General features: G+C 38.8%; 1 protein-coding gene across 1 annotated transcript; it reads right to left on the bottom strand.

Moving 5' to 3' along the window:
* Positions 1–37,517: 37,517 nt before the first annotated feature.
* On the bottom strand, positions 37,518–63,265 carry CNN2 (calponin 2). Its single transcript, XM_053702814.1, has 7 exons — positions 63,065–63,265; positions 53,005–53,126; positions 52,767–52,833; positions 40,165–40,302; positions 39,870–39,986; positions 39,498–39,644; positions 37,518–39,110 (listed from the first exon to the last, which is right to left on the bottom strand). The coding sequence occupies exons 1-7, from the start codon at positions 63,122–63,124 to the stop codon at positions 38,853–38,855; spliced, it is 909 nt and encodes a 302-aa protein (XP_053558789.1). The 5' UTR covers positions 63,125–63,265; the 3' UTR covers positions 37,518–38,852.
* Positions 63,266–72,089: the final 8,824 nt, after the last annotated feature.

Here is a 72,089-nt window from a genome sequence, read left to right as displayed (position 1 = left end):
AAAACCCCAACTAAATTACAGAAAATAAAAAAAATTACAAGAAGTTTAAACTAATTACACCTAATCTAAGCCCCCTAATAAAATAAAAAAGCCCCCCAAAATAATAAAATTCCCTACCCTATACTAAATTACAAATAGCCCTTAAAAGTCTTCATCCGATCCGGGCAGAAGAGGACATCCAGACCGGCAGAAGTCTTCATCCAGGCGGCATCTTCTATCTTCTTCCATCCGGAGCGGGTCCATCTTGAAGACATCCGACGCGGAGCATCCTCTTCCATCCGATGGCGACTGAAGAATGAAGGTTCCTTTAAATGACGTCATCCAAGATGGCGTCCCTTCAATTCCGATTGGCTGATAGGATTCTATCAGTCAATCGGAATTAAGGTAGGAAAAATCCTATTAGCTGATGCAATCAGCCAATAGGATTGAGCTTGCATTCTATTGGCTGATTGGAACAGCCAATAGAATGTGAGGTCAATCCTATTGGCTGATTGGATCAGCCAATTGGATTGAACTTCAATCCTATTGGCTGATTGCATCAGCCAATAGGATTTTTCCTACCTTAATTCTGATTGGCTGATAGAATTCTATCAGCCAATCGGAATTGAAGGGACGCCATATTGGATGATGTCATTTAAACGAACCTTCATTCTTCAGTCGCCGTCGGATGGAAGAGGATGCTCCGCGTCGGATGTCTTCAAGATGGACCCACTCCGCTCCGGATGGAAGAAGATAGAAGATGCCGCCTGGATGAAGACTTCTGCCGGTCTGGATGTCCTCTTCTGCCCGGATTGGATGAAGACTTCTGCCCCTCTGGAGGTCCACTTGTGCCTGGCTGAGTGAAGACGGCTCAAGGTAGGGAGATCTTCAAGGGGGTAGTGTTAGGTTTTTTTAAAGGGGGATTGGGGGGGTTTTAGAGTAGGGTTGGGTATGTGGCTGGTGGGTTTTAAGGTTGGGGGGGTTGTATATCTTTTTTTACAGGTAAAAGAGCTGATTACTTTGGGGCAATGCCCTGCAAAAAGCCCTTTTAAGGGCTATTTGTTATTTAGTATAGGGTAGGGAATTTTATTATTTTGGGGGGCTTTTTTTATTTTATTAGGGGGCTTAGATTAGGTGTAATTAGTTTAAACTTCTTGTAATTTTTTTATTTTCTGTAATTGAGTGTTTTTTTTGGACTTTAGTTTATTTTATTTAATTGTATTTAATTTTAGGTAATTGTAGTTAATTAATTTCATTTATTTAATGATAGTGTAGTTTTAGGTGTAATTGTAACTTAGTTTAGGATTTATTTCACAGGTAAATTTGTCTTTATTTTAACTAGGTAGCTATTAAATATTTAATAACTATTGCACCTAGTTAAAATAAATACAAAGTTGCCTGTAAAATAAAAATAAATCCTAAAATAGCTATAATGTAATTATTAATTATATTGTAGCTATCTTAGGGTTTATTTTATAGGTAAGTATTTAGTTTTAAATATGAATAATTTAGTTAATAATAGTAAATTTATTTAGATATATTTAAATAATATTTAAGTTAGGGGGGTGTTAAGGTTAGGGTTAGACTTAGATTTAGGGGTTAATAACTTTATTATAGTGGCGGCAACGTTGGCGGCGGCAGATTAGGGGTTAATACATTTAATAGGCTATGTGGGCTATGGCAGTTTAGGGGTTAATACTTGAATAGGTTAATTGCGTTGTGGGCTATGGCGGTTTAGGGGTTAATAGACTTTATTAGTTATTGCGGTGGGGGATTGCGGTTGACAGGTAGATAGACATTGTGCATGCGTTAGGTCTTAGTTTATTTTTGCAGGCATTTTCGGGAGTTACGGTGCTCCCATACTCAGCGCAAGGCCTGATACCGCTGCCTTTTATGGCGAGGTAAAAATGGAGTAAGATTTCTCCATTTTCGCCACGTAAGGCCTTGCGCTGGATATTGGATACCGATTTACGAAGCGGTCCCATGTTAGCCTATGGGAGTAATAATTGCGAGCGACGGGTGAAATATATGTGCCGCATTTATATGCGGCGCTGTATATTGGATACCAAAATCGCGTAAAATCTGGCGTCGACGGCTTTTGCGGGCGATGCTGCATATGTAATTGAGGCCTAGTGCAGCTCTGCCTCTCTTGATCTCCCAGTGTTCCAGTGAGAGTTGAGAGAGGTAGAGCTGTTGCTACAGTGTTTGGATAAAGGTTTTTCTATCTCTCTCTCTCTCTCTCTCTCTCTCTCTCTCTCTCTCACTCACTCACTCACTCACACAAACACACACACACATGCAAAAAATAATTGACCTATTAATATCAGCCCTGCCACTCATTACAGTGATCTGTTGTGACCATGGCTGGTTTTTATTTTAATAGTTAATAATTTTAATAAATTAAATAATTAATCTTTATTTAGTGTAAGGGTAAGGCTTTGGGGTTTTAAGTTAACAATAACCCCTTGATTACAGACCCTTCACTGTGATTATTTCAGTCTGCATAGGGTGATCAGTGCTTAAAATAGATAAAAAAACACTTGAAATAATACCTTAAGGGCTAGATTACAAGTGCAGCACAATATATCGCTTTTGTGAAAGAGATATTTGCGCTCCACTAAGTAATACCAGTGCAGTTTCCATAGACTGCAAAGTAAAGGCACTTTTCAGTCCTGTATTTTTTCTAACACCCTCCAACCGCCAACTTTAGCCCCCAAGAACTACTAAGTGCAGTTACTTTATTAAAAAATAAAGATGCTACTTTCTTTATTTTTTTAATAAAGTATATAACACTTGATTTTTATGGACATTTATAAAATTAACAAGAGATCTGATACGTGGACAATTTTACAAGTGCAAATTGCTACCGCGTGCTCGGGGTAGCAATAACCAGCCACTTGTAATGCCGGGTTATTTATTGTGTGCCCGCAAATGGGAAAATTTGCCCATTTGTGGGTGTGCAATAAATTAGTGCTCTACTTGTAATCTAGCCCTAAATAGTTAATAATATTGTATTTAGTTTTAGGGTAAGGATTTGTGGTTTTAGGGTAACCTTAACCCCTTGATCACAGGCCCATCACTGTGATCATTTGTGATCAGGCCTGCCTTTTTAAAATTATTTTTTAATTTTATTTGGCCTTTTTTTAAAGTTAATAATTAATTGGGGGTAATATGAGGGTTTGGATAAACACTAAACCTGATTGCAGCCCGTCATAGCTCTAAGGTCTTTATAAATATAGTCAGAAATATTTTATTTGAGCAGAGGCCCCCAAACCCCCAGTGTTTTCAACACGAGAACATCATCAGACTTCCCACTGCAGGCAAATGAGCCCCCCAAAAGCGCTGCAGAGTCTGCAGCAACAAAAGTGTCTGAAAGACCTCAGTATATCACTGTCCTTCCTGTGCTTCCTTGTCTGGTCTATGTTTTAATAATTGTTTCAGAGACTATCACACCCTTATCAACTACAGTTTAAATACCCCAATATTAGACACAGAGCCATTCAATTACCATGGATCCATAAAAAATACTACCTATTAAAAATGTCTAAAAATTGCAGCACATGAAAGAAACAGATAAAGTAAACAAACTCCAGTTAACAGAATAAATATTTTTTGTGGGTGTATTTGGTCTTTCTGAGCTCCTATAAATTCTCTAAAAATCACAGAGATGCCCATAATCTTAATTTCAAGTTTCAAAATTAAAAAAGTCTGGTCCCTAATTTAACCCTGTAGCTTCACTAATATCTAAGAAACCTATACATGTGGGGTACCAGCAGACTCATGAGATTTAGATGAACGCATATTGAGGATTTTGTCTGCAGTGGCACACATCAGTATTTCCTTATTCACAATGAAAAAGCAAATTGTGTGAAAAACGCTGTTGGAGATGAGATAGTGGTTCATAGAAGCTCATTTCAGATTCCCTGGGTTGTCTACCATTGAACATAGTATGCATTATGGGGGTATCTTGAGCTGGTAGACTACTGCACCACTCTAATTGCAACATGGGCCTAATAAATGAATCTGTAAAAATTCCTGCTTTAAAACAGAAATAGTCAGGTTCCTAATTTGGCCCTATAACTTCACAAACAGTAGTTAAACCTATAAATGTGGGATACTGGCAAATTCAGAAGATGTAGCTGAACAAATATAGAGGAATTTGTCTGCAGTGGCACACATCAGGATTTCAATATTCACAATGAAAATGCAACTTGTGTGTGAAAAATGCAGATTTTTTTTTAACCGTAAATTTTGTAACAAATTGTTGATGAGATAGATGGTGGTTCATAAAAACTAAAAATGCTCTAACAATGAAAATAGTATGCATTGGGCCATATTACAAGGGGTACATTAACAGTTACACACGAGCAATAAAGAGTTTATCGTGGGTGTTTGCGTGTCGGGTTTCCGCTTGTATTACAAGTTGAAAGCAAACGCAATCGCTTAAGCGCAGTTCAAGTTAACACGTGTCGGGTTAGCACGATCTCAGAGCTCTGGTTAAATGTTTCATGAACCAAAAAAGTGTCACAAAACATCAAAAATTACATTACAAAGTACAGTTACGTCATAATAACACCATTTAATGAAAATTATTAAAAAAAACAATATTGCGCACAAAGCTCAAAGATATGAGGTCTCCGGTGTTAGAAAAAAAAAGGCAGGCAAAGGGCTTTAACAAAGAGATACATAAATGTGCTAAAGATGTGTGTGTATGTATATATATTTATATATATATATAATGTCTATATATGTGTTTATGTGATTATACCCTGAGAGGCAGTTAAGCCTATAATTTACTTGTATTTTTTAAATTTTAAGAAATCTGATCCTGCTTGTGTCAGTGGGTTTATCATAACCCTTAGTTATCTCAGAGCTGGACTATAGGTCTAAAGAATGTGAGTATTTCATTGCTTCCATTGGATGACAGTGTGGATAAACTGTATCGCACTATGAGAATTGTCTTCTTTTTTTTTTAGTTTCCAGGATATCTTGAGCTGGTTGGCTACTGCGCTGCAGTTTCTTTAAACATTGTGGCCCGTGTAGTTACAACAAAAAAGGCTAGATAACATTCCAGTTACTAATTAAACAACAAAATCTTCATAAAGGCTTTTCTTCTAGTTCTTACCTAAACAACAGAAAACTGATGTAGACTGAAACTGAGGACCTTTTAAGAAAATAAAAATACATTTTCGAACAGCGGTCTAATGAGCCTGTATTTAAAGGACCACTAAAGTCAAAATTAAAATTTTCTTCTTAAATGGGAAGAGTCCACAGCTGCATTCATTACTTTTGGTAATACAGAACCTGGCCACCAGGAGGAGGCAAAGACACCTCAGCCAAAGGCTTAAATACCTCCCCCACTCCCCTCATCCCCTAGTCATTCTTTACCTCTTGTCACAGGAGGTTGGCAGAGAAGTGTAAGAAGTTCTAGATAGTCTCTTATGGAGGATAGTACTCTTCACAATGGGACTAGAGTTTTCAGTAATCCTATCAGCCTCTCAGTGAGAGCATGGATGAAAGTTAGAGTCCGGAGATGCAGGGAGAGCCTTCCTGTGAACCCATCCCAACTTATAATAACAGCTTCTTGGTAATCAGCGTTCACGAGTTTCGCTACCTACCTTTATTCATTTAAGTCCATGTCAGAAGCGAGGCTACTATCTGTCACACTTGAAGGGCTGTGTTCCTGTTCCACGGCGTAGATTCTGGTAAGATCGTTTCATTTTATTTCAATATGTGAATGTAATGTTAACGAAAGAAGGTAGGGTCCCAGTGGGACTCCTTTTATCTTAATAAGGAATCATGGGTTAATTTCTCCTGAGGGGGGTTATTGAACAGGGGGGACTTTAATCATGTTTGTTATGTGGTTCTATCTGCTAATGTGTAGCAATACCTAGGCTCTCGGACTTTCGGAACATAACGGCCTTATCTCAGTGACGCGATCTCTCGAGATTGCGCGCCCTTTTGGGGACTGGCATGGTGCACCTTGTGACAGGTGCGGTTACATTGTTTCTCACTTCCGTATGCTTACTGTGTGCGACAGAGAGTTGTCTGGTTCACAGGAGGTGGTGAGTGCCCCAGCTATTGGGGGTGTAAAAAGGGTGCCAGTTCGTTTTTGTCATTTTTATAATCCTAAGATTATGGAGGATTCTGATATGTTAGACACGGATGTCTCCGAATCAGAGAATGCGTCCTATGATAAATATGGCCCGGGTAATCAATGCCCATCAGTTATATTCTGATTGCCGTTCTAGAGTACTCTCTTCTTCCGAAACAGGGGGCTTAGAGTGCATTGAGTCATCCGCCTCCAAGGTTTCCATGTCCCGTGAGGCGCGTGCCCCAGACCCTTTCTTGGCTACGCAAGCAGGTGTCCCTATGGCCTTTACGTCCTTCTCCGAAGGTTGGTTTGTTTCCTCCAGAGGTTACGGCACAGTTCCGCATGGCCATTTCTATGGTGTTGACTTATTTATATCTCTCAAGTGAAATATTTCTAAGATACTGTCCGTGTTCTGTTAACCAGGGCCCGTCGGGTACGTGATCGCCTGATTCAGTTCGGCCTTCTGGGGAAGTGCTGGCCTCTGAGGCTTCAGGGGCCCCAACCTCGGGGCTAGGGTCTTTTGTTGATCGGGCGAGGGATGATTTTGCCTTCCGTTATAGAGTGACACGTCTTTGTGTTCTTTTAAGACATGTTTTGGCAATGTTGGAGAATCCCAGTCCTAGTTGGCCGAGGGATAAGAGGCCTTAGATGCTGGATGGCAAATTGGATGACGCTTTGGAGGAAGCCAATCTCTTTAACGTCTCCGTTTTATTTTTTCTTTATGTTTCAGTTTCAGTTCTGAGCTTGGGTGAATGGGGCCTCTGATCGGCTGGTCCAGTTAGCGTTTTCATTTACCTTGGGCGTTCCCCTGATGGGTGCTGCCTTCATTTTATTTTCGATTTAATTTATTTTTTCTTAAGCTCCTGTCAGTTAGATTTTCGTTTTGAGAACGTTCTTCTCTGGAACCGACACTTGTGATTTTGTGGTCGCGTGGGCACTTCCTCGGAAGTTGCGCACTTTTTGAATAATATAATTATGTCTTCTAGTTCATTTATCAATCCTTCGGGTCGAATTTTCTTGGACCTGGGGAAGTTCTGGAGTGTCCTTATACCAGACAGGTACTGGTCGGATGCTTTTTGGCTGTTGCCTGGGTTCATGTCACCCTCGTGGTGCTGATGTATCCTGTCGTATTCTGAAAGTCACTTGGCCTATTTCTACGGACTCTGAGCTCGGATTCTATCAAAGTATGAGGCCTACTGTTTAAATACAACCCCTCTGACTGGAGGGTTGTAAGTACCGATCTAAGGTTGGCTGTTTCAGGCTACTTGCTTGGGATACGGATCTGTTTTTTGCAGACGTCATCATGATTCTTCAGGTCCCTGGGTACTCAGAACCGTAATTTCTATTCCTTTGGAGTTGGGAGATGTGAGTGACCTATGTGCTCTGGTGTTCCGAGTGGCAAACTATTTGCGGCTTCACTCAAAGTCTTTATGGATGCTGACTCACTAGATTATTAAACATTTTCTTATGGTTGCAGAGTCTCGTTCCTTCCCACTTTGGGTGGATCATGTAGTCTGGAAGTGCGGGCATGTCCTTCTTCCTCTGCTCAGAGTTGCGTTCCTCTAAGAGGTGGTGTGCAGGGGTTCCCTGCCTTCTATGTGGAGCTGCAAGGCTCCAGCTTTTAACCTGTTATAGGGGTTTCTTTTGAAAGATCGATCTTGCTAGGATCTCTAGCTGTTGTCTCTTATTATAGCCTTGGTCTGACCCTGGTATCAACGTTAGGGTGTTTCTGCGTCCTCGTTGCACTCTAGCCTTGGGGCTTAACAGTGAAGAGTCAAGGTTGGTTACAGACAGTCGCCCTTCTGTGGTCTGGTAGTTGACCATTTATCCTCCATGTTCCGTTAGGGCTTTGTGAAGGGAGCCTTACGTCTAACTCTTTGGGATGGCAAGCAAAGTCCAGGGTTCTCATTCACCTTTGGGCGTTGGTGATACCTTGCCAGTGTGTAACACGTGTTAAGGTTTGTCTTTGAGATTTCCTTGCGATCAAGTGCACTAAGTGCCAAATTCTTAAACTGTTCAGGAGCTCTTTCAGACTCTTGGGTTTGAGGCTGTTGCTAGATCACCAAGTGTGCTCCTAATCATAGGAGGCAGCTTAGGGTTCCTCTGGAAGTTAGATCTTTCGATCAATTCCATTTTTAGAGGACCCTGGCTTAGGCCCATGTCTCTCCCTAGATGGGTGTGGACGGTTCAGTCTCACATTTGGTGTTTGTGGTCCTGTGTGCCTCTCTCAGAGGAGGGCGGGGCTCTGCTTTTTGTGCGAGATGCCTATCTGCCTGTGGCATAGGGGTCTTGCCTCAATGGTAGGGTGGTTTTCCGTTGTTCCCCTTCTCTTCTAGAGAAGGGGGTTGGGTTCTCCTGTTTCAGAGTTACCTTAGTATCTGATTGTGTCCCACGATGGCTTAGTGGTAAACTATGTTTCCTGAAAGTTGTAGGTTAAGAGTTCAAATCCAGCTATGGCTATGTACTCTTCATAATGCAAGTCCTACAAATATCATTGCCTAAAGCAGCCTGATATGGCGACCTATAGGTCCTTGTTTTTCCTGTCTTGTAAGGGTTTTTCCCTTCTTGCGTTTTCAGAATCCTGGAAGGGGAGATGCGATGTAATGACTGGTTCCACCGTTCCTGCAGCGGGAGGCTGAGGGTTTGAACCCTGTTGGGGCTCCTGTTACATGATGGATTCTGATATATTGATGTTGGGGGTCTGAGGGCATTTTTCCCTTGGGAAGTGTTCCTTTTTAGGGGAAGACAGCAGTGTAGGGGGTCTTGTACCCGTGTACAATGCCTATCCTGAATCACGTAGCATGCCATTTATAGTAGCGGTCAGAGGTCTACCCAGGGGCTTTGTTCCTCACTGACCCTTCCTTTCTCTTCCAGAGGTCTGGGACTCTTGTTTTCGGTCTTGACTAGCCTTTGGAGGGAAGCTCAGGGATCTGTTATCTTTGAAGTGTTTACCCTTTTCTTCCAGAGTCGGTCCTCCCCTTTGGTGGGAGAAATTTTTATGTCCTCCTCTTTCTACTGGCATCTGGTACTGGGAGGGGATGCTCATGGAGCCCGGTATATGGAGGGCTGTGAACATTTGGAAGGTTAGCAATTTAAATCCAGCCACAGCTATTGCACTTTGAGTGGTTTTGGTTTCACGATGGTTGATGGTTGAGTCAGCTTTCCTACCTGGAAGCTGGTTATTGAGAGCTCCTGTTCAGACGGTTTGGGTTCTCTTGGAGAGCTTGTTCCTAACTGCTGGGATAGTTATCCTATTGCCGCTGTCTCTGTTGGTCTAGCCTGCAGGTTTCGATCTGATACAAGGCAACAGGGAACTCTTGTTTTTCTGGAGTACCTTAGGGTATGTGTCTGGATAAGGGATGTCCCTCAAGTCCTTTTTGGGATGTGTTTCCCTGTGTATAGATCTCTTTTTTTATTTGGTCCTTGTGTTTCTAGGGAGTTCGTCTCCCTGGGCGCAACTATCGTAAAACAACCTTGGGTTGTTCTTTGTTTGCTGAGCTGTGTGGAATGATCCTTTGGATTTTTCCAGGGAATGTGTTTTCCTTTTGGGGAAAGATAGCAGTCCTTGTCTTATGGTCGTGTTGTCTATGTTTTTAAAGGGTGCCGGGTAATTTCAGGCTGTGGTGCCTTTCGAAGGGGCCACATTTTTGTACCCACCCATTGTTTGCATTCAGTGTCCTCTAGCTTGGGTATTGTTTTCCCAAAAGTAATGAATGCAGCTGTGGTCTTTTCCAGTTTAAGAAGAAAAACATAAATTATGCTTACTTGATAATTTTCTTTTCTTCTGACGGGAAGAGTCCACAGCTCCCGCCTGTTTTTAACTATGAGGTGGCTGTAATTTTTTGTTCTTCTGGCACCTTTTTTCACCCTGATATTTCTCCTACTGTTCCTTGTTCCCTTGGCAGAATGACTGGGGGATGAGGGGAGTAGGGAGGTATTTAAGCCTTTGGCTGGGGTGTCTTTGCCTCCTCCTGGTGGTTAGGTTCTGTATTCCCAAAAGTAATGAATGCAGCTTTGGACTCTTCCCATCAGAATAAAAGAAAATTATCAGGTAAGCATAATTTATGTTTTTGTGATTCAGATAAAGTAGGCTCCAACTCCTAGGGAGCATGTGCAAAAGTGCACAGTCAATACATATGTATATTTTTGTGATTGGCTGATGGCTGTCACATGATACAGGGGTAGGGAAAATTGGATTAACTTTGAAATTTCCCATAAAATATTCTACTGCTCCTTTCAAATTCAAAATAACATAATTCATGTAAGAACTTACCTGATAAATTAATTTAATTAATGGTGGCGAGAGTCCACCAGCTAGTTACTGATGGGATATACATTCCTACCAGGAGGGGGCAAAGTTTCTCAAACCTCAAATGCCTATAAATACACCTCCCACCTCACTCATACCTCAGTTAACTTATAGCCAAGTTAGTGAGGTCTATAAGGAGTAAAAAGCATAAAAAGAGGAACAGGATAAATAATGTGCTTTATACCAAAAAATCATAACCCCCAAAAAATGGGTGGGTCTCATGGACTCTCGCCACCAATAAAGAAATTAATTTATCAAGTAAGTTCTTACATAAATTGTGTTTTCTTTCATATAGGTGGCGAGAGTTCACAAGCTAGTTACTGATGGGATTTAATACCCAAGATGTGGAAGTCCACGAGTAACTAAAGAGGGAGGGATAAAATAAAAACAGCTATTTCCGCTGAGAAATTAAATCCAAAAATTAATTTTCTTAAAAATTCAAAAAAAATTCAATCATAGGCACTAGAATAAAACTGAGACAGCTGCCTGAAGAACCTTTCTACCAAAAGCTACTTCCGAAGAAGCAAAAACATAAAAATTGTAAAATTTAGAAAATGTATGCAAAGAAGACCAAGTGGCTGCTTTGCAGATTTAATCCACTGAAGCTTTATTCTTGAAAACCCAAAGATGTGACAACTGATCTTGTAGAATGAGATGTCCAAATAAGCTTTGTGAATCAGAAGTTTCAACCAAGATGCCATAGAAATGGCAGAGGCTTTCTGACCTTTTCTGGAATCAGAAAAAATAACAGACTAGAAGTCTTTCTGAAATCTTTAGTAGCCTCAGCATAACATTTCAAAGCTCTTACCACATCCAAATAATGTAAAGACCTTTTCAAAAGTATTCTTAGGATTAGGACACAAGGAAGGAACAATAATTTCCCTATTAAAGTTAGAATTCACAACTTTAGGCAAAACTTTATATAAAGTCAACAAAACAGCTTTATCTTGATGGAAAATCAGATAAGGAGACTCACAAGAGAGAGCAAACAACTCAGAAGCTCTTCTAGCAGAAGAGATAGCCAAGAGAAATAATACTTTCCAAGAAAGTAGTTTAATGTCCAAAGAATGCATAGGCTCAAAAGGAGGAGCCTGCAAAGTCTTTAATACCAATTTTAGACTCCAAGGAGGAGAGATAGATTTAATAACATGTTTGATACGAGTCAAAGCCTGTACGAAACAGTGAATATCAAGAAGATTAGCAATTTTTCTGTGAAATAAAACAGAAAGAGCAGAGATTTGTCCTTTGAAAGATAAATCTTTATCCAAACCATCCTGAAGAAACTGTAGAATCTTAGGAATTCTAAAAGAATGCCAAGAATAATCATGAGTGGAACACCATGAAATATAGGTTTTCCAAACCTTGTGATATATATTTTCCTTGAAGCAGACTTACGAGACTGTATCATAGTGTTAATCACAGAGTCAGAGAAATCTCTATGACTAAGGACTAAGCGTTCAATTTCCATGCCTTCAAATTTAGAGATTTAAGATCTGGATGGAAAAACGGGCCTTGAGACAGAAGGCCTGGTCTTAGAGGAAGTGACCAAGGTTGATACATTCGGACAAGGTCCGCATACTAGAACCTGTGAGGCCATGCTGGTGCTATCAGAAACACATAAGATTGTGCCATTATGATCTTAAAGATCACTCTTGGAAGATGAACCAGAGGTGGAAAAATGTAAGCAAGTTGGTAAAACCATGGAACTGCTAGAGCATCCATCAATTCTGTCTGAGGATCCCTGGACCTGGAGAGTAGTAGTATTAAATACAGAATTTAGATAATTACTAGCTTTATCATCAGGAGGTTTAGACTCCTCAATACCCAAAGTAAACAAAACTTATTTTAAGAGAGAACGAATATATACTATAAAAAAGATGTGTCTATAGCTGTCTCTAAAGTGGCATCCTTTAAATCAGTAGAGGATACATCAGTATGCTGAAGGTCAGAACTTAATTCACTAGGTTTAGGAAAATGTTGCTAAACACTTTTACGGTTATTTAAAAGCGGAATAGCAGTCATTGCCTTCTCTATAGCTGCAGCAATAAAGGGCGAGATTACATATGCGGTGCAAGCTTCAGCGTCACTGCTGAAACCTGCGTCGTCCATAATTTCACCTTGCACATCGGGGAATCACATAAACCCCGCCGGCAGTTCATAAAGTGCTGTAAATCGGATAAACTAGCAATGTCCAGAAATGTGCGTTAATACACATTTCTGGAGTCGCCGGTGACTTACGGCAGTTTAGAAACAGCTGGCGCCTAAGAAAATAAAAAAAAAGTAAAATCTTGCGTAAAAGTCTAACACGCCTCCCAAAAATAAAGCCAACACATAAAACCCCTATACCCGCCATCACCCATGAATCCCTGTGCCCGATTTACAGAGAGCCTTATGAATAGATTTCCCATAGGTGAAAACATGGTATTATCAGACAATACTCCCTTCACATCTCTCAGAGAAACACTGCACTTAGAGAGGAACTAGGCTTCAATATGCTTAGAAGCCCCTTTCACTGAAGAAACCAAGCACATCATGCTTCACCACCTCCTAAGGGGGCAAAGTTTTTAAAACTAAGGTATGAGTGAGGTGGGAGGTGTATTTATAGGCATTTGAGGATTGGGAAACTTTCTCCCCTCCTGGTAGGAATGTATATCCCATCAGTAACTTGCCCGTAGACTCTCGCCACCTATAAGAAAGAAAAGTGCTATTGCATTGTCATTTTATTGTTTATTTGTTAGTTATTCAATTGTATTGTATTTAGTTGTTCTGTAATTGGCAGTAGAAAGCTCTACAAGTTGGTATCTGATAATTCAACTTGCTAGATAGTATATGTCCTATATATAATTTTACTTCAAGATGTACAGTATACGGTTTACAACAAATATGCTTGTTCTCGCAGGGAGCAAATTTTCTCGCAGAATAGGGGAGAACTGGGGGACTATTTGTCAGGAGAGATCCCGCCAAGCAAGAGAAGATACCCATGTAAGCAGGACAACATTAAACTCACCTGGGTCAAAAGAAGCTGAGCAACTTATCTATGCTGTGTGCTGAAGCTTCGTGCACATATGACCGACATAGAATACTCATAATTCGCTATTTAAGGGAAATTCCCTTTTTAGTTATTCAGCTGGTTTTAGCTTGAATGGGTTAAATGAGCTACTTTCCTCACAATAATATGAGCAGTAATAGTTATCATAAACTTTGTTTTTAATTAATTTAAGCTTTTCATATGTGGTGTCTGCTTGTCAAGACCCACAGTTAAAAAAGACAACCAATATTATGGATATGACGTTGAAATTTTTCAAGTTACGGAAGCAATTATCTTCAGCCATAAAAATGTCAAGAGTTCAATTAATTAAACCAGACATTACAAAAATGTTCCTGCTCAAGAATAGAAGTGACAAAATCACTGTATTCTAAATCTGGCACAATGCTGGAAGTTATAGAAATGCTGAGAATAATGCTGTATATATTCTGTGTTAAATGTTGGATTATTTTCTTCTTTCTCTTAGTCATTCTAGTATATAAAAGAACATTAAAAAAAATGCTTTAAAAATATATTTTCCAGACGTGCACATAATTATTTTTTTGGGATGAAATAATTGAAAAAAATGTTTCGGCCTTTACTCAACCATGTTTGGAATTAATTTTATTAAGGAAGGTCCATTTCTCAGCTATTCCCTATGGAGAAGGTCTGCATAGCAGTAGACAGCATCTTAAACGTAAAAAAAGTTAAAGTATTGGATAGTGGTATTGCTACAAGCCAGCAGCACCATAAAATAAGATTTTTTTAAAATGTATTTATTTATGTAACTGGGGTCAGGATTGTTAAGAACAAAGGTGAAGCTTATATACTTATTGGCTTACACAGGAATTGCTGTGTCGCTATTGAATAGAGTTATACTTTAGCCTTTCATCTGGTAAAATGCCTCTCCAGTGTTAGCCGCAAGAATAAATTAACTACATTTTTTTGCCACATGCATTCATTTGTTGGACTATTTGTTTATTGTTCTTTGATGAATGTAATGAATGTTGTGTTTTTAAGTTTGTAAATGTGATTTTACAAAATATGTGGCTATCTTTTTCCCCCCCAGAGATCAGATTTTCATATTACCCTTAGGGAGAAGAGTAGTTTACACATCAAAGAACAAAGTTTTTCTTTGGCCATTGGCTTTTTATGGTAAAGGGACAGGAAGCACCGAGATTGTAATATAAAATGTTTAATTCCACGCAGTAAAAAAGAAAAAACTTTGTCTTATACTTCCATTATTTATTATGTCTCTCTTTCCTGTAATTTAAAGGCAATATATCCCTTTTATCTCCTTAAGTATATGAAATGGTTTACAAACAGCTCCATTACCTTAATTTTGTCAATAGAAATTATTGTTTTTGCATATTGTATCTCCACTTATACTGACAATTTAAATACTGAAGTATAAGCTAGAGAAAAGCTTTGTAAACAATCTTCTGTGCGAATATTGTGTGACCAATTATGATAGACATGTCATATTTGGTATCAAAATAATCCTCATGACATCACAGGGGGATTGCCTATCTGTGTATATGGCCTAGATATACATAACAGGAGTTATAAGGTGTTCCATAATGTCAGCCAGGAATTAAGAGTTTTATGACAGGACGTAAGGTAGAGGGTTGGTTACTTTCTGGGCCCACTCTGGAATTAGAGTTGGTCCAGAAATCTGAGATCAGAGAAAATAGTATATAACTTTGATTTCAACAATATAACAATATAAGTTTGCCATTCTACATGGGAGCCTACATAACAACAGTGTGAGTGACCATCTTTTCTTGTCAACCTCCCTTGGCGCAGGTACCTAAACTAGTACAGTGTTAGGATATGTTTTTTTCTCCATTTTATTTTTAAAACTGTTTTGCCTTTTGTAATTTTATTTGTTAAAACACTTTTTTTTCTTATACAAATGCACTATGATTGTTTTTGCTCATAATAAATCTACCTGTATGAAGTTTTGCCTTTGTCTAATATTTAAACCGCATTAATGAAAGAGACTGGTAATATTAATACTGTGTTTTTTAGATAGATTTTTACCAAATTGGCCTTTTGGATTTTAATCTATGTAGTAGGGGACAAAGGACTCCTAATTTTAATTATCCTTTGTGGTGGCTGCATTTGGAGCAATTGATGCAGATAGGGAGTGGTAATACAAGGGATATTTGTACTTTTTGGAGCTAGAATAGTTTAGAAAGTGTTTTGTTAACCCTTTCATCCCTGCATCTCAGTCACAGCCTTGCCTGCACAGTCTGATCAGGAGAGTTGTACGTCACAATTGTTCTAAGTATAGGGCTTTGTGTATACAGGCACAGATAAGATAAGGATGTCTTCTGTATATAAAGAGAGAGGTAAGATAATGTCTGTACTCCTTGCTAGCTCAGCCCATTTGCATGGGCTTTGATTTTAATGATCAAAAACAGCAACTCAAAGGAGCAATTTCCCAAGTACTTTATGCTGTGCAGCTGGTATAACAAGTTATTGTAAACACTTCTAGAGAAGAAAAACAATTTTACAGTACACTGTCTCTTTCAGGAAGAAAACTATTTTTCCAGTTCCCACCAGAATTGGAAGTACATATTAACCCTTTAACACTGTAGACGTTCCATGCTATCCAACAGTACTGGGCTTTAATGCCGAAGGACAGTATGGAACATCCTACCTTATAAAGCGTTGTGCAGTGAGGCCCTTTTGACAAAATCAAGATTTGACTGGGGGGGGGGGGGCGTGCCTAGCAATGTAGGCAGTCCCCCATGATCCGATCCCGGCCTTGAAATCACATGATTGCTTTGAGGATTGTGTGATTTCATTTTTACATTGGAACAGTTCCGATGCTAACACTTTAGTGCCAGCTCAAAGGGGTTAATCATTGTAGCAGCAGCTCATTTATATCCATTTAGGCTCAGCAGAGTTTTTAAAAGGGTCCTGCAAACCAATACAAAATGACAGTTTAAATGCTTTTAAAATAAATATTTTGTATGCAGACATTTTGCAATGAGTGTAAATTGTTCATGTATACTTTGTAAACATTAAAAATATGTTTAATGTCCCTTTGGTTCAGAAGGCAGCAAACTGATTAGCTCCATATACTGTGACCCTGGCTCAGGACAGCAGTGATCTTTAGACATCTGAATATCTATATATGTCAATGCTGTACTTAAAGGGATATAAAACCCAAATGTTTTCTTTTGTAATTCAGACAGATCACACAATTTAAAAAAAAGTTTCCAATTTACTTTTTTTTTAATCAAATTTGCTTAATTTCCATGGTATTGTTTGTTTAGAAGATACCTAGGTCAATACAAATGGATAACATTCTTGCAACACCGCAGCCAGATAGTGTTCCAGACACATTATATTGATAATAGAAGTATGTTAGAAAGCTGCCTAAAATTGTATGCTCTATCTGAATCATGAAAGTAAATTATTGGATTTTATGTCCCTTTAAATGGACATGACCCCATGATTCGTCTACATCTTGTTCCCTTAACCCCTTAATGACCGAACCATTTTTCAATTTTCTTACCCTTAATGACAATGGCTATTTTTACATTTCTGCAGTGTTTGCGTTTAGCTGTAATTTTCCTCTTACTCGTTTACTGTACCCACACATATTATATACCGTTTTTCTCGTCATTAAATGGACTTTCTAAGGATACCATTATTTTCATCATTTCTTATAATTTACTAAAAAAAAAAAAAGATAAAATATGAGGAAAAAATGGAAAAAAACACACTTTTTCTAACTTTGACCCCCAAAATCTGTTACACATCTACAATCACCAAAAAACACCCATTCTAAATAGTTTCTAAATTTTGTCCTGAGTTTAGAAATACCCAATGTTTACATGTTCTTTGCTTTTTTTGCAATTTATGGGGCAATAAATACAAGTAGCACTTTGCTATTTCCAAACCACTTTTTTTCAAAATTAGCGCTAGTTACATTGGAACCCTGATATCTGTCAGGAATACCTGAATATCCCTTGACATGTATATATTTTGTTTTAGAAGACATCCCAAAGTATTGATCTAGGCCCATTTTGGTATATTTCATGCCACCATTTCACCGCCAAATGCGATAAAAAAAAAAAAGTTCACTTTTTCACAAATTTTATCACAAACTTTAGGTTTCCCACTGAAATTATTTACAAACAGCTTCTGCAATTATGGCACAAATGGTTGTAAATGCTTCTCTGGGATCCCCTTTTTCAGAAATAACAGACTTATATGGCTTTGTGGTTGCTTTTTGGTAATTAGAAGGCCGCTAAATGCCGCTGCGCACCACACGTGTTTTATGCCCAGGAGTGAAGGGGTTAATTAGGGAGCTTGTAGGGAGCTTGTAGGGTTAATTTTAGCTTTAGTGTAATGTAGTAGACAATCCCAAGTATTGATCTAGGCCCCTTTTGGTATATTTTATGCCACCATTTCACCGCCAAATGCGAGCAAATAAAAAAAAAAACTTTACATTTTTCACAATTTTAGGTTTCTCACTGAAATTATTTACAAACAGCTTGTGCTATTATGGCAGAAATTGTTGTAAAAGCTTCTCTGGGATCCCCTTTGTTCAGAAATAGCAGACTTATATGGCTTTGGCGTTGCTTTTTGGTAATTAGAAGGCCGCTAAATGCTGCTGCGCACCACACGTGAATTATGCCCAGCAGTGAAGGGGTTAAATTAGGTAGCTTGTAGGGAGCTTGCAGGGTTAATTTTAGAGATCAGCCTCCCTCCTGACACATCCCACCACCTGATCCCTCCCAAACAGCTCTCTTCCCTCCCCCACCCCACAATTGTTCCAGCCATCTTAAGTACTGGCAGAAAGTCTGCCAGTACTAAATAAAAGAGTTTTTTTTTTTTAAATAAAAATAATAAAATATTTTAGTTGTGATAGACCCCTGCCTTAGCACCAACCTCCCTGATCCCCCCCCTCCAGATCTCTAACCCTCTCCCCTACCTAATTACCGCCATCTTGTGTACTGGCAGCTGTCTGCCAGTACCCAGTTTGGCCCCACAAACCAAATTATTTTAATTTTATTTATAACTTTTTTTATTATTATTATTATTTCTGTAGTGTAGCAGCCCCCCCACAATACCCCCACCCCTCCCCCTCCCAGATCCTTTTATATGTAAAAAAAAAAAATTAACTTTTTTTTCCCCTTCCTGCCTTCATTGGTGTCAGTGTGGCTAATGCGCGCACGTACACGTGCTCTCTCTGCATCGGAGGCTTGTAAAGGGGTATTGCAGGATGCCTCCATATGGAGGCATCACTGCAATACCCTCAGAGCTGCTGGAAGCGATTGTGATCACTTCCAGCACTCTGTTAGACAACTGACGTACCAGGTACGTCTATTGTCCTTAACAGTTAGTTTTTGCATGACGTACCTGGTACGTCAGTTGTCATTAAGGGGTTAAAAACATTGATAACCTTAACATTCTAATTATAAATAAATACACTAAGACTTGTTCTTTGGTAAAATTCTGGCCACAGCCTGTTTATTAAATAACCATTTTAATAAACATAAATAAATAAATAACTCTTTATAACCATATACAAACTATATTAACTAGAACCAGCTAGAACACAAACCGGAAATGCTATCCCCATTCTTAATTCTTCATACTCCCTTTTCTTGTTGACCAGGCCGTACCTTTCTTTACCTGGAATTAAAATAAGTCCGTTATTTTTTCCCACAGCTCCAAGGAACCCTGTGTCCAAATAGCTACTTAACCTGCTCTCCAACCCCGTGGGGAGGTTAACCCATTCACTTATGGCCGTAGTCAACTTGCTTATGTGAGGGGACTAGCAACCGCCCCCGCTGTGACAATAACATAAAAACCCCTTCAAAGCATGGAAGTGAGGGCAACTTGCTGCTTCAAAATATTTTGGGGGTGCTAAAATGGCCGCCGGCCTCCTCCTTAAGTATGTGCCTCCTGGGATCCACCCCTTTTCAACACACGTGGGGCCTGTCTCCTCCCAGGGGTCAAAGGCTCCCTCCCCCTTTGCTGCACGGTGTCCTGGGGCTAACTGTAAACTCAAAGAGCGATTTTTACAAGTTGTGCGGTATAGCCGTAGCGTACACACCGTGCAAAATTGTTCTGTATCGCTATTTCTGTACTGCAGCCATTACAAGTTACAAAAAACTTTCTTTTGTCGGGCGGTATGGTGCGGTAAGCCCCATACCGCACCAAAACAAAAGTTTTGGCTTTGGATGCTCGTGCACGTTTTCCCCATAGAGATTAATGGAGAAAAAGTGGTCTATTGAGAAAAGAAAGTTTTCTAAAAACCTTACACCCTAACTTAAACCCCTAGTCTAATAACCCCCTAAACCGCTGTCCCCCCACATCGCCAACACTAAATAAAGTTATTAACCCCTACACTGCCGCCCCCAACATTGCCAACACTAAATAAAGCTATTAACCTCTAAACCGCCGACCCCCCACATTGCTACTACTAAAATAAAGCTATTAACCTCTAAACCGCCATCCCCCCACATCACTATTACTAAAATAAACGTATTAACCCCTAAACCGCCGACCCGCTAACTTATAATTAAAGTTACAATATAACTACCTTAAAATAAATAACTTACCTGTGAAATAAAAACTAAGTTTAAACTATAAATAAACCTAACATTACTATTTAAAAAAAAATAAGATACCCAAACTAAAAAAACTAAATTACAAAATTAAAAAATCCTAACACTACGAAAAAAAAAAACTAACATTACAAAAAATAACAAAACCTAAAATTAAACAAAATAACAAAACCTAACATTACACAAAAAAACAAACTCTACAATTAAGAAAAATAACAAAATCTAAGTTTACAGAAAATAATAAATAAAAGTATCCAAAAGAAGAAAATTAAACCTAATCTAATATCCCTATAAAAACAAAAAAGCCACCACAAAATAAAAACAACCCCTAATCTAACACTGCACACTGAAGATTGAATGCAAGGTACCGGTTTTATATTGGTGTACCTTGCATTCCTATTGGCTGAAAATTTCAAATCACTCAATAGGATGAGTTACTTAAATCCTATTGGCAGATTTGAACAGCCAATAGGATTTAAATAGCCCTCATCCTATTGGCTGATTTTAAATTTTTGCCGATCCTGGTAGAAGACCTTCACCGCCAGACTTCAGGAATGGTGAGTACCGATTTTGGGGTTAATGTTAGTTTTTTTTGTGTGTTTTTTTTTTTAGATTAGGGATTTTTTTTTTTTTTTAATGGGCAGTAAAAGAGCTGATTGCCCATACAAATGCCCCTTTAGGGGCAATGGGTAAATTAGATTATTTTAGAGTTAGGTATTTTTTATTTTGGGGGGTTGGGTGGATGGGGGGTTGTACTGTTAGGGGGTAATTCGTATTTTTTAAAGTAAAAGAGCTGCTAAACTTAGGGCAATGCCCTACAAAAGGCCCTTTTAAGGGCTATTTGTAGTTTAGTGTTATGTTAGGGGGTGTTTTTATTTTGGGTGGCTTTTTTGTTTTTAAAGGGGTATTAGATTAGGTTTATTTATTTTTATTTTGGATAATTTTGTTTATTATTTTCTGTTATCTTAGATTTTGTTATTTTTCATAATTGTAGAGTTTGTAATTTTGTGTAATGTAAACTTTTGTTAATTTCTTTAATTTTGGATTTTGTTATTTTTTTGTAATGTTAGTTTTTTTTCGAAGTGTTTGAATTTTTAAATTTTGTAATTTAGTTTTTTTATTCTTGGTATCTTAAATTGTTAGGTTTATTTATAGTTTAAGCTAAGGTTTTTTTTATTTCACAGGTAAGTTTTAATTTATTTAAGGTAGTTATATTGTAACTTTAATCTAAATTAGCAGGTGTTAGGATTAGGGGTTAATACTTTAATTTAGTTAGTCGCGATGTGGGGGGCCAGCGATTTAGGAGTTAATAGGTTTATTTAGGGAGTCGCAGTGTGGGGGTCAGTGGTTTACGGTTTAATAGCTTTATTTAGCGTTGGTGATGTGGGGGGGCAGCGGATTAGGGGTTAATACTTTAATTTATGTAGTCACGATGTGGGTAGGTAGCGTATTAGGCGTTTATAGGTTTATTTTAGTATTTGTGATGCGGGGGGTTAATAGGTAGTTTATGGGTGTTAGTGTACTTAGGGCTAGATTTATCAAGCCCCTGCGGCAGCAAGTTCTCACAAGAACTTGCTCGCCGCGATTTATCAAGCAGCGGTCACCAGACCGCTGCTTCCCTAACATCTTTGCCGTATCTATTCTGGCGAAATTCAATCTCCTCGGTCGAGTCCGACCGAGGAGATTGACAGCTCATGCCCGCGCATGATTGGCTGTGCGCGGGCAGGGGGCAGGATTGCACGCGAGTGCAAAATTGCGCTCGTGTGCAATGTTAATTACCTGCGGGTAATTGCGCCCCGCCACAGGCGAGCTGAGACGTACAGGGGCGCGTATATGCGCCCCTGTACGCCTCAGGGTTGATAAATCTAGCCCTTAGTAACATATTTTTTATGAGTTTTGTGAAACATTTTTGTTTTACAAAATCCATAACTACTGGTCTTTGATTACAGTATGGATCGTTGCGGTATAAGCCATAACGATCACGTTAAAGCTGTAATGCACAACTTGTAATACAGGTGCGCTGACCATTCCACAATCAAAGGCCATTTTTTTAACGGGAAAAGCCATATTGCAAAACTTGTAATCTCCCTCAAAGTTTTTGAAAAAAGAAAGTAAATGTTCAATTGTATCACAATTCGCAAGCACCCTTTGTATCCATCTTACTCATGAAAGTGCACTGCATAACTCAGTTTTAATCCCCTATGACCACTTACCTCTGCAGTGGGTCAATTGACCATACCTTGCAACAAGACCATCTCATTTATCTACATATGGTTCTAAAACATTTTCTCTGTTTTATCTAAAAGATAATGTTAAAAATGCATTACAGTGCTTTTTTCTTTTCAATGTTCTGTGCTAAATAATAACATTTTTATGTTTGAGTTACCCCTATCAGCCAGTGAGCAGTATTGCCCAAAGACTCAGTTCATGCACTTCCTGTCAGTTATATTTTAAAGGGACATGAAGCCCAATTTTTTTCTTTCCTGGTTCAGACAGAGAATGCAATTAAAAAACACACAAAAAAAACTTTCCAGTTTACTATTATAACATTTGCTTAATTCTCTTGGTATTCTTTGTTAAAGGAGCAACAATGCACTACTGGGAGCTAGCTGAACACATCTGATAAGCCAATGACAAGAGGCTCATATTTGCAGCCGACAATCAGCATCTAGCTCCCAGTAGTGCTTTGCTGTTTCTGAGCCTTCTTATGTATTTTTTTTTCAACAAAGGATACCAAGAGAATGAAACAAATTAGATTAAAAAAAGTACATTGAAAAGTTGTTAAAATGTCATGTTCTATGTGAATAGTGAAAGAAACACCATTTTTGGGTTTTGTATCGCTTTAACTTTATATAGATTTTTCTTAATGTTTCTTCACACAAAAAATATTTTACATGATAGAATTTGTTAAAAATTATTCTTTAAAATGATCCTTCACTGAATGAAAGCCAGTATGCCCCATTTATAAAATATAACAATGTAAATAGGATTTTTTTATATATCTTGTCCATTTTGAGAAGAATATTGTTGTGTTTTTTTAACTTATAATTGTAGTAAAAAGTTTTTCAATTTCTAAAATCTATGGGGTATATTTATTAAGCAGCAGATGCTGCTTTCTACCCGTAATGTTTCGAGCTCGCCGGAAACTTAAGTTAAGAAGCAGCGGTCATAAGACCGCTGCTCCTTAACTCGTCCGCCACCTTTTAGGTGGCACACTGCAATCATCCCTATCCGATCGAGATGATTGACACCCCCTGCTAGCGTCCAATTGGCCGGGAATGTGCAGGAGTCAGAATTGCACAAGCATTTCACCAGAAATGCTTGTGCAATATTAAATGCAGACAGCATATGCTGTCGGCATTTAGCAAAGTCGGGCGGACATGATTTGCTACAGCGAATCATGTCTGCCCGCCATTTGATAAATCGTCCCCTATATTATTTATACGATCCTCTGGTGTTGGTGTTTTGTATGATAGGTATGAAGGGAGTGTGCTTATATGACATTTTACATAAATATGTTTATATTATTGTGCAGTTATATGCACATTGAAAGAGGGTTTGAGGGTACTCACCTTTTCTGAAGCTATTTTTATCCAGATGTTGGCCTTAAAAACTGCCACTATTTTAGGTTCCGGTAAGAATTCATAAGATGTTGCCTCAGAAATCGGCCACCTGCTGGAGGAAATGGGGGCTGCTCGGGACGCAATTACATATTCGGTGGGGTTGCAGTAAACTAAGGGGATTGTGGACTCAGGTCTCCGACAAATGGGCTTGGTCCAGATGCTTACAGTTGATGTTGCTCTCTTTCACTTGGGAATGGACCAGTTAAGGAAGCCTGCTAAAATCCTGTGCATCCTCATCTTACTCTCCAATAAGTTAGTTATAGCCAGACACTGGTTAAAAAATACCCGGATCCCCATACAGTTAGTGTTAGAGACAGTTAGTGTTAGAGTACAGACTAATGCTACATGAAATTATTTAGGTTACATGGGATGAGTGGGAAAGAAACTGGGGCCCAAATTGTTTGTGAGTAATGTCAACCAACTGGGCTCTTCACCAAATACTTTTCCTCCTAGAATGGTGCTGTTGAGAAGTGTAAATAAATAGATAGAAAAATAAGTACATACATATCAACACCTTGGACCATAGGCGTAACTAGGAACCACAGGGCTCAGGTGCAAGAATCTAAAAAGGACCTCCCCACCCCCCACCCCAAAAAAAGTAAATTTGATACATATCTTTTTCTCTTTTTTTTTTAACATTTAACACAGAAAAAAAATGGGAATCAGAATACATGTCTGCAACAGGAGGTACCCTGTGCCCCCAGTCTGTGAGATGGTCTGACCCCCTATTACTGTATATAGTGACTGTTTAACCCATCAGTACTGTATATAGTGAGTCAGTGACACAGTCTGTAATCTGCCGGTGAGATGGCTGGCCTGACCCTACCCACAACAGTACTTTATAAAGTGACCTGGTGACCACAGTAGTCTGTGACATGGTCCAGCCCCCCCGTACTGTATAGTGACACTGTTTACCTCTGCCCCCCCCCCCCACATGCTGTAGTAACAAGGTCTGTAAGTTCCACAAACATATACACACACACACATACATACATAAATACACACAGTCACATACATACATACACACACATGCATAAATACACACACAGTCACATACATACACACACACACATAAACACCAATGGGTAAAACAGAAAGACTAACCCCTGTAGTCAGAGACACTAGTGAAGCATCATGTCACACTCACATGATATCAGTGCAGGCAGTGGCAGATCAACGTTTTTTATTGTAAAAAAAATTGCGAACTCTGCACCCCCTGTAGTTTCACCCCTGCCTTGGACCTAAAGTCCAAGACATTTCTTTGAGACTTATTAGATTTATTCACCTACGGATTATACAGAATCTTAGAAATAAATTCAATCTACTAGATAATTAACGGTTCAAATAACATTTTTGCTTTGTTAAAGGGACACTGAACCCAAAATGTTTCATTTGTGATTCAGATAGAGCATGCAATTTTAAGCAACCTTCTAATGTACTCCTATTATTAAATGTTCTTCATTCTCTTGGTTTCTATATTTGAAATGCAATGATGTAAGTTAAGATGCTGGACCATTTTTGGTGAATAAATTCATCCACCAATAAAAATGTGCTGTCCACAGTCATGAACCAAAAAAAAGCTTAGATGCCTTCTTTTTCAAATAAAGATAGCAAGACAATGAAAAAACAATGATAATAGGAGTAAATTAGAAAGTTGCTTAAAATTGCATGCTCTATCTGAATCACGAAAGAAAAAAATTTGGTTCAATGTCCCTTTAAGGATGTAATTTACTTTAGAAATTCGTATCACAGTCTTTTAACATTTCCAGTTGTCCAAAAGTGGCCAGCGCATCTTAGATTTTATCCCTCTTTTTAAGCAGTGCCTATGTGTCTGGAAGTTCAAAAGTGGCTTCCAATCACGCGGGGGATGTCCAGTTTATATTTAGTAGGAAAAATTAGGTGTTATATTATGTGTGTTATTTGTGTGAGTAAAAATTGCTCATTGTAGTTTTGTAGTTTTGTTTTGCCATTAACAAGTTAAGACAGTAACTTGTGGATACACATTTTTTAACTTTCCTTACTATGTTTTTTATAGTTCACTGGTTTTCAAACCTGTCCTCAGACCTCCCTAACCGGCCACATATTGAGGATATCTGAACTGGAGCACAGGTGAAATAATCTGCTGATTAGTAAACATAGTTATTTTACCTACTCTCAGCCAAGGTAATCCTGAAAACCTGACCTGTTGGGGAGGCCTGAGGACAGGTTTCAAAACCAGTGTTGTAGGTGGACTCTGTAAAAACCATGTATCAAATACTGACTGTTTTATGTTATTGGCAATGTTTGTATGAGTACCTCAATAAAAATAAAAAAAACTGCCACCTTTTCCCCTTAATAGCCAGCCTGTCAGCATCAGCAATTTTTTTTTTTAAACCATGTCACAGGCAGTGTTCCTTCTAAGGCCAGTTTTGTGAGCGGCCCAGCAGTGAAACAGTTACTAAAGGAACCACACCTTGCTGTCTGCATTGTGTAGTGTTTGCTAATTGCTCTAATTAACTGTTTCAGTGCCTGGAAGCTCACAAAACTGGTCACAGGATTGTTTGCCAATCACAGCCACATCTCTCAAACCCTAATGTACTCCCTTTCCTGAAGAAACCAACGGCTGCACAAAAAATATTGCGCTATGCATGCACTAATCTTATCTTCTATGCATCCAGCTGCTTCATCCTGCACAGGAACATGCTACTTAAAAGTAAAGGGCACCGGCGATGCAGCTGTGATTGGCAAACAACCCTGTAACACAGGTAGGGTTGCCACCCATCCCTTAAAATACAGAACACTTATAAGTTACACATGCTGCAGGGAGGAATATGAATAGTTCTGTCCAGAAACACAATACATGTTCCTCCCTGCACACCCTGCAGCAAGTGTAACTCATAAGTGTCCAGGAAAACATGGCTGAGGTGGCAACCCTAAACACAGGGTTTTAAAAGCACTGCTGTGACTGACAGGTGGGCTATCAAGGTGAAAGTGAATATTTTGGTGCCAAAATCTGAATAAAAATAGCTAAAAAAAAAAAGTAATACTCCTTAAACTTATTTAAAGGGACAGTTTACTCCAGAATTGTTATTGTTTAAAAAGATAGAAAATACCTTTATTATCCATTTGATTACCTTGTATCTAATCCTCTGCAGACTGCCCCTTATCTCAGTTCTTTTGTCAGAGTTGCATTTTAGCCAATCAGTGCTGACTCATAAACAACTCCACAAGTGTTCACAGAGTTATCTATGTGACACACATGAACTAGTGTTGTCTATCTGTGAACATCTGTCAAAACGACTGAGATAAGAGGCGGACTTCAATTGCTTAGAAATTTATTTATTTATTTATAAAATATTTTACCAGGAAGGATACATTGAGATTTATCTCATTTTCAAGTATTAGCATATGAGCCTACTTAGGTTAAGCTTTCAACAGAGAACACCAAAAGGAAAAAGCACATTTGATGATAAAAGTAAATTGGAAATTTGTTTAAAATTGCATGCCCTATCTGAATCATAAAAGTTTAATTTTGACTACTGTCCCTTTAAGTGTGCACATACTGAGCAATAATGTAAACATAATGTTTACGTTTACCATCCCTTTAAATTGATTCAATTAATGATAGCAAAAATCTTGTCATTTTTGAAGCGCTGCAAGGGAGGCACTGACCGTACTGGGTTGTTTTTCAGTATGCTGCAGTTTTACTGACCCAGTTACATTTGCTTTTTTACCTCTGACCCTAATTGGCCACTGCTTATGAGACCAGGTAAACATACAAGAGGATTTTCGAGAGGTGTGTCCCTGAACTGGCCTAAAATAGCACAACCCTGCACATTTTGTTAGTTATATAAGTTCTAAATACTCTTTTGTTGCAACACTGGACAAAACTGCAGTGTTGATATATATTTAGCATATAAACCACACTAGCACAAGATGATATATATTTATTTTTAAACTTTCCTCTGCATTCCGCATTGTCAGATGGTTTGGCTGAGTACAGAAGGAGCCAAGAACAATATCCAGTGGCTACAGACTTGGAGCCCATTAAGAGAAATAGGAAAGATGAGTGATCTATTGTACTAACCTATTAGTCAGTAAAATGATGGGCAATACAGCCCCAGGCCCTCTGTGTTTTTCCCACCTCCTCCTGTCACACTAATCTCTTCTGGAATATGGGTTCTCTCACCTTAAAGGGATACTAAACCCAATTTTATTGTTTCATGACTCAGATAGAGCAAGCCATTTTAAGCAACTTTTTAATTTATTCCTATTATCAATGTTTCTTTGTTCTCTTGCTATCTTTATATTAAAATCAGGAATGTCAAATCTTAGGAGCTGATCCTTTTTAGGTTCAGCATCCTGGATAGCACTTGCTTATTGGTGTCTACATGTAGCCACCAATAAGCAAGCTTAACCCAGGTCTGAACCAAAAATGGGCCGGCTACTAAGCTTTACATTCTTGCTTTTCAAATAAAGGCGCATAGAGAACAAAGAAACATTAATAATAGGAGTAAATTAGAAAGTTGCTTAAAATTGCATGCTCTATTTGAATCATTAAAGAAAAAAATTGGGTTAGTATCCCTTTAATGCATTTGTCTTTCATTTATTTTTTCACTCTCCGTCTCATTAGTTCTCACCCTCATATTTGTTCCATCCCACACACATTTTAAGACTCTTTTCTCCACTGCTTATATCAGACTCTCCCCCTTGTTTGTCCTCTACTCCCCTGCCTGTTTATTACTTTAGCAAAGTGTTTAACCGGATAAACATAGCATTTGTCAGAATTGGCAAACACTGACTAGTTGTCTAAAGTTTTTTGTTTTTTTTTAAACGGACATTAAACACAAATTGTAAACTAAAGATTATTAACCTTCATGTATAAGAATAATTGTGCAATGAAATGTGCAGCTTTATTTTGTCAAATTAGTATATTGTTTTATGTTTATTTTTTCCCTGATTTCCCCGTGTCCCAGAACAAAAGAACCCATACTAACCAATCACAAACTAATATTCAGATATAGCACTAACTCTGTTTGCACATGTGCAGACTGGGGTAGTTAATGAGGTTTAGTACTGATTCAATTTAGTTACTATTGCAAAGAATGATTTTCCTATCATGATTGTTAATGCAAAACTGATAATCTACCTTTTAAAAACATGTGACACCATAGACGCTTAGGGAGAGAGGGAAAAGTAAACAAAAGCTCAAATAAGTTGCCTAAAAGTATTAACCCAAGCCTCCCTGGGAGAAAGTGACACAAGCACAATTTTTATATGCATTTAAAGCAAAATAAATAATGAATGTATATTGCTATAATGTTTCACTTGCAAGAATAAAACATTTTATGCGTTGTTCAAATGTCAAGTTTAATGGTCTTTTAAACTCCTGGTTACAACGCACCATGCTTGTGTTTTTCCTCCTGTACCTGCAACTATTCTCTTATTTTAATCCATTACAGAAGCCTGTTTGTAAAGCTCTGCATCTTTACACTGAGCGCTGCCATGCCATCTTGTAGGACGTGTATTGTTGCATCCTGTGATAGAAGCAGAGCACCTTCAGACTAGTGATATTACTGCTTTTTGGGTTAGCTTATACAACAGAAAACAGAAGCTTTACATATTTGCAGGTTTTTTTTCTTCTATAAAGGTAAGACGAGTCCACGGATTCATCCTTTTCTTGTGGGATATTATCCTCCTGCTAACAGGAAGTGGCAAAGAGCACCACAGCAGAGCTGTCTATATAGCTCCTCCCTTAGCTCCACCCCCAGTCATTCTCTTTGCCTACGCTAAGTACTAGGAAGGGTAAAGTGAAAGAGGTGATAAAATATTAGTTTTTAATTTCTTCAATCAAGAGTTTGTTATTTTAAATGGTACCGGTGTGTACTATTTACTCTCAGGCAGCAGATGGATGAAGACTGCTGCCTGGAGGATGATGATCTTAGCATTTGTAACTAAGGTCCATTGCTGTTCCCACAGAGGCTGAGGAGTACAGGAAACTTCAGTGTGAGGAACGGTTTCATGCTATGCAGCAATGAGGTATGTTCAGTCATATTTTTCTGGAGAGACTGTGTATTTCAGAAAGGCTGACATTATACCCAGGAGGGTAAAGGTAAGCAGTAATCCTAGAGCTAAAAGAAGGGCATTACTTAGCTTGCATATGGGGCCAATTACAAATATGGTTGACACCGAATTGCAAATGTTTGTGAGCAAACTTTTTTTGATTTGGGAGTGCTTTAACGTTTTTGTGGGCAATAACGTTTTGGGCAAACTTTATTAAGGGCACACATGACTTAACTTTTGGGTCTCAGAACCCACATGGCTAGTTATAACCGCTCTGGTGCGGTTCTTTAAGGCTGAGGAGACATTGAGTGAGATGGGCGGGGCCTATTTTCGCGCCTCAGATGCGCAGTTAGTTTTATCAGCAAGCAGCAAGCTCTAACTCCTGAGGGCCCTGGTGTATGTTTTGGGCCAAATCAAAGCTTTTAACCCACATTTTCGATCCCTGAGTGCAGGTAGGGCCACAGCAGGGCTGTGGCAAGGTGCTGAGAGTGTTTTTTTCCGGATCTGGGCCTATTTTCGATCCGGTTTGGAAATTAAGGGGTTAATTGTTAAAAAAATTTGTGGTGCAATCTTAACTACCTATATTGTGTCTACATACAAAATTTTGAAAAATTTGGTGCATTTTTAGACTGTTTTGCAGAACATGTATGCTTTTTTTCTCTTAAAGGCGCAGTACCGTTTTTTAAGATTGTTATTTTTTTCACTAAATAAAGTGTTTTCATGCTTGTTTGTAGTTATTACTAGCCTGTTCAACATGTCTGACATTGAGGAAAGTCAATGTTCAATATGTTTAGAAGCCATTGTGGAACCTCCACTTAGAATGTGTCCCTCATGCACTGAAAGGTCAATAAATTGTAAAGAACATATTTTAGCTGCTAAAAGTATGTCGCAGGTTGATTCTCAGTCAGAAGAGGATCAGGTTTTGCCATCTAATTCTCCCCAAGTGTCACAACCGTTAACGCTCGCACAAGCGACGCCAAGTACTTCTAGTGCATCTAATTCTTTCACCCTGCAAGATATGGGCGCAGTTATGAATACTACCCTCACAGAGGTTTTATCTAAGCTGCCGGGGTTGCAGGGGAAGCGCAGTAGGTCTGGTGTGAGAACAAATGCTGAGCCCTCTGACGCTTTATTATCCATTTCCGATGTACCCTCACAATGTTCTGAAGTGAGGGATTTGCTGGCTGAGGGAGAGATTTCTGATTCAGGAAATATGTTCCCTCAGACAGATTCAGATATGACGGCTTTTAAATTTAAACTAGAACACCTCCGCTTATTGCTCAGGGAGGTTTTAGCGACTCTGGATGATTGTGACCCTATTGTAGTTCCAGAGAAATTGTGTAAAATTGACAGATTCCTAGAGGTTCCTGCCTACACTGATGTTTTTCCGGTCCCTAAGAGGATTTCGGAAATTGTTACTAAGGAGTGGGATAGACCAGGTATTCCGTTCGTTCCCCCTCCTACTTTTAAGAAAATGTTTCCCATATCTGACGCTGTGCGGGACTCGTGGCAGACGGTCCCTAAGGTGGAGGGAGCTATTTATACCCTGGCTAAGCATACAACTATACCTATTGAGGACAGTTGTGCTTTCAAAGATCCTATGGATAAAAAATTAGAGGATCTTCCGAAGAAAATATTTGTTCACCAAGGTTTTCTTCTCCAACCTATAGCGTGCATTGTTCCTGTAACTACTGCAGCGTCCTTTTAGTTCGAGGCTCTGGAGGAGGCTCTTCAGGTTGAGACCCCATTAGATGATATTCTGGATAGAATTAGGGCTCTCAAGCTAGCTAATTCTTTCATTACAGATGCCGCTTTTCAATTGGCTAAATTAGCGGCGAAGAATTCCGATTTTGCCATTTTAGCGCATAGAGCGTTATGGCTTAAGTCCTGGTCTGCTGATGTGTCATCAAAAGCTAAGCTTTTAGCCACCCCTTTCAAGGGTAAGACCCTATTCGGGCCTGAACTGAAAGAGATCATTTCAGACATCACTGGAGGGAAAGGCCATGCCCTTCCTCGGGATAAGACGAATAAGATGAGGACCAAACAAAATAATTTTCGTTCCTTTTGGAACTTCAAAGGTGGTCCCTCTACCTCTTCCCCTGCCGCAAAGCAAGAGGGGAATTTTGCTCAATCCAAGTCAGTCTGGAGACCTAACCAGATTTGGAACAAGGGTAAACAGGCCAAGAAGCCCGCTGCTGCCACCAAGACAGCATGAAAGGGTAGCCCCCGATCCGAGAACGAATCTAGTAGGGGGCAGAATTTCTCTCTTCGCTCAGGCTTGGGCAAGAGACTTCAGGACTTCTGGGCTTTAGAAATAGTAACCCAGGGGTATCTTCTAGATTTCAAAGATTCTCCCCCAAGGGGGAGATTCCATCTTTCTATATTGTCTGTAAACCAGACAAAAAGAGAGGCATTCTTACGCTGTGTAGAAGACCTATATACCATGGGAGTGATCTGCCCAGTTCCCGAAAACAGAACAGGGGCAAGGGTTCTACTCCAATCTGTTTGTGGTTCCCAAAAAAGAGGGAACCTTCAGACCAATTTTGGATCTCAAGATCCTAAACAAATTCCTCAGAGTCCCATCCTTCAAGATGGAGACCATTCGGACTATTTTGCCAATGATCCAGGAGGGTCAATATAAGACCACCGTGGACTTAAAGGATGCGTATCTACACATTCCTATCCGCAAAGATCATCACCAGTTCCTCAGGTTCGCCTTTCTGGACAAGCATATCATACCAGTTTGTGGCTCTTTCCTTCGGGTTGGCCACAGTTCCCAGAATTTTCACAAAGGTGCTAGGGTCCCTTCTGCCGGCTCTAAGGCTGCGGGGCATAGCTGTGGCGCCTTATCTGGACGATATCTTAATCCAGGGGTCAACTTTCCAACTAGCCAAGTCTCACACGGGCATTGTGGTGGCTTTTCTAAGATCTCACGGGTGGAAGATGAACATACAAAAGAGTTCACTTATCCCTCTCACAATAGTTCCTTTCCTGGGAACTCTGATAGATTCGGTGGACATGAAGATTTTTCAGACGGAGGTCAGGAAATCAAAAATTCTATCCATCTGCCGAGCTCTTCATTCCATTCCTCGCCCGTCAGTGGCTCAGTGTATGGAGGTAATTGGCTTAATGGTAGCGGCAATGGACATAGTTCTGTTTGCTCGCTTGCATCTCAGACCACTGCAACTTTGCATGCTCAAACAGTGGAATGGGGATTATGCAGATTTATCTCCTCAGATAAATCTGGACCAAGAGACCAGAGACTCTCTTCTTTGGTGGTTGTCACAGGATCATCTGTCCAAGGGAATGTGGTTCCGCAGGCCAGCGTGGGTCATAGTGACGACGGACGCCAGCCTATTGGGCTGGGGTGCAGTCTGGAATTCCCTGAAAGCACAGGGATTGTGGACTCAGGAGGAGGCTCTCCTCCCGATAAATATTCTAGAACTGAGAGCGATATTCAACGTGCTTAAGGCGTGGCCTCAGCTGGTGTTGGCCAGATTCATAAGATTCCAGTTGGACAATATCACGACTGTAGCATATATCAATCATCAGGGGGGAACAAAGAGTTCTCTAGCGATGATAGAGGTTACCAAAATAATTCAATGGGCAGAGACTCACTCTTGCCATCTATCAGCAATCTATATCCCAGGAGTGGAGAACTGGGAAGCGGATTTTCTAAGTCGTCAGACTTTTCATCCGGGGGAGTGGGAACTCCATCCGGAGGTGTTTGCACAATTGATTCAGCAATGGGGCACACCAGAATTGGATCTGATGGCATCTCATCAGAATGCCAAACTTCCTTGATACGGGTCCAGGTCAAGGGATCCTCAGGCAGTACTGATAGATGCTCTAGCAGTACCCTGGTCATTCAACCTGGCTTATGTGTTTCCACCATTTCCTCTCCTTCCTCGTTTGATTGCCAGAATCAAACAGGAGAGAGCTTCTGTGATTTTGATAGCACCTGCGTGGCCACGCAGGACTTGGTATGCAGACCTGGTGGACATGTCATCTCTTCCACTATGGACTCTGCCACTGAGACAGGACCTTCTGATTCAAGGTCCGTTCCAGCATCCAAATCTAGTTTCTCTGCGACGGACTGCTTGGAGATTGAACGCTTGATCTTATCCAAGCGGGGTTCTCTGAGTCGGTCATAGATACCTTGATTCAGGCTCGAAAGCCTGTCACCAGGAAAATTTATCATAAGATATGGTGTAAATATCTTTATTGGTGCGAATCCAAAGGCTACTCATGGAGTAGGATCAGGATTTCTAGGATTTTGTCCTTTCTCCAAGAAGGATTGGAGAAGGGGCTATCAGCTAGTTCCTTAAAGGGACAGATATCTGCTTTATCAATTCTACTGCACAAACGTCTGGCAGATGTTCCAGACGTTCAGTCAGGCTTTAGTTAGAATCAAGCCTGTGTTTAAACCTGTTGCTCCGCCATGGAGTTTGAATTTAGTTCTTAAGGTTCTTCAAGGGGTTCCGTTTGAACCTATGCATTCCATAGATACTAAGCTTCTATCTTTGAAAGTTGTTTTTAGTTGCTATCTCTTCGGCTCGAAGAGTTTCTGAACTATCTGCATTGCAATGCGACTCGCCTTATCTTGTTTTCCATGCTGATAAGGTGGTTTTGCGTACCAAACCTGGATTCCTTCCTAAGGTTGTTACTAATAAGAATATTAATCAAGAAATTGTTTTTCCTTCTCTGTGTCCTAATCCTTCCTCTAAGAAGGAGCGTCTATTGCACAACTTGGATGTGGTTCGTGCTTTAAAGTTTTACTTGCAAGCGACCAAAGATTTCAGTCAAACATCTTCTTTGTTTGTTGTCTATTCTGGAAAACGTAGAGGTCAAAAAGCTACGGCTACCTCTCTTGCCTTTTGGCTGAAAAGCATCATCCATTTGGCATACAAGACTGCTGGACAGCAGCCTCCTGAAAGAAATACAGCTCACTCTACTAGAGCGGTGGCTTCCACATGGGCTTTTAAAAATGATGCTTCTGTTGAACAGATTTGTAAGGCTGCGACTTGGTCTTCACTTCATACCTTTTCCAAATTTTACAAATTTGATACCTTTGCTTCTTCGGAGGCTATTTTTGGGAGAAAAGTTCTTCAAGCAGCGGTGCCTTCTGTTTATCCATCTGTTTTGTCCCTCCCTTTCATCCGTGTTCTGTAGCTTTGGTATTGTATCCCACAAGTAAAGGATGAATCCGTGGACTCGTCTTACCTTTATAGAAGAAAAGTAAATTTTTGCTTACCTGATAAATTAATTTGTTCTATGGTAAGACGAATCCACGGCCCGCCCTGTCATTTTAAGACAGATTATATTTTTTTTATTTAAACTTCAGTCACCTCTGCACCTTGTAGTTTCTCCTTTTCCTTCCTGTACCTTCGGTCGAATGACTGGGGGGTGGAGCTAAGGGAGGAGCTATATAGACAGCTCTACTGTGGTGCTCTTTGCCACTTCCTGTTAGCAGGAGGATAATATCCCACAAGTAAAGAATTAATCCGTGAACTCGTCTTACCATAGAAGAAATTAATTTATCAGGTAAGCATAAATTTACTTTTTTAACACATTAAAGCAGAAGAAATTTAGCTCCCATTTGGAAGTGGAAGAGCCCAGGGTGTTCGTGAATCAGCTTTAATTACAATATTTTTTTATCTACTACTTGTCTGAATACAATGCCTCTATATTTTCTTCTTAACGGGACACTGTACTATAAAATGTGTTTCCCCAAAAAAGGGATATGAAAGCCAAATGTAGCGACCGATCAGCAAGAGCTACCCAGTCTTCTGAACCAAAAATGGGCTGTCTTCTAAGCTTACATTCCTGCTTTTTCAAATAAAAATACAAAGAGAAAAAAGAAAAATTGATAATTGGAGTAAATTTCTTAAAATTGCATGCTCTATCTGAATAATGAAAGAAAAAAAAATGTGGGTTTAGCACATATTTTAATATGTTCCAAATGACTTGGTATACCTACTGCAGAGTATTGAATCTATGGGAAATTGTTCCTTTTTGGGTTTTTTAATTTGAAATAGCTGGTTTTGCTCATTAAAACCATCACCTGTTATCAAGAACATGTCCATAACAATGGGCTGGTTATGTAAGTAAAACGGCCTGCTAATGTTATCTCTGTCTAAACATTGTTAGGTATGGAAATGCTAATTATAGCTAGATCTCTGATGAAGCTCACTGAGTATGCGCAAAACGCGTCAGTTCTGTAGCTTCTAAGCCTTGCACACTGTTCTGTGCCCCACATCTTGAATAAACCCACTTGGTTCAAGATTCCTGCATTTCCTCGTTGTTCTTTTTGCTTCCTGTCCATAAAAATGGGCTGGATATGTAAGTAAAATGGGCCTGCTAATGTTATCTCTGTCTAAACATCGTTAGGTATGGAAATGCTAATTATTGCTGGGCACAACCAGCTAACAGAGATACAAAATCTCTATCTCACCTGCCACCTACTGTGAGATTAATCAGTGCTATTGTCTCATGTTTACTTAGATTTTCTATAGAGAATACATCACCCATCATCTCAGTTTCACAAATCAACAAAGTGTAACTAGAGCAATATTCTGAATTGCTTTTAAAATTTAAATCAGCTTCAGGTCCAGCTTGAGATCAGGACCTCTTGGCTGATACTGCTCTTTGTTTTTGTTAAAAAATCTTCCATCCTCAGCTTTATTAAATCCCTAGATATGCTTCAATATGTCTGTTTATTTCTTATGTCCATTATCTCCTCTTACCATGCATAAAAAAAGCAATTACATCTGCAAGTTTTATGTTCCAGCCCCTATACCATTTTAGTATCCAGCCTTTGAACATATTATAGTTTATTGCATCCTTAAGAGATAAAACCTCATTGTTTCTGCTGTACCATAAAGGATCCTACAGCCCTTTCCTGCTGTGTTGTTTACCAACCTTCAATTTATCTGAAACAAATCCCCAGCCCAATTCCCCTTTGGTTACAGTCAGTAGACTAACATCAAATGTGCTCAGTAGCTGATAAGTGTGCATTCTATTTAAAGGGGCATTAAACCCAAAATGTTTCTTTTATGATTTAGAAAGAGCATGCAATTTTAAACAACTTTCTAATTTACTTCTATTATCTAATTTGCTTCATTCTCTTGATATACTTTGCTTAAAAGCATATCTAGACAGACTCAGAAGCTGCTGATTGGTTGCTGCACATAGATGCCTCGTGTGATTGGCTCACCCATGTGCATTGCTATTTCTTCAATAAAGGATATCTAAAGAATGAAACAAATTAGATAGAAGTACATTGGAATGTTGTTTAAAATTGTATTCTTTACTTGAATCATGAAATAATTTTTGGGGTTTTGTGTCTCTTTAAAGCAGATATAGGAACACATTTTTAAATGGGCTGGGCTCTTTCAACCACATCTACTGGGAGTGATCAATGTTGCTGTCTCTTGTTTGCATAGCTTTTCTATGACCAATACTACAGTATTTAAAATTTCAGTATAGGAGGTGGGTTAGATAGGCAAAATCAGCTATCTAAAATGAAATAAACGTAAATGAACTATTTCTAAACACTTTAATACACTCAAGCAGGTAAAATTGATTGTCGAGATTATCGATGCTCCTAATTGCTTTATTGGTTAACCAGCTGTCTCCTGCTCAGGAATTGCATGGTTTGACTGAGACTTAGTAATGCTGCCTAATGCAGAAATTACAGGGTCTAAGGAATTTTAGATTGTACTTTTAAGTGCCAAATCCCTGTATAAGTATATTGTCTAGAGCATTGGACACTGACTGTTGAAATAACATATCTAGAAAATCATTTATTTGGTGTATGCGACCTGAAAAAGACCTAAATCATGAGAACTCCAGTCACAAAGTTTATTCAATAAGAAACCATTCTGAACATTTGTGTAATATATCTCAAGCACAAACCCTGCCTTAGCACATCATCTCACAGCATACAGAGGTTCAGTGATGCTAGGTCATGGCGTACAAATGTGTTATAAAGTATGGTGTTTAGCTTTAAAATCTTACACATGTGCATGACGCAGTCCAGACTCCAGTAACAAATTCACAGATCTTTTTCTATACCAAGTTGGTTTTGCCATACATATAAACAGAAGACATTTAAAAAAATGATGTTGGTTTTTCTATTGAGATGTCCAGTTAGATAATTTATTAGAATGTGATATTTTATCTGGAATGTAATAAGTTCAATATCTTTCCCCTCTCTGCAGCCTGACTTCATACTACAATTTATTGAATGATTAGGAACATATAGACGGGAAAACCAATAGTATAAACGAGGTACATTTTGTTTCCTATAAAGGAGATTGTCATATGCAGTTAGGAGAGAGGGGTTATGTAGCACTATCCATGGAAATGTAAAACAACATATAGCTTTTTTTTGTAACAGCCATGAGATATTGTATGTTTCCCACATCCAACAGAAAAAAAAAGGTACTGAGGTCATTTGGTCCTAAACAAAAAGTTTACAAAAAAGGTTACAATTAAAAAAAATATATATACAAGAATGCATTTCTGTACAGAAAATTTCAATAAAAAAAGGCAAACTTTTGGTCCAGAAAATCAGCATAAATAGTCTCCAAAGCACAGTACCCATTACCCGGAGAGCTATGAGCACATTTCATCAATTTTCTTAATCCTACAAATACTGCCACCCTGGTATGTATATATTTCATACTTATCTTATCTTAAAGACATCTATATGATAAGCACAAAGCTGAGAATACACTGCTATACATCCTAAACCAGGCACATACTTGATGTCTCAAAAAAATGTGCATTTAGAGTCCAGGTGGTAGCATTTGAAAGGCACAAGTATTTGTTATATGACTCTAAAAGCAATAAGGCACTTCTGAGATTAGGTGATTTTCTGTGTGGAAAGGGTTAATACTGTGTATAGAGCACTTCAGTAAAGAACTTGTCATTTTCTGAACATATTTCCCTTTGCCTCACCAAGAAAAAAAAAATTGTTAAGGTTAATTAATTTTACTTTTTGGAGGCTTTAGAATATAATCATTATTTCCGTGCCTGCATTCGGTTTCAGCATGTAGCAGATATATAAATAAAAAGTCAGACGTTCACAGCCTTTTCCTTCCTATCTATATTCATTCTCTTGACTAGTCCCCTAAACACAGACGTGCCTTACTGCCCTGTTGCCCACCCTTTTTGGAGTTCAGAAGTCCTGCTCCTGTATATAACCATATTGTGGTTGCCCCTCTTCTTCATCATATTCGTGGGGCAGATTGCTGGGGTTTCCCTGAGGGCAGTACTTAGGATCATATATCTGCCTTCCAAGCCCAAATATCTGTCCACTCTGGTTTGCACCCTGGTTGTAGCCCATCTGCAGTGACATGGAGGAATTATCACACTTCTCAGTCCCCAACTTGGTATCATAGATGTGACGTCTCGTACCAGGAGCTGTCATTCCCACCTACAAAATGTACATAAATGTTTATTACTGGGAGTTCTGTGCCGTGCCGGTGAGATAACCATCAGTAACACGTTTATTAGAATCAGCTGCATGCATACATACAACCGCAGATTTAACCAAAACAAGGTGAATGCCCAGACTATGACACAATACACTCTAGATGGGAAGGATGGTTAAGGAAGTATCATATAGACTTTATGAAGATCATTGACAACCCACTATAACAAAATGCAGCTAGAGCCCAGCTGGCACGAGGAGATTATGGAGGGTGTGGGGTATATGAAGTAGTCAGTATCTCACAGCACAACTATACTACTGGCATAACCAGCCTAATGACTTCACTTGGCGCCACTCATACTGATCTCACATAGCTGGCACCGGTCTTACCTGACTGGCTCCCTTGTTGGTGCCCATTTGCAGGCTGATGGTAGAGTGGTCCATAGGTGGCAAGATATTGTTCTTAGGGTCATACAGATGCCTCCTTGTGCCATATGCTGTCATCCCAGACTGGCTGGCACACTTATTTGTACCCATCTGTGTATAATAAAAATATAAAATCAGTAAACTTAATGTCACACCATGATTTTTTTTCCATCCAGTGCACTCACTATTAAGACCATTAGTTTTTTTTTTTATATTTAGCATTTGTCTATGATCCTAAGTCTCAGCGTTCTTTTTCCTCTCTCTTCAATCCTGGAGATCTATCCCTCACCACCCAAAACCAGCGCCATCTTGCATTACCAATCTCCTCTGCCTCACCTGAAGCCCAATAACACACTGTCCTGCTTTCTTTGTGTTCTCATCAAACATCCTCTCTTGTTTTTCAGAATATTTCACCCCAATATCCATACCGCTGTTCAGACCTTTTGTCTTTGCCTGAAAAAGATAAATGAAGCCGTTAGAGAACAGAAAAACATCCAAGGGTGTGTATTCCAGCTCTGTCCTCACATAAGAACTAATTATAGACTAAAAAGAGCACAATCACATACATCTAAAGGGAAGGGAGTGAGGAATATTATAGATTATTATGATTCTGTACATTGTTACCACTTACCATCCCAGCCAATGCAAGTAGAGACACCTGAACCTGTGTCATATTCCCATTCTCAAACAGATCGTTGGCTTCAAAAAGATCCACGGACTTCATCCCTTGCTGAGACAAAGCCTTAATGAAGTTGGAAATATTCTCCAGCTGGGGGAACAGAGAAAAGTATTATAATTAGATATGGTCTTAATTGTGATTGCCTGTAAATTATAACATTTTTAAGAATCTATCATATTGTATTTGATGTACTGCAAATCATTTAATGGGTTATGAATTATATTTTAGTGTTGTATTTACAGTGTTGAATAAACTAACTTTTTATGTGGGAGCTGCCTCTATCAGCCAATGACCAATGGAGTTCCAGGACCCAGATTACACACACAAATGTTAATAAAATATAATAATCTAATATTGTAGCAAACTTCACCATGTAATAAGCTGGTTTAATGAATACATTTATTATATTAACAATAAATTTTAATTTGGCACGTTCATTCAAGCTAATTTGAACGTGCCAAATTAAAATGTAAGAATTACATTAAAAGGACATAAAAGTAAGAAAATAAAATGCTCTAATGTGTCCTATGTGTTTTCCACCAATCACCAGCTAGCTCCCAGTGACGCATTGCTGCTCTGAAGCTCACTTTAACAAACTGCCCACCTTTGCACGGGTTAAACAAACAGCTATATGCAAACAACAGTGCAATAATGAAGGGTGTAACACATTAGAGCATTTCATTTTTATTTGTTTATATATATATTTATTTTTTCCCAGGGAGCGTACTCTCACCAAAAGTAAAAACTGCCAGGGTGTTATCTGACATTCAGAGACAGTATGGATCAGGGGAATACTAGGAGTTCCGCATGGCTTTGTGGAGTGTATTTGGCACTGTAGCTTCTCAGATTTATCTGCCAGGCTGCCATTTCTGAAGAATCCAAGCTCAGCACTCCCTATTGCCTTCCTTTTCCCTAAGTAATGTGCTGTATCAGGAGAGGCAACACACTGTAAGTCTATAAGGAGAGGCAGCACACTGCAAGTGTATCAGGAGAGGCAGCACACTACAAGTGTATCAGAAGAGGCAGCACACTGCAAGTGTATCAGAAGAGGCAGCACACTGCAAGTGTATCAGAAGAGGCAGCACACTGCAAGTGTATACGAAGAGGCAGCACACTGCAAGTGTATACGAAGAGGCAGCACACTGCAAGTGTATCAGGAGAGGCAGCACACTACAAGTGTATCAGAAGAGGCAGCACACTGCAAGTGTATCAGAAGAGGCAGCACACTGCAAGTGTATACGAAGAGGCAGCACACTGCAAGTGTATCAGGAGAGGCAGCACACTACAAGTGTATCAGAAGAGGCAGCACACTACAAGTGTATCAGAAGAGGCAGCACACTGCAAGTGTATCAGGAGAGGCAGCACACTACAAGTGTATCAGAAGAGGCAGCACTCTGCAAGTGTATCAGGAGAGGCAGCACACTGCAAGTGTATCAGGAGAGGCAGCACACTGCAAGTGTATCAGGAGGAGAGGCAGCACACTGCAAGTGTATCAGAAGAGGCAGCACACTGCAAGTGTATCAGAAGAGGCAGCACACTGCAAGTGTATCAGAAGAGGCAGCACACTGCAAGTGTATCAGAAGAGGCAGCACACTGCAAGTGTATCAGAAGAGGCAGCACACTGCAAGTGTATCAGGAGAGGCAGCACACTGCAAGTGTATCAGGAGAGGCAGCACACTGCAAGTGTATCAGGAGAGGCAGCACACTGCAAGTGTATCAGGAGAGGCAGCACACTGCAAGTGTATCAGGAGAGGCGGCACACTAAGTGTATCAGGAGAGGGAGCACACTGTAAGTTTATCAGGAGAGGCAGCACACTGTAACTGTATCAGGAGGAGAGGCAGCACACTGCAAGTGTATCAGAAGAGGCAGCACACTGCAAGTGTATACGAAGAGGCAGCACACTGCAAGTGTATAAGGAGAGGCAGCACACTGCAAGTGTATCAGGAGAGGCAGCACACTGCAAGTGTATCAGGAGAGGCAGCACACTGTAAGTGTATCAGGAAGGGCAGCACACTGCAAGTGTATCAGGAGAGGCAGCACACTGTAAGTGTATAATTAGAGGCAGCATACTGTAAGTGTATCAGGAGAGGCAACACACTGTAAGTGTATCAGGAGAGGAAACACACTGTAAGTGTATCAGGAGAGGAAACACACTGTAAGTGTATCAGGAGAGGAAACACACTGCAAGTGTATCAGGAGAGGAAACACACTGCAAGTGTATCAGGAGAGGCAGCATACTGCAAGTGTATCAGGAGAGGCAGCATACTGCAAGTGTATCAGGAGAGGCAGCACACTGCAAGTGTATCAGGAGGGGCAGCACACTTTAAGTGTATAATTAGAGGCAGCACACTGTAAGTGTATAATTAGAGGCAACATACTTTAAGTGTATCAGGAGAGGCAGCACACTGTAAGTGTATCAGGAACGGCAGCACACTGTAAGTCTATAAGGAGAGGCAGCACACTGTAAGTGTATAATTAGAGGCAGCACACTGCAAGTGTATCAGGAGAGGCAGCACACTGTAAGTGTATCAGGAGAGGCAGCACACTGTAAGTGTATCAGGAAGGGCAGCACACTGCAAGTGTATCAGGAGAGGCAGCATACTGTAAGTGTATCAGGAGAGGCAACATACTGTAAGTGTATCAGGAGAGGAAACACACTGCAAGTGTATCAGGAGAGGAAACACACTGCAAGTGTATCAGGAGAGGCAGCACACTGCAAGTGTATCAGGAAGGGCAGCACACTGCAAGTGTATCAGGAAGGGCAGCACACTGCAAGTGTATCAGGAAGGGCAGCACACTGCAAGTGTATCAGGAAGGGCAGCACACTGCAAGTGTATCAGGAAGAGCAGCACACTGCAAGTGTATCAGGAGAGGCAGCACACTGTAAGTGTATAATTAGAGGCAACATACTTTAAGTGTATCAGGAGAGGCAGCACACTGTAAGTGTATCAGGAACGGCAGCACACTGTAAGTCTATAAGGAGAGGCAGCACACTGTAAGTGTATAATTAGAGGCAGCACACTGCAAGTGTATCAGGAGAGGCAGCACACTGCAAGGGGATCAGGAGAGGCAGTACACTGCAAGGGGATCAGAGAGCAGCAGAAAATATAAAAATAACATTTAACATTGTTTTCTCTTGTGTAAAAGGTGTATCTGTCCCACACTTCCTAAAGAGGCCAAAAAGATTCTGGAACCTGTACATGCTGCAAATTTAATAACTGGTTTAGGCAGTTTACAACATTTTGAAAATCTAGATAAAAAAGCATGAGGTGTTTAATGTCCCTTTAAAGGGAAAAAAGTAAAAAAATGACATGCTCTAATTCATTAGAGCATGTAATCATCAGATTATCCACCCTACATTATTGTGTTTTTACCCCCTGCATATTCTGCTGGTCCCAAGCAGCAACTGTTGCTGATACAATGAGCAGCGTCAGTCACATGACTCATATGCAATTGGCGCTGCTGATTGGATCAGTTGCGGTCTCTGTATTTACATTGATATTCTTTTTATTACATGCTATAACAAATTGGAGAATGCAATTTTTCAGCTATTATGGTCCTTTAAAAGGGACAGTAAACCTTAAAAATAATGTTATATAATTCTGCACATAGTGCAGAATTATATAACATTATATTAGCCAAACTTTGTAAATCATAATATTCCCTTTTTATTTTGTAAAAATACAGCTGTTTTATAGACCCGCTCTCTGTACTCTGCTGAGCGGGTCTGTTGTTTTTACTGAGCGCATCGGGCCAGCTGTATAGTCACAGCCCGGCCCGACCGCGCCATTAGACACAGTGCAGCTCGCTCCCGCTCTGTCTGACAGCAGGAGCGAGCTGCACTGTGTCTAATGGCGCGGTCGGGCCGGGGTGTGACTATACAGCTGGCCCGATGCGCTCAGTAAAAACAACAGACCCGCTCTGCAGAGTACAGAGAGCGGGTCTGTAAAACAGTGGTATTTTTACAAAATAAAAAGGGAATATTATGATTTACAAAGTTTGGCTAATATAATGTTGTATAATTCTGCACTATGTGCAGAATTATATAACATTATTTTTAAGGTTTACTGACCCTTTAAGTGGATATGAAATTGACTCTGAAATGCTTTCATTTGCAAAAATGCTTCAAAAAAATGTTATCAGACGCTTTATGCTAACTTTTCCTGTGAAAGCGCTGCTACGCATACATGGATAGGCCATATGCCCACCTGCACTTTCTCACATGGGACTGTTGACACACACCAGAGTAGGATGTGCGTGCACTTGCTAGGGTTGCCACCTCGGCCATGTTTTCCTGGACACTTATGAGTTACACATGCTGCAGGGTGTGCAGGGAGGAACATGAATAATGCTGTCCAGGATCACTATTTTTTTGCTGTCCAGCAGCACAATGCAGGTTTCCCTCTGCACACCCTGCAGCATGTGTAACTCATAAGTGTCCAGGAAAACATGGCCGAGGTGGCGACCCTAGCACTTGCCCAGTCTACATTTGCTCGCCAGGTCGCACAGACAAGGAATGTTCTCACAAATACGGTGATAACTTTTAAAGCTATTTTATCACAGGATTTTCCCATGCACAGTAGAAAATGTTTACGTTTAATATTTTTAAGCAAGATAATATGAACTATATTCAGGTGTATGGGATGGGGCACAATCAAATTCTTGCAGCTCATTTAATTTCTTACTAGAAAATTGTCTTTTAGATATAACAATGCCAGACCACACCCAAAATGACAACAGAGGCCAGAAATGCCAGGCAATTCTCCTCTGAATGTGAGAAACGGCCAACCCCTCACTTACCATAATGATCAGTGAGCCTAAAGGGATCAGATGCAACTACTGACAAGTCCCAACAGGCTATAACTAAATCTGACGGAGAATGGTTTTATATCACACAAGTCTGACATTTGTAATGGCAGCAGAACGATGAGCTACTAGTTATACTTCCTATATGTAGGGGACATTGACTTTAATGAGACTGCACCTTGAGAAAACACCAACCTATAAAGAAAAGATACTAAAAAGTGTTACCGTTGAACGTCTGGCATATTTTCCAGAACTATAACAATGTGATAATAAAGGTAACATTCTGTAAACATATATTGCCATCATGTGTTGTCTGAAATAATATGCTACAGTCTGCAACACATACTGGTTGTGTCTTTACAAAACTATAATATATGCTGGTGCACAGCAACCAATAGAATTATCAGTGTAATATAATACAGCTGTAAAGTATTATTACGTAATAGCTTAGTCATGTGCAGAGGTGCGTAGTACACAAGCCTTAGATCACCTTACACATCAGCACCTTTCGGTGATTGACCAGTTTAACTATTTAGTGTATTAGGTTGAATCACTTTTCTCCCATGTTTGATATAATCTGATCATAAGTGTAATGTAGTTCAATATTTCGCTATCTGATATCCCTTAGTATAGTACCTAGCTGTAGACAAGAACAAATGTAACGCTGGATAATAGAGATGCTGCCATAAAAAAAACATTTAAAAATTATAATTCTAAATTTAGGACAAAATTGTGTAAAATTACAATTAAACTATGAACTATTAAAAGTATGAAATTAAAAAACAAATTGTTTATTGGCTAAACATATTAGTCAGTATATGTCAGTTCAGTAAAAACAATTTCTCAGTTCGTAAAAACAAGGCCGTGGATTATTCTTAGTATCAGAAAAAAATATATAACAATCACTGTTTTGCAAATACTATAATGTAATCTGATCATACAAGTTACTCAGAGTTTTTTCACGTAGGTGTTTTTCATTTTAATTGGTCTCTTTGGGATTAGCGGAAGTAAATTGGATAAAGCAGTCAAGCGCAGATAACCAAACTGTAAGAATAGGCCTAGATTGAAGTGTCTATTGCCTACTGTGCTGGTGGGATTTTAAAGGGACAGTCAAATCTAAAATTGTTATTGTTTAAAAAGATAGATAACGCCTTTATTTCCCATTCCCCAGCTTTGCACAACCAATATTGTTATATTAATTATACTTTATAACATTCAAACCTCTAAATGTCTGCCTGTTTCTAAGCCACTATAGACAGCCTCTTATCACATGCTTTTTTTATTTGCTTTTCCCAACAGAAGACTGCTAGTTCATGTGAGCCATATAGATACCATTGCGCTCAGTCCCAGTGGGTACTGCACAACAGCTAAAATGCAAGTAAATAGATAATAAATAAAACGTCATATGATCAGGGGGCTGTCAAAAGAGGCTTAGATACAAGGTAATTACAGAGGTTACAAGTATATTAATATAACAGTGTTGGTTGTGCAAAACTGGGGAATGGGTAATAAAGGGATTATCTATCTTTTTAAAGAATAAACATTTTTAAGTTGAATGTCCCTTTAAATGTTTATTAAAGGGATGAGGAAGTCAATTTAAATGTAAAAAGCTCAGATAGAGCGTTCAATTGAAAGAAAAAAAAATGAATATTCTTCTATTGTAAATATATATTTTTTGCACAATCTAACTGAATAAGGAAACTGTAATTTTGACTTACATGTTCCTTTAAACGCTCTCACAGCTATTTGTGTGGCAAAAAATCCCTATATTAGATGCAACAAATGAAAAATGACTTTAAAGAAATGTGAAATCCATGTTTTTTCCTTTCATGATTCAGATAGAGCAATTTAAAGAAAAAAAAAATCCAATTCACTTAAATTAACTTTAAACAGTAATAGCAGTTATTAGATGCATGTTTGCTATTACAAGTATATTGCAAAAATGCTTATATTCAAAATTGAAAAGCACTCATGCACACTTCAATTATGGTTGTAATGCCCCTTTAATTTTTACTTTACTATCCCTTTAATGTAAATTTAAAGGGACAGTCTACAGCAAAATTGTTATTGTTAAAAAAGATAGATAATCCCTTTACTACCCATTCCCCAGCTTTGCACAACAAACATTGTTATATTACTATACGTTATAACATTTAAACCTCTACATTTCTGCATGTTTCTAACCCACTATAGACAGCCTCTTATCACATGCTGTTTTTATTTGCTTTTCACAACAGGGAGACTGCTAGTTCATGTGGGCCATATAGATAACATTGTGCTCTCTCCCGTGGAGTTGTGCAGGACACAGCACTAATTGGCTAAGATACAAGTTAATAGATAATAAATAAAAAGTCATGTGATCAGGGGGCTTTGAGAAGATGCTTAGATATAAGGTAATCACAGAGGTAAAAAGTGTATTAATATAACTGTGTTGGTTATGCAAAACTGGGGAATGGGAAATAAGGTTATAAAGAGCCAAGAGATGTCAAGTAAAAAAAAAAACCTCATGATTTTTCACAACTTTCCAATTTACTTTTATCACCAATTTTGCTTTGTTCTTTTGGTATTCTTAGTTGAAAGCTAAACCTAGGAGGTTCATATGCTAATTTCTTAGACATTGAAGGTCACCTCTGCATTTGACAGTTTTTCACCACTAGAGGGTGTTAGTCCATGTGTTTCATATAGATAACATTGAGTTCATGCACATAAATTTACTGAGGAGTCAGCACTGATTGGCTAAAATGCAAGTCTGTCAAAAGAACTGAAATAAGGGGGCAGTCTGCAGAGGCTTGGATACAAGGTAATCACAGAGGTAAAACGTGTATTATTATAACTGTGTTGGTTATGCAAAACTGGGAAATGGGTAATAAAAGGGATTATCTATCTTTTAAAACAATACAAATGCTGGTGTTGACTGTCCCTTTAAGAAAGAAAAAAATGATCATGAGCATATTTAAAAAAACATAGATACGATTTTACTAGAAAGACCACATTGATAAGATTTTCTCAGGTGTGCACACTGTCTGATCTGAGTGAGTACCAATATTGCTAATATACTTTGGCGACTGTTCACTAGCAGGTATATAAACAGCTTATAGTATATACTCAAAAGCAATATAGGTCAACAAAAACTATAGAGCTGATTTGTAACAACATACTGATTGGACAAAGCTGTGGCTATACCAGACCCAATAACAGTGACATCAGTTCTTTTTCTTGTACCTTTTGTGAAGTCATCAATTAAATAAAAAAAAAATGAAATATGTCAAGTCTGGCAGAAGTGACAATATCAGATGCACAGGTTTACCATATACCTGTCAAAATAATCTAAAATATGCACAAAAGAAAATACACCCCTAGAGTGTCCAATCCAGTTTTTCCAGGACATTAAAACAGTAAGTTCCCAATAGAACAATTAAATGATCCTGACACAATTTAAAGGGACATAAAACCCAATGTTTTTCTTCCATTATTCAGATAGAGAATACAATTTTAAACAACTTTAAAAGTTTACTTCTGCTATCAAATTTGCCTAAGTCTCTTGGTATATTTTGTTGAAGGAGCAGCAATGCACTACTGGGAGCTAGCTGAACATAATGAATGAGCCAATGATAAGTCATATGGGCAGCCACCAATCAGCAGCTCCCAGTAGTGCACTGCTGCTCCTGAGCCTATCTGGGTATGCTTTTCAACAAAGGATACCAAGAGAATGAAGCACATTAGAGAACATAAATTGGAAAGCTGTTTAAAATTGCAAGCTCTGAATAAGGAAATAACATTTTTTTTTTTGTTTTCTGTCCCTTTAACTCTTTTTAAGAATGATATATTACAAGGAATATATCCCTGAACTTTACAAAAGCTGCAGTGTTACAAGTCAACATTCTATAACTAAAGGCAGCAAACCTGTCCCATATGGTCACAACAATCACAACTTGCAATGTCTTTGTAATATACAACTGGGCGATTTTATGCCAAAAATAATGACCACAATAAGTTAATTCTGTCAGTAAAAAACTTTAATAAAAGATAATTATATTTCAGGTTTTATAATAGTCTACCGTATTGCCTCTAATAGACACTAATAATATGCTGCACTGTAACTTATGACACTATTATATTCTATAGGTAAAAATATAGGGGTCGATTTATCAAGCTACGGCAGACAGGGACGTACATATGCACACCTGTCTGCCGCAGCTCACCTCTGGAGAGCTGAATTCCGTTGCCGGAATTCAGCATTGCAAAAGAATGCAATTTTGCGCTCTTGTGCAACGCCGCCCCTGAGACCAGGGAGATTGAAATTCGCCACCTAAGAGGTGGTGAAGAGGTTAAGGAAGCAGCAGTCTGATGACTGCCTGCTTCATAAATACGGACTGCAGGTTCTCTTCTGAGAACCTGCAGTCATAGGGGAGCGAAGGCTGGCGAAGCCTTTGATAAATCGACCCCCTTGTCTTGTACGGGTTTTGCCAAAAGGCGATCACTAGTTTGGGCTCTACTTAGTGTAACAAGGTATTTGCAACAAAAATATCAACATAAAAATCACAGTTTATGTAGTGAAAAGCCCAGAATATTATGTGGCTCTAACACATAAGGAAATACGTTGAACTCAATAATTTATATAATTATATAATTTAAAAAGGGACATGAAACCTAATTTTGTTCCTTCATGATTCAGGTTGGACGTGTGATATTATTAGCAACTTTCCAGTTGTTTAAAATCACATGCCAAGAGAATAAAGAAAATTAGATAATTGTAAATTGGAAAGTTGTTTTACAATTTTATTCTCTATCTGAATCATGAAAGAAGAAAAAAAAAATATGTGTTCCATGTCCCTTTAAGCAGGTGATCTATGGCAGCCAAGAAATTAGTAGGGAGACAAGTAATATGTAAGGTATAAAGAAGAGAGATTCTCCCCTCAAAAAATAAAAGGACTTTTAAATATAGATGCACTTCGATTTTTGCCCCAGGCCTCCCCTTAGGGGTTTCTTAACATAAGATTGGCTGTTGAGAGCATTAGCATCTTCTGATGAGAATACACCACCTTCAGTTCTGAATGCAGCAGCCAGGGGGCAACGCTTTATACTCAAGCTACCAGAGCAGCCAATTGTAGACAGAAATCTTGTGTGTATCAGATAATTAGAGAGAAATAAAGCACAGCAGCACATGACCTACAGGCCTCAGTTCTGAATGCAGCAGCCAGGGGGCAACACTTTATACTCAAGCAACCAGAGCAGCCAATTGTAGACAGAAATCTTGTGTGTATCAGATAATTAGAGAGAAATAAAGCACAGCAGCACATGACCTACAGGCCTCAGTTCTGAATGCAGCAGCCAGGGGGCAACACTTTATACTCAAGCAACCAGAGCAGCCAATTGTAGACAGAAATCTTGTGTGTATCAGATAATTAGAGAGAAATCAAGCACAGCAGCACATGACCTACAGGCCTCAGTTCTGAATGCAGCAGCCAGGGGGCAACACTATACTCAAGCAACCAATTGTAGACAGAAATCTTGTGTGTATCAGATAATTAGAGAGAAATCAAGCACAGCAGCACATGACCTACAGGCCTCACACCCTGACCCATCACTTCTAACAAACAAGGATATTTGTGCCTTCTCCTGCTCCTCTATCCACCAGTGTGTAAAGTGTACCAGTACTGGTATATGCTATAGAGAAGATAACATATTCACCCATCCTGCACCATTATCTTGGCCCAAATTGTAGTTTTATATTATGTGTAGGCCTTGCCCTACGGCTCTCTCCTCCAGTAAGTAACGCTAGTCAGGGACTGGCAAGGAAGAGATTGACAATAGTAGAACATGTCATAGAAGTGAGGCAACGGCCGGTCATAAAGAGGGGGCAAATTATTCCCAGTTGTTTAGTTAGTAAATTGTCATATTTGTAAAGCCCTGTCTTTAAGGTACATTAATAGATTCCATCATGTATATTAGATAGAAAGCACTTATGCGCACCTTTTAGGAAAAAATAACTCTTGAAACTGATACAGAAGGTCACACCTCCGACAACATAAAACAATAAGTAGCTTTACTTAGGCAGGAACAAATAACCCCAAATGTTTCTTGTAGTCAAACAAAGGATACAATTTTAAACAACTTTCCAATTTACTTCTCTTATCAATTTTGCTTCACTCATTTGGTATTGAAGCAGCAAAGCACTACTGGGAGCTAGCTGAACACATCTGCAAGTCAATGACACTTTACAAATGTAAAACACCCTCCTTTAGAAGCAATACAAAAAACAGTTGACTTTAAATAGTAAATGATATTTTGCATGAGAATGTGTAACCTGGATATACAGGAAGTATTGCGAGTAGTTCTTATTGCATCACTCTCGCAGGCCATAATATGACAAACTTGACTTTGGGAAGTGATCACAATAGTGTGGTTTATTACTTCCTTTGTGTGTACAAACTTAAAAAAATGCAGTTACTTGGAATAACAAAAAATGTTTTTAGAAAGCTACGGAACTTTCTGCACCAAATGGATAAAAAGCTCACAAATAATAGAGCACAGTAGGATGCAGCATTAGCATTAGGCTCCATTTAAAGCTTTTGTGCTCTTTTAATGTACGTTTTTTAACATCTGATTCCTTTTTTCTATAAAAAAAATAAAAAATAAGGGAATAAATGTTTGATTTCAGCACATGTTTATTCACCATCCACACACAGGTCACAACTTGCTCTTAGTGTGTTCTCATAAATATCTAAATGTGATAACATTGGTGAAAGGACTTTTTGTTAGTTTACTTTAAATGTGACAAACAATAAAAAAGCCACACAGTATTGACCAAGCAGTGTAAGCTTTAGCCAGTACAACAGTAAAGGGACAGTCTACTCCAGAATACTTATTGTTTAAAAAGATAATCAATGTTTTACCCATTCACCAGTTTTGCACAACCAACACTGTTATAGAAATACACTTTTTTCCTCTGTGATTACTTTGTATCTAAGCCTCTGCAAACTGCCCCTTATGTCAGTTCTTATGACACTTTCATTTTAGCCAATCAGTGCTGACTCCTAGACCCCATGCTATCTATAAGACACACATAAACTAGCGCTGTCTGTAAAAAAACTGTCAAAATGCACTGAGATAAGAGTTGGCCTTCAAGGGCTTAGAAATTAGCATAGGAGCCTACCTAGGTTTAGCTTTCAACAAAGAATACCAAAAGAACAAAGCAAATTTTATGATAAAAGTAAATTTGAAAGTTGTTTAAAATGAAATGCCCTATCTGAATCATCAAAGTTTAATTTTTACTAGTCTGTCCCTTTAAAGGTACAGTGTGATACAAAAATTGTTTTCAAGATGGACTTATATGTTTAACCACATTCACATGGGGTTTTTAAGTCATAAACATGTTAAAAAGAAAGAATTTATAAAAATATTGTTTTATATAAAGTGACAAATTACTCAGGAGAGCAGCTGATAACAGTTTATTATATACAAAGCGGCTGCAGGAACACCCTTTCAAATAGGCTGGACTCGCACTCCCAGCCCCCACTGGGAACTTGATTTCTGCTCTGTCTCTAATTTACATAGCTTTTCTATAGCCAATGTTGGCACAAGCAGCATTGTTACTGCTCATCATGTGCTGGGAAGAACAGGGCTATTGCCACAGTGAACAGTATCCTACATGGATCCATTTAGATTATAAAGACTATCAGTCCTATACCTGAATATTTCACCTCAGGTATCCTATAAATACTACTACCCAATATTCCCCTCTCACCTGGTGCCAGTTCTGTTTAGACACGTTCACTTTTGGGATGGACTTTGGCTTCAGTTTGTTCATGAGCCTGCAAGACCAAACATTTACAGTAGTTAGTTTATAATATGAGAGTTTTACATCGTGCTACTTTCCTGGTATTTACTGCTCATTTATTATGAGGGAGTGTGACCAAAAAGTACAACAAACTTTATTATTTTTTCACAAAACAATAGCGCCACCCACTGGTCCAAACACTTACTCGCACAAGATGACGCCATCCTTTAACCCTTGCTGGAAATCTGACCCAATAGACATGCCAGTGACCTCCTCTATCCACACCCGGAGCTCAGCCTCCTTCTGGGGGTCATACTTCTGTGCTAGCTGCAGGCAGATAAGAGAGAGATAGTTACACACTACCCTCCCCTCAAGCTGAGTGTGTTCAGTCTGTAATTTAACTATTTGGGAGGATTATACTAATTGCTGGATAATGAAACCCTTCTGGCACTGTAATGACGTGTCTTATTGCATATTGTTCCATTATCTCACTCATCACTGCTTCACCCACCCAATACGCCCTAGCTGCTGAAATACATCTGCTTATCACTGTCCCTGTCAGTCATATTAAAATAAGTCATGTGTTTCCACCACGTAGTATCTGCAGGACCTGACATGGAGTATTTATTAAGCTTAAATGGACACTAAACTAATTTTTTTTCTTTCATGACTCAGATATAGCATGCAGTTTTAAGCAACTTTCTAATTTACTCCTATTATAAATTTGTCTTTGTTCTCTTGCTATCTTTATTTGAAAAGCCAGGAATCTAAGCATAGGAGCTGGCACATTTTTTGTTCAGCACCATGGATAGTGCTTGCTGATTGGTGGCTACATTTAGCCACCAATCAGCAAGCGCAACCCAGGTCCTGAACCAAAAATGGTCCAGCTCCTTAAAGGGACACTGAACCCAAAAACTTTTTCGGAATTCAGATAGAGCATGCATTTTTAAGCAACTTTCTAATTTACTCCTATTATTAAATTTTCTTCATTCTCTTGGTATCTTTATTTGAAAAGCAATAATGTAAGTTTAGATGCCGGCCCATTTTTTGTGAACAACCTGGGTTGTTCTTGCTGATTGGTGGATTAATTTAACCGACCAATAAACAAGTGCTTTCCATGGTTCTTAACCAAAAAATAGCTTAGATGCCTTCTTTTTCAAATAAAGATATCAAGAGAACGAAGACAAATTGATAATAGGAGTAAATTAGAAAGTTGCTTAAAATTGCATGCTCTATCTGAATCACAAAACAAAAAATTTGGGTTCAGTGTCCCTTTAACCTAGATTCCTGCTTTTTTAAATAAAGAAAGCAAGAGAACGAAGAAAAATGTATAATAGGAGTAAATTAGAAAGTTGCTTAAAACTGCATGCTCTATCTGTGTCATGAAAGAAAAAATGTGGGTTTAGTATCCCTTTAAATTTAAATTATTCCCTTAAATTAATTTAAAAAGGACATTTGGCAAAATGCACTACCACCTGCAATCGTCACTTGCGATGTTGCATTACACAGCAAAATGTAACATTGCACAAGAGGTTTCTTGTGCAAGGCTGCTCCCTGCTCCTGCACAACCAATTGTACTGGAGCAAGGCAAGTTAATCACCCCAAACAGGTGAATGTTGGAGTGATCTTGTCACCTCTGAGGTAAAAAAAAGAGCTTCTGCTTTTTTAAATATGTGGCAGCAAGCTAGCTTATGAGACCCTGCTCCATATAGCCAAAAATAATGAATCTAGCCCATTAAACACTTTTTTGCTTTTCTGCAAAAAATGTACTTGTCTCACACTCCATAGAGAGGCCAAAAAGCAAATTCTGTAGGTTTTTCTTCAAAATGCTGCAAACCAAATATCTGGTTTAGGCAATTTGCAACATTCTGAAAATAATTTGTGTCAAATAATTAGCTTTTTAGCTACTCTAGGTAACATGTAACACACATACAGCTAGATTACGAGTTGTGCGTTAGGGTAAAAAAGCAGCGTTATGATGTCCTAACGCTGCTTTTTTACGCCCGCTGGTATTACGAGTCTTGAAAGGTCACCGCACACTTCTTTCGCCTTACCGCAAAACGACTTACGTAAACTTCATAAAGTCTTTTTTCTATGGGACTTCCATAGCGCTGATATTACAAGTCTGTCCTGGGAGGCCAAAAAGTGAGCGGTACACCCTACCCCGTCAAGAGTCCTAACGCATTTAAAAGTCAGTAGTTAAGAGTTTTATGGTACAAAGCCGTAGCATAAAACTCATAACTAAAGTGCTAAAAAGTACACTAACACCCATAAACTACCTATTAACCCCTAAACCAAGGCACTCCCACATTGCAAATACTAAAATAAAAATTTTAACCCCTAATCTGCCGCTCTGGACACCGCCGCCACCCACATTATATTTATTACCCCTAATCTGCTGCCCCCAACATCGCCGACACCTATATTATATTTATTAACCCCTAATCTGCCGCTCCGGACACCGACGCCACCTACATTATATTTATTAACCCCTAATCTGCTGCCCCCAACATCGCCGACACCTATATTATATTTATTAACCCCTAATCTGCCGCCCTCAATGTCGCCGTCACCTACCTACACTTATTAACCCCTAATCTGCCGCCCCTAACGTCGCCGCCACTATAATAAACATATTAACCCCTAAACCGCCGCACTCCTGCCTCGCAAACATTAGTTAAATAGTATTAACCCCTAATCTGCCATTCCTAACATCGCAGCCACCTACCTACATTTATTAACCCCTAATCTGCCGTCCCCAACGTCGCCGCCACTAATTTAAAGTTATTAACCCCTAAACCTAAGTCTAACCCTAAACCTAACACCCCCTAACTTAAATATAATTTAAACAAATCTAAATAAATATTCCTATCATTAACTAAATTATTCCTATTTAAAACTAAATACTTACCTCTAAAATAAACCCTAAGATAGCTACAATATAACTAATAGTTACATTGTAGCTAGCTTAGGATTTATTTTTATTTTACAGGCAAGTTTGTATTTATTTTAACTAGGTAGAATAGTTATTAAATAGTTATTAACTATTTAATAACTACCTAGCTAAAATAAATACAAATTTACTTATAAAATAAAACCAAACCTAAGTTACACTAACACCTAACACTACACTATAATTAAATAAATTAACTAAATTAAATACAATTACCTAAATTAAATTAGCTAAAGTACAAAAAAAAACAAGCACTAAATTACAGAAATTTAAACTAATTACACCTAATCTAATAGCCCTTTTAAAATTAAAAAAAAAAAAAAAAAAACCTAGCCTAAACTAAACTACCATAAGCCCTTAAAAGGGCCTTTTGCGGGGCATTGTCCCAAAGTAATCATCTCTTTTACCTGTAAAAAAAAATACAAACAACCCCCCCCCAAAAGTAAAACCCACCAAATAAAATACTAGCTAATAAAACCTAAGCTCCCCATTGCCCTGAAAAGGGCATTTGGATGGGTATTGCCCTTAAAAGGGCAGTTAGCTCTTTTGCCACCCAAACCCTATTCTAAATAATAAAACCCACCCAATACACCCTTAAAAAAACCTAACACTAACCCCCTGAAGATCGACTTACCGGGAGACATCTTCATCCAAGCCAGGCGAAGTGGTCCTCCAGACGGGCAGAAGTCTTCATCCAAGCCGGGCAGAAGTGGTTCTCCAGACGGGCAGAAGTCTTCATCCAGACGGCATCTTCTATCTTCATCCTTCCGGCGTGGAGCGGGTCCATCTTCAAGACATCCGACGTGGAGCATCCTCTTCATCCGACGACTAAAACAGAATGAAGGTACCTTTAAGTGACGTCATCCAAGATGGCGTCCCTTAGATTCCGATTGGCTGATAGAATTCTATCAGCCAATCGGAATTAAGGTAGAAAAAATCCTAATCAGCCAATAGAATGCGAGCTCAATCCTATTGGCTGATTGGATCAGCCAATAGGATTGAACTTTAATCCTATTGGCTGAATGCATCAGCCAATAGGATTTTTTCTACCTTAATTCCGATTGGCTGATAGAATTCTATCAGCCAATCAGAATCTAAGGGACGCCATCTTGGATGACGTCACTTAAAGGTACCTTCATTCTGTTTTAGTCGTCGGATGAAGAGGATGCTCTGCGTCGGATGTCTTGAAGATGGACCCGCTCCGCGCCGGAAGGATGAATATAGAAGATGCTGTCTGGATGAAGACTTCTGTCCGTCTGAAGGACCACTTCTGCCCAGCTTGGATGAAGACTTCTGCCCGTCTGGAGGACCACTTCGCCCGGCTTGGATGAAGATGTCTCCCGGTAAGACAATCTTCAGGGGGTTAGTGTTAGGTTTTTTAAGGGTGTATTGGGTGGGTTTTATTTTTAGATTAGGGTTTGGGCGGCAAAAGAGCTAACTGCCCTTTTAGGCAATGCCCATCCAAATGCCCTTTTCAGGGCAATGGGGAGCTTAGGTTTTTTTAGCTAGTATTTTATTTGGGGGGTTGGTTGTGTGGGTGGTGGGTTTTACTGTTGGGGGGGGTGTTTGTATTTATTTTTACAGATAAAAGAGCTGATTACTTTGGGGTAATGCCCCGCAAAAGGCTCTTTTAAGGGCTATTGGTAGTTTAGTTTAGGCTAAGGTTTTTATTTTTATTTTGGGGGGGCTTTTTTTATTTTAATAGGGCTATTAGATTAGATGTAATTAGTTTAAATTTCTGTAATTTTTTATTATTTTCTGTAATTTAGTGTTTTGGGGTTTTTTGTACTTTAGCTAATTTATTTTAATTTAGGTAATTGTATTTAATTTATTTAATTATAGTGTAGTGTTAGGTGTTAGTGTAACTTAGGTTAGGTTTTATTTTACAGTTACTTTTGTATTTATTTTAGCTTGGTAGTTATTAAATAGTTAATAACTATTTAATAACTATTCTACCTAGTTAAAATAAATACAAACTTGCCTGTAAAATAAAAATAAATCCTAAACAAGCTACAATGTAACTGTTAGTTACATTGTAGCTATCTTAGGGTTTATTTTACAGGTAAGTATTTAGTTTTAAATAGGAATAATTTAGTTAATGATAGGAATATTTATTTAGATTTATTTAAATTATATTTAAGTTAGGGGGTGTTAGGGTTAGACTTAGGTTTAGGGGTTAATAACTTTAATATAGTGGCGGTGACGTTGGGGGCGGCAGATTAGGGGTTAATAAGTGTAGGAAGGTGGCGGCGACATTGGGGGCGGCAGATTAGGGGTTGATAAATATAATGTAGGTGTCAGCGATGTTGGGGTCAGCAGATTAGGGGTTCATACATATAATGGAGGTGGAGGCGGTGTCCGGAGCGGCAGATTAGGGGTTAATAATATAATGCAGGTGTCGGCAATGTCGGGGCGGCAGATTAGGGGTTAATAAGTGTAAGATTAGGGGTATTTAGACTTGGGGTTCATGTTAGGGTGTTAGGTTTAGACATAACTTTTATTTCCCCATAGGAATCAATGGGGCTGTGTTAGGGAGCTTTACGCTGCTTTTTTGCAGGTGTTAGACTTTTTTGCAGCCGGCTCTCCCAGTTGATTCCTATGGGGAAATCGTGCATGAGCACGTTACACCAGCTCACCGCTGACTTAAGCAGCGCTGGTATTGGAGTGCGGTAATGAGCAAAATTTTGCTCTACGCTCACTTCTTGCCTTTTAACGAGGGGTTTGCAAAAACTCGTAATACCAGCGCTGTAGGTAAGTGAGCAGTGAGTGAAAACTGCTCGTTAGCACCGCACAGCCTCTAACGCAAAACTCGTAATCTAGGTGATAGTTTTTACACAAACAAAAGATATGTTTAATTTCCTTTAAAAGGAACCCAATAATGCAAAAATTGCATGCTCTATTGTGCTAGAAGATATCATTTTAGCACTAGTGACCCTGTAGTGCTAGTACCACCTGAGAGCTGCAGAGAACTGCTGGTTCAGATAGAGACACTGAACCAATCAGCAGTGGCAGTCGCACTACTGGGTTGTGTTATTGCCACTGCTGAATGACTTACCTGCTCCCTGGACCAACAGAGCTCTGCACAAGCTGTACTTTAACTAAATGTTTAACCCATGTGCAGGTTAAACACATAAAGCATTGAAGGGCCGCTGGTGCTAAAATTACATGCTCCAACAAATTAAATCATGTCATTTTTGCACAATAATAGCTCAGTTTCTGATATTAATTCACCAGTGATTTTCAGTCAGGGAGTCACGCCACAGCCCTCACAAAAAGAGAGCAAACTTTAGATCAATGAGTGTGTAATACTGACTACCTATCCATAATTCATAGCATTTTCATGATCTTATTGTATAACAAATAAATCTCCTGAGGTGTTATTTGTATATAAAAAGAATTCAGTGGGGTCACATGCATGGCAAAAAAACTTCACAGATGTCCCAAAGCAAAAAAACAAATAAATACCGGGACCCACTGTGTTACACAATATATTTCACCTCTGTTGATGGACAGTATGGGAGTGTAACAGATACTAAGGTTACTTTACATTTCTTTTCACCGCATTGATTGCTTTTCGTCTAATGTCGTTTACTACCGTGTAGATTTCAGTAATGTTGTTTTGCATTTGCTTGCTCAGTTTCACTGCCATGTGGAGAGACATCTGGTCACAATAAAATGTAACAACTGCTTCGTACAGACACATCTGTGCTGGTATTAGTGGGACACGTGTGGAGACTAGAGTTGGTACTTTATTTACTTCATATGAGAAACTCTATTGACCTGTATATGTTTTAGAGATAAGGGGCGTAGTCTGTCATTATTACACATGTAAGGCAGTCCTTTTTTTAAAGGGACATTTATATTAACATATAAAATGCTGTTTTTTTTAGAGCACTTTGTGTTTAAAGGGACAGCAACGGCCTTCTACTTACAAGACATGTGTGTTGCTATAGAACAACATATCAGCCACGTCTTAAAGGGACAGTCAACCCAAAATAGGTTCTGAGTGCCACATATTAAATTTAAACCGATTATTATTTACCAATGTAGCCCAATTTTCTCCTATAAACTGTTCTAAAGTAAAAAGACTTACGATTTGCTCAGTATCTTAGCTGTTACCTATGTGAAATGTGACTAAAACCGGTGCATTGCGCATGCGCCAAACACGGTGTAGGATAGAAAAGTTTACTACAATCGCAGGCAGATGACATGCTGGTGACAAAATAGGGGAGGGGGCAGGCGGACATTTCAAAACGACACCGGAACAAATCTCAAGTCTTTTTACTTTAAAACGGTTTATAGGAGAAAATTGAGCTACATTGGTAAATAATAATTGGCTTAAACTTAATATGTAGCACACAGAACCTATTTTGGGTTGACTGTCCCTTTAATGTTTTAAAACAAATGAACATCCCTTTACTGCTATTATTTTTAAAAGTCAAACTCCACGCACCATTTGCCTTATTTGTAGGAGCCAATCTAGCCCTTTGTCCACAGACAAGGCTAGCAACTTATATAAAGTATTAAATGCATTGTTATCTGATAAAAGCCAGTTAGGGACAGATATGTTGCAGAGTTAGCCTTGAGAAGCAAGTAGGGGTTATTTCAATTACTGAGAATCAGAAACTAAACATTTTATATAAAAGTCCCAAGGTGTTTACTGTCCTTTTAAACATAACACTTCCTTTATTATGTGTCTAACCTCTGTCAAGGGTTTAAACACATAGGCAAAGTCATGTTCCTGTAACTATGACAATAAGGAAGCTGACTCTGTTTAAAATATATAAACGCATATTTTTTCCTGATTGGATCATTAATTGTAATCTTATTTGGTGCAACACAGAACTGTAAAAGGGCTAAGCATAGTAAAAGAAGGGCAATGTTTAACAAAATACGGCTTTTTATGCTTATACTACAATGTACATGTAAAGAAGTGTGCATTTGCTGGGCAACTGAATATTCAGTAAGCAGCAGTGCCTTTGGCACAAATAAGATTTCAGGGCAGAGAACTATTTTTAAAGTGACATTAAACACTACATAAATGCTATATAGAAGGATGCATTTAAAGAAAAGATTAGTCTGAGAATAGCATGTAGATATATTTTTTAAAGTCTCATTAGTTGTTTAAATAGTGTCTATAAAACAATGGGAGCTGCCATGTTGTAACTTAAGTTACTTTCTCTGCTGTGGCCAATTCGGTACAGTTATAAATAGGTCACTAGAGTGTGCAGCCAATGGCTATGTGGAATATAACAATGGGGGGGGGGGGGGACAAAATAAATAATGAAAGTATATTGTAGAGGTTTTATTTAAATATATATGATTTATTATTTTATATAACCATCTCAAAATGTTTAGTTATAACATCAAGGAGGAACTTTTATTTAGCCACCAATCAGCAAGCGCTACTCAGGTGCTGAACAAAAAAATGGGCAGGCTCCTAAGCTTACATTCCTGATTTTTCAAATTAAGATACCAAGAGAACGAAGAAAATTTGATGATAGGAGTAAATTAGAAAGTTGCTTAAAATCACATGCTCAAACTGAAAGAAAAAATGTAGGTTTCATGTCCCTTTACGTGTGGGTATCCACGGATTGCAAGCCATGATGCTGTTTCTTTTTCAGCTCCCCAATAAATGAACATGGTTTTTAAAATAAAACGTTTGAGGTTGAAATAAAACATGCAATTTAAAAAATAAACTTTTCAGTTAACTTCTATTTATTTGTTCTCTTGGTATCCTTTCTAGAGAAGCATACCTAGGTAGGTTTAGGAGTAGCAATGCACTACAGAGAGCAAGCTGGTGGCTATGCAGATGCACATATGCCTCTTGTCATTGGCTCACCAGATTATTCAGCTAGCTCCCAGTAATGCATTGGTGCATACTTTAACTATGTGTTTAACCCATTTGCAGGAATTAAACTCCTTGTAACATGCCAGCAGTACTACAATAATAAAATAACACATAAGAGCATTTTCTTGTTGCCCTTTTATGTGCCTACTTTGCCCTCTTCCTTGATACTTACAACAAGAAGGTTGTGTAAGATTAGAAGTGGGCGTTCTGTGACCCCCAGCTGCAAAATGTTAAATGGAAAACTATTTTTAAAAAAAGAAGATGACCAAAAGCTGTTTTTTTGCTGCGAGCCATCTTGCTGACAATATCCTTCATTGTAAGTGCTGTAGACTGGCGCACGACAGCCAGTAACCTCCAATCACTTCTGTTTATCACATGAGCCGCGGGCACGCAGGCAGATCGTAACAACAATTTGTACCCCCCATAACTGTTGTGCAGTTATTTTAATATTGACTTTGCATGGTGGATAACTCTTATATATAGTGTGTGTATATATATATTGCAAGCCAGATTAAAATGATCATATTCACCTTAAAAATGTTTAACTCCTTTCTCAATCAGCTCCATATATTCACTAAGATTTAAACAAAATATCTCTTATCCTGTTATCCTATGCAGCAAATTCACTGAACCATAAGGTAGCTCAGCTGTTGAGAGTTTTTTCTTTGGGGTTACTTTTTAGTGAATCTAGGGGTGTGTCTGTCTCTCACAATTGCAGTAGGGCTCTGAATCTGTCATTTACACACAGGACTGGGTCTATGACCCAATTAAGTCTGTCAGTGACACCCACACACAAGACAGGGGTTCCCTCACTCACAAACATGGGATGGACTTGGCATTATGCAGACTTTAGTGTCACCTGTAAATAAGGGGCATCCTATTGTCACTTGAGGGTATTAACTGGTACCATATGTACAAAAGTGTGCCTCAGCTAACATGTAACCCTCTATTTCCCATTGGACTAGATTCAAAATCGATATGCATTTCCAATAAGATACAAAACAGGTTATTACACTATTCTGGTGTGCATACATAAAGATATATTGAGCTCTCTGTCTGATTTCAGTCAATTATAAGACGTTTATGAGATTCCATCAACATTATAAACAGTGTCTAAATTATTGTCCCAATGGAACTCTTCTTCAGGTAGTAGATTTAGTCCGAAGCAGCACAAAGGCGATATGGCACATCTCTAGCTGGGGAGGGGGTGGGAGACATTGGGAAGGAAATGCATGAACGACAAGAAATAGCAGCCTGCTTAAAAAAAAGTGAGGAGCAGCCGAGTAATGAACAGTCACTGTGGGTGGTACTGAAGTTTAGGCAGACTATAAAAAGATCGTAAGATAAGAATGGAAACTTTACCCAGCGAAGTAAACTTCTCTTAGAGCTTTACAGAGTCTGTGGTAACCAAGTGCATATTCTGTAGCATCATCATCACCTCTCACAGCACCTAATGCTTACCCTGTTCTTTACTTCCGCAGACAACCCGTAGGACGGTCCCTTGTTAAACTGACTGCTCATGGTGTTCTTGAGAGTAGGATCGCAAGATTTGATTTTTCTGTTCACCTTTCAGGATGTTTCTTCACCTGTGCCCTTTCTTTTTTCAATACCTCACCTCACTCTCTCTCTCTCCCTCCCTCTTGAAGTCAATCTGTCTCCCTCCCTCTCTGTCTGTCTGAGTCAGTTTCCTCTGATTGAGTCAGTCGTCTCTGTCCGTCCAGGCCTTGCCCCTGCATCCTGATTGGGTGAGAGATAAAATCCCCATATATGGGCATATAGCTCCGAATTCCTAAGGATGGGGATTTCCTGCCAGTCCCAAAACAGGAGCAAATTCTCCCAAACCAGCTGGTGTGGGTGCAGGTACTTGATATCACAGAGTACAGGTATAAACACTTAGATCACCATTCAGGGTGTGTGTGATTAGATGAGATAGATAGATAGATGATAGATATATAGATAGATAAAGGTAGATTAGATAGATGGTATATTTTCAGACACATTGGTAGGAAATTAATACATTAAAGTTATGGTAAAATGTCCCCATTGTATAAACAGATGTGGCATGTTAACAATATTTTAGATGGAGTTTAATTCATCAGTTGTAATGAAGATGCAATCTATCTTACTTTTTAAAGGGACTTGAAACCCAAAAATGTTCTTTCATTATTCAGATAGTAAATTATTAGAAATGATTGCACAGGCAATTAGCACATCTGGGCAAGTACCCCGCTTGCCTTAATTCAGATAGAGAATGATTCAGATAGAGAATACAATTTTAGACTACATTCCAATTTACTTCTATTCTCTAATTTTCTTCATACTTTAGATATCCTTTGTTGAAGAAACAGCAATGCACATAGTTGAGTCCATCACACAAGGAATCTATGTGCAGCCACCAATCAGCAGCTACTGAGCCTATTTAGAGATAATTTTCAACAAAGGATATACAGAGAATGAAGCAAATTAGATAATAGAAGTAAATTGGAAGGGTGTTTAAAACTGCCAGCTCTATCAAAATCATGAAAGAAAAAAATTGTGTTTCATGTCCCTTTAATGCTGAAATTTAAATGCCCTGCACTCTGCACTTCAAACGTAATTTTTAGTGAGCGCTAACAGTTTGAACTGTTCACCAATCAACGCTCTAGCGACAAAAAACAATTATTATGTGAGTGCCGTTTGACTAGAGCGCCAATTGGAGAACCATCAAAATTCAAATTAATTAATTCCAGTTTTGAAAAGCTACTTTTTCCATAACTAATGTATTAGCAAAAATGCTTCCTGTAAAATCAATAACTGTTTAATTGGTGTCTTTTTACTGTTCATGGAGCATATGCACATATGCCACGTGCGCCCTCATTCAAGCGTTCTGTCTGATCATATTGCTGGCAGTGACGTGTTTGTTGTAGTGGTTTAATACAGCAGTGATTAGCGGGATCATGCAACTGCCACTGCTGATTGGCTTGCTGGATGTTTCCTGCTTGGGACTAGCAGCCCTCTGTGACCCCTGAGTGTATCAATTTGCATTTGCAGCTTCTGAGGCTTTGTGGTGCAGGTTGGCATGAGTGTTCCTTCAACCAGAAATTAAGAAGCAGAAACTGCTTCTATATCCTCTCCGCCATCTCAGAGGTGAAGCGATAAATCACCCCAACACTCGCCCTGGTCTCGCCAAGGGGGTAAATGGCACAAGAGAGCTCTTTTGCCCAAAGTTACATTTTGCCATGTGATGCTGCATCGCAAGTGGCAATTGCAGGTTGATAGGTTCTTTACTTTAGAACTTGTCCAGCTGCACTCTTGATATTTTTTTCCCCATATGAGTTTAACCACTTTGTTGAGGTTAAATCAGTAGTGGACCTACTCAACATAGGGCCCTGGTGCAAACATTTTCATGGGCCACCCAAAGGTAACTAACTCTGTGTAATGATTTTGAGTATGGACAGATAAAAATGCAACGTGCACTAATAAAAGGCTCCCCTGTATTAGGATTGTACACATTCTGCACAAGCCAATGTATGGACTGACTGCTATGAGGCCACCCATCACTTGGGCCCTTGTACCACTGCACTTGCTGCACCAATGGTAGTTCCACCCCTGGGTTAAACACAGAGTTCCAATAGCTGCTGATTGGTGGCTGCACATAGATTCCCAGTGTGTAGTGAAAAAGTGACATGTTTTAGCGAATTATAGCTGGTACTTTTTCCACTTCAATTTCCTGTTAATCTTCTCCATTCCAGCCCCCCTCCCCACAACAGATTTTAAAGTGAATGTAAATTTTGATGCTAAAGTGCCCGGTTTTTAAAAATTCGATTAAAAACAGGGGCACTTTAATTTATCAAAATTTACATTTCACTCGTGTTGTGAAAAAAACTTACCTTTTAATCTTGACAGCAGCTCCAACTTCCTCAACCCGTCGCAAAGCCTCTTCCTGGGTCTAAAATTAGGAATCTGGCTTCCTCCAATCACGGCGTTGAATCAGACACTGATTCCCCCGGGGGGGGGGGGGGGGAGCCGTGATTGGAGGATGACCTATCCATCATTTCTGACATCAGAAATGGCTTGCGACAACCAGAGAAAGCTGGAGCTGCTGTCAAGTTTAAAAGGTAAGGTTTTTTTTCACAACACGAGTGAAATGTAAATTTTGATGAATTAAAGTGCCCCTGTTTTTAATCAGATTTTTAAAAACCGGGCACTTTAGCATCAAAATTTACATTCACTTTAAGAGGATACAAAAAGGAGCAGGCGCACAGCCCGACTCAAGTGTATTAAAACTATTTTTAATAGCCCCTATATTGGATTACTACTCACAAGATAAAAGATATATACAAGCATGTCATGCAGATAAAATCTCTCTATCCCTGTTCCATCCGGCTTGTTCAATCCTTGGGGTTCAATACGACCTGATATCTAGAAAGCCTCTTAGCTTTGAAGAAGAAGGGTCTCAGCACACTTTATAATTTAGAGGATTCCAAACTTCTTTCCTTGCAAAATGAGCACTTAGAAATTCAATGAGTAGCCACTACCTCTAGGGAGAAAAGGTTTTATTTAGATCAACTAACGCACCAATCAAATGCTCGATTGAGCCATTAAAAAGGGCATTACACTATCTGACATGAGTCTTTTGTTAAAGGGACAGTTTACTCAAAAATGTTCTCCCCTTTAATTTGTTCCCAATGATCCACTTTACCTGCAACAATCCAGGATTTGCCCCAAGTCTGAGGGTATATTTGCTTTGGTTATTGGAAAGAACCTTTGGCTTAATCATGCCATGTAATAGCCTTGAGGTGCAAAAACACATATTCGGTTAAAAGCAGATATGCTCTTGTATATGAATCCAGCTGTGCATGAGACCACTTAAAGGGAATGTACCCAACCCTTCCCCTAGCCCAAGAGGTAAAGTGAAGGCCAACTTGTAAACACATCTCCCTACCTCCTGATGGTGTTGTGCTGGTGACTTCTCATGCAGTATTACTCTAACTGTGCATGCACTACACACACCAACCTCATCCACATGGCCAAGTTTGTGAATGGATAGAGAATCACAATTTATATGGAGGAGGAAAATATCCAGTAAAATAAAGAAAAAGCATATAATAATCAAGCCATTAAAGGGACATTAAACACTAAATACATGCTAGATAGAATGATGCATGCAAAGAAAAGATTAGTCCATGACTAACATGTAGATGTATTTTTTAAAGTTTCATTAGTTGTTTAAAAAGTGACAAAATAAGTGTAAAGTTTTAGTGTCTATAAAACACTGGGGGCTGCCATGTTGTAACTTGTGTTACCTTCTCTGCTGTGGCCAATTAGGGACAGTTATACATAGGTCATTAGAGTGTGCAGCCAATGGTTGTGCTGGATTTAACAGTGTTCTGCACTTCCATTTCTATCAGGAACTGAAAAGCTCACAATTCCAGAATGGAATTACAGGAAAAGGGGACAAAATAAATAATGAAAATATATTGCAGAGTTGTATTATTATATACAATTTATTTCCATCTCAAAGTGTTTAATGTCCCTTTAAGTTCACATACCAGCAATTTCTTTAATAATTATGATAGCTTAAGCTTTCTATGTTATATTTTCTACCCATTCTGCATCTCAGTCTCTGAACATTTTAGGCGTGACCACCAGATCCCTTTAACCTCTTAAGGACATATGACGGAAATTTTCCGTCATAAAACAATTGAGCAAACTGAAAGCTGTGTCCTTAAAGGGTTAAAGGGATATTCAACACTTTGAGATTGTATTATAAAGGCCTAGATGATATTTTACTATTCCACCTGTATTGATGTGCTCTACTTATAATATTCCCCAAAATACTTAATTATATGTAGTAAAACAACTTTTGTAATTTATTTCTGAAAATTGTGGGCTTTCGTAATTTGTCTTGCATTGGTTTTTGGACACTAAAATTATACACCCATTTTTTAACATTTACACAGCTATATCATTTTTAAATTGCATCTTTATATAATTCTCACACCAACCATGTATTTAATAAATCTTATATCTTGCAATATTTTTTTCTACTATATTCCCTACCCAATCTGCCTGTCTTGCTCCCTAACCTTCTGTCTTTCTTAATCCCTACCCCCTCTGTCTCTTTCACTCTCTCTTTTCCACTCCCTACCCCTTTTGTCTTACTCCCTACCCCCGTATCTGCACTCATCTGCATGAAAAGGGAGAGGCCTATTGTAAAGTTAAATAACCCACTGACTAGGTTATCTAAAGCAGTGATTTTTAACCTTTTTTTTGCCGTGGCACACTTTTTACATTAAAAAATCCTGTGGCACACCACCATCCCAAAATTTTAAAAAAATCACACATTGTAGCCTAATACAGCATATATATATACACATACACACAAACACACACATACTGTATGTATTGTGCTGTTATGCCATGCCTCCTACAAACTACCCCTGCACTGGGAGTGAAAAACAAGCAAAGTTTAAAAAATATGTCACACTGTTGTCAGTCTGCCGTGGCACACCTGAGGATCTCTCACGGCACACTAGTGTGCCACGGCACACTGGTTGAAAAACACTGATCTAAAGTATGTAATACTTGTGTGTGTGTATGTATATATATATATATATATATATATATATATTTATATATATATATATATATATATATAAATACTGGACAAGTTCTCTGTCTGTCTGTCTGTCTGTCTGTCTATCTATCTATCTAAATGTCACACTTTGATTAAAGCACTCATAAATAAATTATATATAATAAATATATATACAGTATATATATATATATATATATATATATATATATATATATATACATATATATATATAACTTCAGATTATTTAGAAACGAGAGAAATAGCCACAGTAGAGCTATATGAGATACTGTGTAAAGATGGGGGATTTCAGCACTCAGTAGAACTCCATTTAACCCAAAATGGTGCTTGACTGGGAGCTAGCAAGAGACAAAAATACACGGATGCACATAAGTTCCAATAACACGACAAATTTATTTACAAAGTAACAAAACATACTGGAAAGGCATATGCATATTGTTTAGATACTAAAGAAAGTATAATATTACCACTGCAGTGGGATAACTATCTATCATAATACTTTCCTAGAACAGCTTTTTATACAACATTGTATTGATTTATATATAGCAAGGAAAGGATATATATAACTGTGGCCAAACAGATTATCTTATGATCATATATACGACCTGTTCTGAGTCCTCCTTATAGGTAAGAAATAGGAAGAAAACACAGGTAGATTGAAAAATCCGTTTCTGCCTGGGCCCAGGTTCTGTGTGAAAAGAAGTAGATACACGGGATATTCCTTTCTTTTTCAAAGGCTCATTCTTTGCTTTTAATCAGGAGCTATATAGAAAAACTTGTATGCTAGAACTCCGAGGTAAGAGCGTCCTCTCTGTCTAGCATAGTGATACAATACTTGTTTAGAAGTGCCGTTATTGCTTTTGAGTCCAAACAAATGCAGTTTTCCAGGAAACTGCGGTATGTAGCGGTCCCAGGTGTTTGCCTCAACACATACCTCCGGACCTCCGTATTTGAATAGCAGTCCGGAATTCTGTGTGGCTGTGTTAGTGCTCACCTCCGGGTTCAACTTGTATCCGCAGATATAGAAATTACAGTCACTCGTTCGGGTCTGGATACTGAAGTTACGTGCAGGGTCGGGACAGGTGCTTCCGACATCAAACTGCTTTCTATCTCCACTTTAAAGTCATATCACCTTCGCTTTGGGGATCTTGACTATAACGGATGACAGATATAAATCTTCATGAAAATTTTCCGAACTTGTGTGAGCTGTAACTAGGTGTCTGTCTGTCCGCGCGTTTCGCCCACAATGCTCAGCGAAAGCTTGGGCCTCATCAGGACTACCTGACACCTGTGTCTCTCACTTCTTATTCGATTTCTCCCTACAGGGAGGTGTGTTAAGTTTCAACAAATAAACAAATGTGATTGGTTTTAACTACACAAGCCTCCAGAGAGACTATCCAATTATTAGGAGAGTGAAATTTGATACAAATGTATCCAAACCTGCCGTAGTTACACAGAACTCATGTGCTCCGCTACACAAACATCGCCATCTTTTATAACACTAGGTTAAACAGAGGGGGAGGAAATAGAGAATTTCAGATAGAAATGACATTTTTAGTCAGAGTCATTACTTTTATTGATAGATTATTTTTCATATTATTAAATTAAAAGAAATTTTTATAATAAGAGGCATTTGTCTTTAGATCCAAAATTTCTAAAACAAAAATTATTGTTTAACCCAGAAATGAAGCATATTCTATTCTTTCGTTTAGACCATTCGGAGTCATCGTTTTTAATGTGTATGTCCACCTGGCTTCCTTTCTAAGTAGGCATTTATCTTCATCCCCTCCTCTTCCATTTGTAATACCTATATCTATTGCTATAAATTTCAGGGATACTGTGCTTCTTTTATGTACCTCTTTAAAGTGACGAGCTACACTTGTATCTCTTTCATAGAGAATGTCATCCCTGTGCTCCTGCACTCTGTCCTTGAACATTCTTTTCGTTTTTCCAACATAGAACAGAGGGCAGGAGCACTGTAAGAGATAGACAACCCCTACTGTATTGCAATTTGCAAAATGTCTTATGTCAAAATTTTTACCTGTATTTGTACAAAATGTTTTGCTTTTTAGGATATATGGACAGTAGACACAATGTCCACAGGGGTAAGTGCCTTTGACCTGTTGATGTTTATTTAGCCAGGTGGTCTCTGTCTGTGTTCTGACAAATCTGCTTTTCACCAATTTATCTTTAAGATTTGGTGATTTTTTGGCTGTCATTAAAGGGTATTGTCCTACCTTTTCTGCTATTTTCTCATCTAAAGTTAGAATATGCCACTTCTGTGCCAATATAGACCTAATATTATGCCACTGGCAATTAAAGGTTGTAATAAATCTTAAGTTAGTGTCCACTTTTTTCTCTTTTTTCGAATAAAGGAGGTCATCCCTATTCAATTTTCTTACTTTATTAAGGGTATATCTAATTAACTTCCGTGAATATCCCCTTTCTATGAATCTTTGACACATCTGATCAGCATGGTAGTTAAACTTTGTCTTGGAAGAACAGTTTCTTTTTAATCTCAGTAGTTGACTATATGGTATACCTTTTTTCAAAGGTTCTGGATGGCTACTGGATGCCTCCAGAATACTGTTCGTTGCTGTACTTTTTCGGTAGTTTTCAGTAGAGATTTTATTACCTTCTTTCTTAACTACTATATCTAGGAACGGCAGTTCTTTTGTACTTGAGGCATATGTTAGTAGTATATTGCGATTGTTTTTATTCAAGTTAGAGACAAATTCATGAAGACAGGCCAGGGGGCCATCCCACAGCATGAGTATGTCATCCACATACCTAATCCACAAGGAAACATGGGAGTCAAATACCTCTCCATATTTTTCAAATATGTCCAACTCCCATGCTCCCAGGTGGAGACATGCATATGTCGGGGCACAAACTGCTCCCATGGCTGTCCCCCTGACCTGTCTATAGATGGAACCGTCAAATTGGAAGACATTATTGTACAAAATAAATTGTAATAGCTCAACTACAAATGCTGTATGTCTATCACATTCTGGTCCCCTACTTTTGAGAAATTGTTTTGATGCTTCTATCCCTATTGTGTGTGGTATTGAGGAGTAGAGACTCTCTACATCTAGAGACACCAAGATTGTCTCTTTTTTTACAGATATGTCATCTAGCTTCCTTAGGAGGTCAGGGGTATCTTTTACATAGGAGGGTAGGGAGAGAAGGAAAGGTCTGAGAAAAATATCAACATATTCACCAATATGCTCACCAATGCCACCAATCCCCGAGACGATTGGTCTCCCAGGGGGACTGGTGGGATTCTTGTGTATTTTTGGAATTACATAAAAGGTGGGCATAACAGGGTGAGTTGGGCTGAGAAATTGAAATTCCTTTACAGATATGAGACCCTCCATTTTAGCATCCTGTAAAATTCTATTGAGTTTTGACTTCATTAATGTCATGGGATTTCTTGAAAGTTTTTCATATTGTAATCTGTCATTTAATTGTCTCTTTACCTCTTTTAGATAATAGGACTCGTCTAAGAGGACTAGATTCCCGCCCTTATCAGCTGGCTTAAAGATCACTCCTTTAGCTGTACAAGAGCTGCTTAAATCCTATTGGCTGTTCAAATCAGCCAATAGGATGTAAGCAGCTCTCATTCTATTGGCTGATTCATCATCCAATATTGTTCAAAAATGTTTTTGTTTTTTTTAACAGAATTGTTATTGTTTAAAAAGATAGATAATCCCTTTATTACCCATTCCCCAGTTTTGCATAACCAACGCAGTTATAATAATACACTTTTTACCTCTGTGATTACCTTGTATCTAAGCCTCTGCAGACTGCCCCCTTATTTCAGTTCTTTTGACAGACTTGCATTTTAGCCAATCAGTGCCCTCATAAATAACTTTACTGTTGTGAGAA

Source organism: Bombina bombina, chromosome 2 (assembly GCF_027579735.1).
Source record: "Bombina bombina isolate aBomBom1 chromosome 2, aBomBom1.pri, whole genome shotgun sequence".
NCBI classification, from domain to species: Eukaryota; Metazoa; Chordata; class Amphibia; order Anura; family Bombinatoridae; genus Bombina; species Bombina bombina.
This window is presented reverse-complemented; position numbering and strand designations above follow the sequence as displayed.

Bases quoted from the DNA above. Each gene is read 5' to 3' on its own strand.
- CNN2 (XM_053702814.1), bottom strand. From the start codon at position 63,124: ATGAGCAGTCAGTTTAACAAGGGACCGTCCTACGGGTTGTCTGCGGAA. The intron at 53,127-63,064 runs GTAAGCATTAGG...ATCTGCCTGCAG, and splicing joins CTGCGGAAGTAAAGAACAGG to CTAGCACAGAAGTATGACCC. The intron at 40,303-52,766 runs GTGAGAGGGGAA...CTGTTCCCCCAG, and splicing joins CTAAACAGAACTGGCACCAG to CTGGAGAATATTTCCAACTT.